Below are 72089 nucleotides of genomic sequence, written 5' to 3'. Positions count from 1 at the left end.
CCAGTGCACCCCCCTGCACCCAGCCCTTTCTGGTGATTTCTTTGGCTTGTATTTGCTTCTTTTTGCTGGGCTTTCTCCACATTCCTCTCAACCTCTCCTGCTCTAACCTTTCACAGAACCATCATTATTACTTTTTTTATTTTCAATTGAATTTCAAAATCAAAGCAAGAGAATGAATGTTTGAAAAGGAGAAAGAGAACGGGGCCACACCCACAGGTGCCAGCCATTGAAGACCAGGTAGACTGGCATCCCCTAACCATAGCATAGCTTCCAGTGCAGCAGGGCCAGGTGGGGGCGGTGGGGAGATGGGTGCCAAAGGTGCCTGGAGTGGGAGTGGGATTAGCAGCCTGGAGCTTGCCTGAGCTCCCAGGCACCTGATGGATGCTGGCAGCTAAAACCTCCACTAAACCCTAGGGCTCCTGGTCACCATTTGCCAGAAACTCTACAAAGTGCTTTAGAAACGCTGTTGTTATCCCATCTCACGTATGAGGACTGAAGGTCAGAGAAGCTACGTAACTTTCCTAAGGTCACATAGCAAGTAAATGGGAAGATGGGGACTTGAACCCAGACCCATCTGACTCCAAATCTACACTTGGCCCACTATAATGGACCAGAAAATGGTCCTTATTTTGTAACAGTTTAATAACCACTCACGCAACACCGCTGCTTAGTTGTATGGACCAATTATTGATTTTCAAATGTTTTTATGGGGGAAAAATAGTTTACTACATACCTGGTACTTTACACATACCTGCTTTGAAATTTTAATAATAATTGGAAAACGAGAGTTGGAAGTTTATTAGGTTCGACTGAAGTAAGTTGTCAAATGGCTGAGAAAGGGCCACCCCTAACAGATGCGCCAAGCATATTATACCGAGAAGTCCCACTTAGGTACACGTTGGCTGGGGAGAGTCCTGGCGTTCATTCCTTCTCCCGCGTAGCCTTATGAGTCTCTTCAGTAAACACACGGTGGCGCTACCTGCACGTGCCTTTACAAGCTGCAAGCCGTCCAAACAAAAGTGGTTAGTTTCTGCCTCTTGGGATTACAGTCAGCTTCTGGCAACATTTCGCATTCATAACTGAACTTTCCACATAAAAGCGATCTCTCTCACTGTTTTGTACACGAAGTGAGGCAGCACTGTCTGAGTACAATAACGTTGGAAAGAGATGAAGCATTGTAAATGTTTAACAACAGATCTCTGTTAAATCCACTCTAACGAACACAACCGTGTTCGTTAAATAAAATAAAATAAAATGAATATTATTTTTAAAGAGAGAGAAAAATACAGATCTTCCTTTGCAAGCTATCTTTGAATAAAAGATAAAACCAACATACTGAATTGGCTTAGTGGAAACCCATCATTTATTTCATTAGACCACTTGCAGATAGCCTAGTGCCAATCTATAAATGTTCTCTCTTGAAAACCACATCCCATAGATATACAGCAATCATTTTCTTTCAAGGAGGATATATTCACACAGTTACACTTTGTACAAATATAAAGTAGGCAAAATTGAAAGAATACAACATAAAACATGACTCATTAATGAAGTTTGTGAATTACTCATTCACAAACTGCATTAATGAATATTTTTAAATAACATGTCTTCCAAATTAAAAATTCCTCAAGAAGTGCACATTTGGAAGCTGCCAGGAATAAAGAGCTCTGGACTGGGTTTATGCTATTCATTCTTTAGGCACTCATTCAACAAGTATGTGTGGAATGGTTTCTCCATGCAGGCACTGTTCTAGGCTCTGGGAGACAGCCCTGAACACAGCAGGGATTCACAGAGCTGACATTGTAGCAGTGGGCATATGGGTGGGGTTGTGGAGTCCAGTAGGAAACTGGCTAAGGAGGTGTAGACACAGTGCTAGAGGGGGTCAACATTCAGGAAAACAAAGCAGGATGTGGGAATGGGAGGGCACCTGTGAGTGTGGGGTGGGTTTTCTCACCAGGTAGGTGACAATGAAATAAAGCTCTGAAGGAGTGGTGGCCTGAGAACTGGGATATCTGGGCAAAGATAGTTGCTGATAAAGAAGGAATAGCAAATTTGTGAGGCAGAGTGTGCGGGTGCCTGGCCCCACATTCCAGGGGAGAGTGGGGAGGCGATGAGGTTGCAGGGGCCGAAGGTGACTTGGCTAGAAAAGCAACACATGACTCCCTTTGTGAAGATTGGATTAAAATTATGCAATGGTTGCATTAAGTCTGAAAATCTTCAGGGACACATTTCTTGCAACTTCCCTCTACTCGTGTAATTAGAAATGAATAAATGTTAATAAGGAAGCTGAAAATGCTCTAATTATTTAGGACATTATATAAAACTTACTGGAACATGAAGTTCTCAAAGTGTACTAGGATTGCAAAAGCAGCCACAGGACCCTTATTTTCCAGATTCCTGTGGAGCTGAGGAGGAGGAATCACAGCCTAATGGCGGGACACATGGCAAAGGAGCATGGAGCTGTGTGCTGGCAGGTGCACAGCAGGGTCATGGCCACTGTTATTCAGTGGGGCCACCAGATCACAGATGAACACTGCAGTCATCTCACATGTGACTGCCCTCCTCCTTCATTTCCTATCCCCCACTGCGTGGAGCTCTTGGGTCACAGTTATGGCTGGAGGAGGCTGTGGATTCAGAAACGCAGTTGTGGATAAGGAAAGGTTTAGCACTGCCCACAAATGAAAAGAGACGTTCCAGATTTAGAGAAAAGGAAAAAAGCAAACAAAACAAAATAAAAACCCGCTTTTCTCCAGCCCCCAACATAATCAGAGATGAAAGAAGACAGTTTTAGCCTGGTAAATAAGAAAATAAACAAGAACTTGAAATGGATAAGTTTTTTCTTTTAAATTTGTTTTTGCAAAGGGTTTTTCTTCCCTGAAAAACAAAATACTAAAATAGCAAGTTGTGTTTTCATTTATAAATCCTTCTCAAGAGGAAATCTAATAATAACAAGGGGTTTCCATTGGATTCCAGCTTATTTCATAATGTAAATATATTTCTATCCTCTGGGGAAAAAAGCTTCTCTGAGCCAGGTATTTCTCGTTTAAATTTGTGATTTTATTCACTTCCATTTTTCCCTCTTCTTTTACCTTGAACAGCCTCTCAAACTGAAGAGGAGTGTTCAGTTCTACAGCTTATTAGATAGGGCCTCTTCATTCAGCGATGCAAAGTTTAGAAAGAATGTGGACGATGACTTACTATGTTTTGTTCTACATCCAATCGGAAGAGCAGCTTGTGGCTCAAAAAGTCTTATCTTAGAAGATCAAGTGTCCACATTTTAAGAGAGCGGGGCTGTATACTAGAAAGAAAAATGGATTAGAGTCAGTCATACTTTCAAACCTCAACAGTATTTCTTATGTTATTTAAAGACGTATATTATCTGGTTTCTTTGAGCTTCAGTTTCTTCTCCTATAAAATAGGAAGAATAATAACGTGGTGGATTAAAAACGGCAGCCAAATCTCTGACCCTCTTCCATTGAGAGGGGGACTCTGTCCCATCCTCTTGAATGCAGGTGGGTTTTGTGACTGCTTTGACCAAAAGAACAAGGATGTGATACTGTGCCAGTCTCAGGGCCCAATCTTCAAGGCACAGGCAGCTCCCACTTCCCATCTCTCAAAACATGAAATAGCTCTTGGAACCCTGAACAGTGCAACTCCCTTGAGGCTGCCATGATGTGAGGAAGCTCAAGCCACCCCGGTAGAGGTCTATGAGCGGAGAAGCAATGGCCAGCTGCCCCACATCTCCCAGCTGCAGCCATTAGAGCCATCCCAGCAGAGCTTCCAACCGTGAAGCTGAGTGGAGCTCCTCTGACTGTGCCCTGTCCAAATTTTCCATCCACATCATCAGGAGATACAATAATACTGTTTTAATCCACTGAGCTTTGAGATGGCTTGTTAGGCAGCAATAGATAAATATACTAAGTGCTTATGTTGTGGAGCTACTGTCAGTTTTACAAATAATACCTCTAAGGCACCTACACAGAATGGACATATAGGGAACAGTCAGTATATAGGAGCCATCATTCACATCGTTGTTCTCATGATCTTCCCACAAGAGCGTTTATTAGAAATGTGATCAGAGAATCCTTTCTGAGCTCACAGAAGGCATTGAAATCCCTCACAGCTGACTTGCGTGGGAGTACACGGGCTTTGGGACGGCAAATCCTTCCTAGCCCAAGCCAGTCAGGTGCAGGAGAGCCACTAAAACCCTGCCAGTGCCGACGCTGCCATTAAACATGTGTCCTCTCAGTAAACGAGACGTGCTGTCCCTGCATTCCAGAAACATTGCAGCTCCACCTTGTTCTTGTATTTTTTCCTCTCCTATAAATCTCCCTGGTTACCTAAACTCAGTAGGCAACTAAGCACAACTGGGTTTACAGAAGGCAAGGTGACCTAAGAGATCTTTGAATGCAGCTGTTGATGTCCAGACTGCACGGAGAGCTCGCCAGCCAGGTTGAGAGTCTCTCAAGCACTTATGGTCCTCCTACCCCCAAGTGACCTTCTCTTTGGGGCACAGGTATTTAGGAGACACTTCTAATGATGACTATAGACATCTCGGGACCATTGAGACACTGGTAATTTTAGGAAATAAAGTACTTTCAATGGAGCGAACTTGAAGAACTCAGAATCCCAAGATTCCTTAACCTCTCCTGCTCAAGTCCACTGCTCCCCATCCTGGCTGCCATCAACACCTTCTCTTGCCTGGCCTGCTGGACAACCTGCTCTTCCTGATTAGTCGTTCTGCCACCAACCTGGCCTCTATTCAATGCATCCTCTCCTCTGCAGCACGGTCTTCTTAGAGCACCAATGTCACAGTGCAGTCACGCACCTCTTTGTTTTAGTCCTTCTTTACTAATGGAAGAAAAATTTACCAACTGGAGAAGCCTAGGTTTCCAACCCCTGTGTGCCACCCCTCACTTCTCTGACTGATGGCTCAGGGGTTAACTCTTTGGGAGGAGTGAGGGACAAAAGCCAGGATGACATGGCCCACAGCTGATGGAAGCAGCCAAGGCCAGCTTGGAAGGGAGGAGAGGACCTTCTGCTTAAGAATTTCTTCTATTTCTCACAGTCAGCCTCTGGATCTAAACTGGGACTCTTAAGATCAGTCCAAGTTACCAGGACCAGGACAAATAACTTGGAATAAGGTGCTTTTTTTCCATCAGTTCTTTCAAACTGTTGGAGTAAAAAAAAAGAGATGTAACTAAAAGCAAAAAGTTACAAAGCAAAACGAGGGAGGGAAGAGACTTCCAGTCAAGACTCACATGTTCCCCAGCCAGGCTGGGACCAGGCACTCAGCTCTTGCTTTAAGCTGATGCTTTAAGCTGTCTCTGTCCCCTAAGGAGAACAGCTTAGGAGCCATCAGAACCTGCTCGAGTTCCATTTAGAAACCAAGTGCCCACTTTCCCACTGTGCCCCATGTTGTTTTCTTGTTACCAGTTTCTCCTGTCTCACTCCTGCAGCTCAGGGTTTCAGCTTCTCCTTTTCATCCTCATCTCCAGCATCCCCACAGGAACCTTCCTGGACAGGTTTCTGTTGCTCATCTGAAGTGCAGGCCCTAGCTTGCTGCTGCCTTCCCTCCAGCCTTGTTGCCTTTGGAAGGGCATTCTCTGCATGGCTTCTTGTTGCCCTGGGTTGGCATTCTGCCACCCATCCCACATCATTCTCAGAATAGAACCACGAGCGAGCTGACAACTTCTATCCAGTGAGTTATGTAAAAGCCACACCAGTAGCCACACAGACACATGGGACCATGTTGAGGATGTAGCATTTGCAGACAATTCCAGGAAGAGTTTCTACCTTAACAATGATTTGCTTTAATTTCCTCTGTTTCGGAGCTTCAGTGCTGATCCTACACTGAAGAGAGAAAGGTCCTCCTCTCATGGTGCAGGCTGAGGACAAAACAGCAATACACCTGAACATGTCTGTCTCCAAGCCATCCCCAAGCTTCTGTTTCAGTCATTCTTTGAGCTGTGGCCTTTACCACTGTAGAAATTGAATTTTATGGTGTTGACCTTTAAATCCAAAATGGAACCTATAATTTAGATAAGCGCTGACTAGCAGATAACTTCCAGTTTAGACTACAGCATATGTCTCTGATATTCAAAACAGGCTTCCAAATCAATGCTCTTACTGAATTATAATTTTCTACGTCTAGTTTATTAAAAGTATGAATTTATGAAAACAGCAGAACTTAGCAACTTTAACCTGTCCTTTATCCATGTTTCAAGACTCTTGGGTTGTATGAGAAGGCATTACCGTGAACGTGCCCCTCCACCCCACACCTTGCACTGGCTTCCCTATCAGGTGGGCCAAGTTCAGCTCCCAGAGACCAGTTTGAGGCCCTAGCCAGCCTAAGTGAGGTTCCAGGAGTTGGTGGGAGGGTCTGTCTGTCTTTCGATTCTCACAGTAGCAAGAGCATGGACTACCTTACTGTTGAGACATTGAATAGGAAACACATAAATCTTCCCACTTGTTGCTGGGACTATCTGTGTGTAATTTTCCCAGAGAGATTCTTTTTTTCTGCATCCCGAGTAAAGAATTCTCTTTCTGATTCTTAGGTAAGCATTAGAGTTTTTTGCACAGAATATCATTCACAATGAACTTTGCTCCTGAAAATAGTTTTATATAGGGAATTAGTGTAACATTTATAGTAGGACAAAAGTCTATATATTTTATATAGAATATTTTTAGGTGATTCACAAGAATTTTTGAAGCTGAAGTTCTGCTCTTTTTACTCCCAGAGCTATGATGAAATCTGTTTACTCTCTGTTCACATTTTGTAATATTCCGAAACTTTGAATTCTGTGTAGAGCAGTTTTTAACCAAGTGAGGCTGTAAGGCTGGTAGGGGACCCAGATGGCACATGCAGTGTTTGCTTGCTCATCAGAACATGTTTTGCCAAAAGTGTTCCATGTGCAAGGCACTGAGATCTGCCAAGGGCACCAGCAGGGACAAGTCGGGAACAGTCCCTTCCCTTGAGGAGCTCACTTTCACAGCAAAAGAGACAGATAGTAAATCACAATTTTAGAAATTACAAATATGGAAAGTGTTGCCAAGGAGACTAAACCTCCCCCCTCCAAGGGGGTGAGGCGTGGGGTGCATTAGGGAGGGCTGGACATGAGCTGCATCCCAACAGCACAGGGAAAGCTGGGGGATAATAGTCTCTCTCTTTCTTTTTCGTTTTCTTTCTTTCTTTCTTTCTTTCTTTCTTTCTTTCTTTCTTTCTTTCTTTCTTTCTTTCTTTTTCTTTCTTTCTTTTCTTCCTTCCTTCCTTCCTTTGTTTCCTTCCTTCCTTTCTCTTTACTTCTTTTCTTTCTTTCTTTCTCTCTCTCTTTCTCTTTCTTTCTTTTTCTTTTCTTTCTTTCTTTCTCTCTTTCTTTCTGTTTCCCCTTCCTTCCTTCCTTCCTTTTTTCCTTCTTTCCTTTCTTTTTCCTTTCTTTTTGTTTGAGACAGAGTTTTGCTCTGTCACCCAGACTGGAGTGCAGTGGCATAATCACAGCTCACTGCAGCCTCTACCTCCTGGGCTCAAGTGATCCTCCCACCTCAGCCTCCTGAGTAGCTAAGACCACAGCAGTGTGCCACCATGCCTGGCTGATTTTTAATTTTTTAGGTAGAGTCAGGGTCTCACTATGTTGTCCAAGCTGGCCTCAAACTCCTGGGCTTAAGCAATCCTCCTGCCTCAGCTTCCCAATGTGCTGGGATTATAAGCGTGAGCCATGGCACATGGCCAGGGATGACAATCTGAGGAAAGACTCATCAGTGGAGAATAAGCTTCCAAGAGCCTGGGACCCAGGTGCCTGAGAGTGCTACTTGCAGTTAAGGTGTGAGGGTGTGGACGCCACTCTAGGAGCAACTAGCACAGCACTTTCTGCAAATGTGGCACTCACTGTAGTATCCATCAACTGAATAAGTGATGCTTCCTTGGCATGTTACAGGGTGCATCCCGAGCCTGAAGACTGGGGGAACAGATTGAAGACTGATGATATGAGATTTGGGAGGAAAGATAAGTTTGACTAAGTCTGGTATTTTTCACATTTGGAGGTTCAAAATGTTAAAAATGAAGATTTGGGGTTGACTCTTGCATTGTGAGCAATTCCAGGGAAGGGTCAAATGCTTCTTAAAATGACAATTATTATAAAAGAAAAGAAAGAAGCAGTGCTCATCTGGCTGTGGCTTGATTGCCTCCAGTAAGGAAATCAGCCACAGCCAGGCTGGCAGGGCGCTGAGGAGCAGTGGAGGACGCTCCTCCCATCCATTCATGGGGCTGCACGTCTCCTTCTGTGGCGAGCAGGCTGTGACCCGGCAAGGAAGAAGCCCCCACGAAGCCCGGATTCTAGTGTGTAGGGCAAAGAAGACCCAGAGGGCATACCCGTCCCACCCACACACACCACACACAGAGAGACACACCACACACACACACACACACACACACACACGGAGTCCCATGGGGACACACACAGAGACACTCATATACTACACAGACACACACATCACACGGGCACACGTATACTCAAATATACATAGAGACACACAGACACTCACACACAAATACAGACACAGATTCTCACACACACATACACACACACCCATCTTAGGAAGAGCAGGGATTTATTTCCCAGAGGAGAAGCTGCCCTGGATTGAGGACTTTAAGAAATCCCTCTGCCAGAGGATAAGAAGAAAGGAACAGGGAGAACTCAGGAGAGAGGGCAGCATCTGTGGGCTCGTATCTGGAAGGCCATCCCTTCCCGGGCAGCAAAACGGGATCCGCAACTGAGGGAAATAGGAATTCTTAGCCTTGTGCTTCCAATGCTGAGATCCTCCGGCCTCCGTGCGAAGCCTTGCCATTGAGGTCTGCCGTCATTGGTCAGGAGTAGACTGGCCGGGCAGGAGGGACCCTGGAAAAAGTAACTCCTCACTCCCAGCCATTGTGTGAGAGCTGTCATGAAGGTGAGAGACACAGCCATGATTAACTTCAGAGGAGAGAGAGACCTATGAGGCTGGGCACAGGGAGACCCCCTAAGGATGAAGATGGTCATGGTCACTCCTCCCCAAACAAAAGTCTATCCAAGAACATCCTTGGATACATTTTGTAAAGCAAGGAGCCTTCCACATGGAGGTTACACAATAAGTGGTATTGCTGTGAAGGAGAGCAATTTAGAGTTTTTTTTTGTTTTTTTTTTTTGAGACGGAGTCTTGCTCTGTCACCCCCCAGGCTGGAGTGCAGTGGCGCGATCTCGGCTCACTGCAAGCTCCGCCTCCCGGGTTCACGCCATTCTCCTGCCTCAGCCTCCCGAGTAGCTGGGACTACAGGCGCCCGCCAACACGCCCGGCTAATTTTTTGTATTTTTAGTAGAGACGGGGTTTCACCGTGTTAGCCACGATGGTCTCGATCTCCTGACCTCGTGATCCGCCCACCTCGGCCTCCCAAAGTGCTGGGATTACAGGCTTGAGCCACCGCGCCCGGCCCTAGAGTTTTAAACTTGGATAGGTTTAACAAAAACCATCACATCAAATATTCAGCAGAACATACTCCACGTGCAGACTGCACTCTCTGGGCATTTATTGACGCCTAATAAGAGCATACCTTAATTACGTGAAAGCTCTGGGAACAGACAGTTAAGCCTCTTTGACAGGAATGAGACCTCGAGTTTATGACTTGCGTAACTAGGAGACTTACTCCATCAATCTGCCTTTCATTAGCACATAATAACATCTCATTTTTATGGAAAGTTCCTTCAGTTAATTTTCTTAATTAGATTTAACTGAAGGATGAAAGTAAAATCTTGCTACACAAAGCCCTGGTAAGGAAGACCACTGTGTTTAATGCAGTAATTCAAACATAAAAGCCACATACATCAAAGGTACACACAAATAAGAGAATTATATTTTCTAAAGATCCTTGGAGCAGTGAAGGCTAATTTCAGATGGACCCAGGGTTGTAAATGTAACCGAAAACGTCCATGCTTGGATGGAATGTGGGGCAGACCTAGGGTATGTAGCATTGGTATCCTTTATCCATATTCTAAAAGATACACCAGCGTCTATATTCTTAACTGGCATGAGTGTACCATGCTGAGCAATAAACAAGTGAATTCCTCTGTGTTTAATAAATTTCCCACAAATGAGAAATCTCTCCCTGCTGTCAGAAACAATTGTGCTTTTTCCTGAGCAATTAACTTGTTCAAGTCATATGAAATTTTAAGCCACATTACCACTTTAGCATCTAGAAAGGCTGACATTAAATATGGCTCACCTACAGCTAGAGTTTAAGATTTGACAGCACATCCTAAGTATTCCAAGGCCACATCTGGATTGTTCTTGTTTTCACAGCCCTACATTCTGGTTGTCCAGATGCACCCAGCTATTTTTATATTTTATTTGGTCTTCTTGAATTGTAGGTATTTCCGTAAGCTGCCTTGAATCATTTTTGGAATAAAGTGGGATATAAATAAGTAAATAAAGAAATGCTGATTGCAAATTAAAGAACTCAAACAATTTAACCATACAATATAAATGAATGCAATAAGATCAAAGCCAAGAATATAAATCAACCATTCAAAAGCACAAACAATAAAGTACTAAGATAATCAAAATATAAGTTGACAGCCCACTTCTCTGCTCTAAATACAACCACTTGCTATCAGACCAAGGTGATGTTCCCCACTTTATCTTTCCCTGAAAAAATGTCCAGCTCTCGAAGCTTCTCGGTCTCTCATGGAAATAAAACTTAGCAGTCCTGGCTTCAACAGCTCTCTCGACATGCACTAATGTCTTGCCATGCAGACTAATCTGGTTCTTCCATTGCAATTAAGTATCTTCTATGAGCTTTGATAAGCACTGAATCTGTCAAAGGTAAAATATTTCAGCAAGTGTCTTCATGCAGTATCTGCTATTTTGTGAATTACATATGATGCACGCCTTAGATGCCAAAGACAGAGGTAAAGTTGACATTGCACTGGGATAGCTTCCAGATAGATGCAACAAGCACATATAAATTATTTATTTCTGAAAAACTTTCAATCTTTGCAGGTTCTTATACTAATGGCTTATTGAATCTTTGCATTTCTACATCATGTAACATAAAAGAGATAACTCTGGCTTCCAAATCTTTGAGAATATCAATTCTAAAATGAATGTAAATCTTATTTTAAAAACTATAATTTATCTATTTCACCAGAATTCGTCCAGGATAGGGGAAGTAGTGGCACTAATATTATTTTCATTGATTCATCTACATTTCTTTTATTCAGCATTTTCATAGAAATGCTAATTTGTCAAACTGGAGCTTGACCAAAGGAGCAAGAATGGAGCAGTGACTTAAAGCAGTGGTGTCCAAGTGGTATCAGGAAAGAAATTACAAGTCTTCCAAAATGGAATGAGAAGCTTTGGAGATCTGAGTAATGTCTCTGGAAGTGTCCAAGCTGACATGGAAAATTCTCTATCAGTTACAGCATTGAGAGGATCACAGCATTGTGTGTGGAGTAGAACTAGATTGTTTCCAAGGTTTCTTTAAGTGTAAAAGTCCTGTTTGTTGCAACATATTTGCTGTCCTTAAATAGTGGATGGGCTTAGCCTCATTGATCAATTTGCTTAGTGGCGGCCATGTAAAAATTAGGGAAAAACTACCAAAATATGTGTTTGAATTTAGAATAATTGACTTAAGTCATACCATCTAGGACTAGCTAACTTGCTATCTATCTTAGTCTGTTCAGTTTTTGCTATACAGCAATACCTGAGACTGGGTAATTTATTAAAAAAAGGTTTATTTGGCTCACCGGTCTGCTGGCTGGAAGATTGGGCATCTGGTGAGGGCCTCAGGCTGCTTCTACTTATGGTGGAATGTGAAGGGGAGCTGTGTAGAGATCATATAGTGAGAAAGGAAGCGAGAGAGAAGGGGGAGGTGCCAGGCTCTTTTTAACAACTAGCTCTCATGGGAACTAATAGAGTGAGGGATCCACTCCCATGGCCCAGACACCTCCTATTAGGCCCCACCTCCAACATTGGGCATCCAGTTTCCACATTAGATTTGGTAACATCCAAGCCATAGCACCTTCACATTCCATTGTGTCTTTGCATGACTCCCAGGAAAAAAGCAGTTAGGTCATGTAATTAGCATGAATAACAATGCTGGGACTTCATAGACCTTACAGGAATAAGTGGAATAACTATTTTTGTACTTGTTTGTTATAAGATGTTGTTATGTGCAGCAAAATTTTACATGAGAGTTGCTTTTACTATACCATAGTGCCTGGTGATAAGGTTGTAGAACTAAAGCTTGTGGGGCAAGGTTGTAAAGTCACAGATCCCCCACATGTGCCAAAATAACCTGGCAATTATAAAGAGCCAAGTTCCCATTCCTGAAAGTTGTTCTGGAGTCATTTTTGAGAGATGGAACACAGTAAAACAGTATTGGTATCCAGCTTTCTGTTTGTAAACAGTATTATTTGAAAGAAACAGATTATAAAATGTGTTAGAAAAGAGAAAGACTTGAGTTTTTAAGACAGCATCAATAAATACAAAGATTTTATTTTGAGGTAATCAAAGATTTTAAAAAATATAGAGTAGGCCATACTTCAATGCCTATTATAAAAACATATTTTAAAATTTTGGTTTTAAGATTTGGCAAGGTCTTGTGCTTTCAGCATATAATAGATTTTGCATCAGAGATATTTTCTGGGATCAGCAAAGTTTGTGTTATTAATACAAAACAGCAATAACAATTCTAGACAAGTTTAGGTTAAAACATTATTATGTGATTGAAAATAGAATAGGGACTGCCGGGCGTGGTGGCTCAAGCCTGTAATCTCAGCACTTTGGGAGGCCGAGGCGGGAGAATCACGAGGTCAGGAGATCGAGACCATCCTGGCTAACACGGTGAAACCCTGTCTCTACTAAAAATACAAAAAATTAGCCGGGCGTGTTGGCGGGCGCCTGTAGTCCCAGCTACTTGGGAGGCTGAGGCAGGAGAATGGCACGAACCCGGGAGGCGCAACTTGCAGTGAGCCGAGATCATGCCACTGCACTCCAGCCTGGGGGACAGAGCGAGACTCCGTCTCAAAAAAAAAAAGAAAAAAAAAAAAAAAGAAAATAGAATAGGGAACTCCAAAACTAACTCCTTTCACTAAAGCAATGATTATGCAAGCAAAAGTTGTTACAATTAGTTTTTTCATATCTCTGGAATTTAATTTAAAAACTTACAACAACAAAGAGAATGATTAAAGAAGGAATTGCTGAAATTTGTGAAGAGATTGTGGTAGCATTTCAACACATCTGTCCATGATACTTTGTTCCAGAGCATGGCAGTAGCCATGAACACAGGGCCTGTGTTCATGGTGCAGCTTGCTGGTGCTAGATAGAGCAGTGTGGGCTTGTTCTTTGAGAACCATGTAGGTGGACACTGATCTGCCTGGTGGCTCCCTGAGGGATTCGTCCATGGGGCTAAACTTTGTTTTGCCCACCATAGAGTTTTCTCAGAGATAAGTGGCTTTCCAGGCAGTGTCTGTCAAATGCATTTAATGGTAAATATAGTAGAAGTAGCCCCTAAAGGGCAGGCAGCAGGCAAGCCAAAAAAATCTGGGAAGGAAGGAGTTGGGGAAAGAGATACACAGGGGAACAAAGGCTTTGAAAAGCTCCCATGCATACCAAGGAAACTAGAAGGTTATACTAATGCCCAGGACCAGAACTATGTTCATGAAAGACCAGAAAGGACCCTAAGGTTTTACCTCTGGCTGCTTCTGTGCTCTGTGCAAGCAGGGAGTGAGGGCTAAGGCAGAGTCGTAAACAGCCTGGCTAAACATGAAATCAATCTGAAAACCCAGGACTATTGTTTTTTTCTTAGTGGGGGGTTGGTGTTTTTTTCCTCTAGGCACTTAGGGAAATCTCTAGCTAACAGCTAAGCTAACAGAACAGATACTTCAGTGACCATGTGCAACAAAGAATGCAGTCTTTACAAAAATAGTTTGGAAGCATGTCACTAAACAAACCACTCCAACCCATAACAGGCAGCAACAATAAACCCTGGGCAAGGGTAAAAATCTGATTTCCAGAATTATCACATAATATTTGATATATAAATATTTGAAGTACCCAATTTGCAACAAAAATTATGAGGCATGCTAAGAAATAAGAAAATAGGGCCCATTCACAAGAAAAAAGGAAATTAATGAAAACTGTCCCCAAGGAAAGCCAGACATCAAACTTGCTAGACCAAGACTTTGAATCAATTGCCTTAAATATGCTCAAAGACATAAAGGAAATGAGGAGAATAATATCCCACCAAATAGAGACTATCAATAAAGAGATAGAAATAAGAAAAGAAACCAAGTAGAATTAGAAATCCTGGAGCTGAAAAATACAGTAAGTAAAATGGAAAATTCACTAGGTCAGTTCAACAGCATATTTGAGATGGCAGAATAAAAAAATCAGTGTTCTTTTTAAAATTTTTTTGTTTTTGTTTTTAAGTAAACATAGAAATTAAGAGAAAAAAATCAGTGTTCTTGAAGATCTTTCCGTTAGAATTATCCAGTCTGAGGAGCAGAAGGAAAAAAGAATGAACAAAAATAAACAGAACCTAAGAGACGTGTGAGACACATACCAACTTACCAATGTATACATAATGAAAGTCCCAGAAGGGCCAGGCATGGTGGCTCATGCCTGTAATCCCAGCACTTTGGGAGGCCAAGGCCGGCAGATCACCTGAGGTCAGGAGTTTGAGACCAGCCTGGCCAACATGGCGAAACCTCGTCTCTACTAAAAATACAAAAATTAGCCAGGCATGGTGTAATCCCAGCTACTCAGGAGGCTGAGGCAGGAGAATCACTTGAACCTGGGAGACAGAGGTTGCAGTGAGCCAAGATCATGCCACTGCAGTCTAGCCTAGGTGACAAGAGCAAAACTCTGTCAAAAAAAAGGAAAAAAAGAAAAAAAGTCCCAGAAGGGGAGAAGAAGTAGGTAAAGTCAGAAAAAATATTTGAAGGGAGAATAATGAAAAGGAGCAGAAAGAATATTTGAACAACGGCCCCAAACTTCCCAAATATAATGAAAGATATGAATCTACATATCCAGAAAACTCAATGAACTCTAAGTAAAAGAAACTCGAAGAGATTCACACTGAGACACTATTACATGTTGAAAGCCAGAAACAAAGAGAAAATCTTGAAAGTAGCAAGATCAAAGTGACTAGTCACAAACAAGGGATCATTAATTAGATTATCAACTTATTCCTCATTAGATACTATGAAGGCCAGAAGGCAGTTGGATGGCATTTTTAAAGTGCCAAAAGAAAAAAAAATTGTCAACCAAAAATTATAAATTGGCAAAACTATCCTTCAAAATGAAGAAGAAATTAAGACATCCCTTGGTAAATAAGGCTAAGAGAGTTCAATACTAGTAGACCCACCTGCCCTACAAGAAGTGCCAACACGAGGCCTTCAGGCTGAAATGAAAGAACACCAGATAGTAACTGTAAGCAACATGAAGAACTAAAGAACACCAGTAAAGTTAACTACCTAGGTAAATATTAAATCCAGTATTATTATTTTTAAAATTTGTAATGCCTCATTTTCCATATATAATTTTAAGAACAAATGCATAAAACAATAATTATAAATCTTTTTGCATAGGCACACAATATATAAAGATGTAATTTGTGACAATAACACCATGAGGGGGCAAATGGAGCAACATAGATTCAGAGGTTTTGCATACTATTGAAGCTAAATTGAATATTAATTCAAACTAGATTGTTACAAATTTAAAATTGTTAATTGTAAACCTCAGGATAACCACTAAGGAAACAAATACAGAAATAATAATACGAAGGAAATCCAAATAGCACACTATAAAAAAATCAATTAAACACAAAAGAAGGCAGTAATAGAAGAATTGAGGATTTTTTTAAAAAGACATATAGAAAACAAATTTTTAAATGGCAAAAGAAATTTCTTTCTTATTAGTAATCACTTTTAAAGTAAATGAATCACACTTTCTAATTAATAGTCCAAAATTCACATAATGGATAAAGAAACATGCTCCAACTGTATGCTATCTACAAGCTACTAACTTTAGATATAAAGACAAAAATAAGTTTAAAGTAAAAGGGTAGAAAAAGATATTCCAAGAAAATACTAACCAAAAGAGAGCTGCAGTGTCTATTCTATTCTAATATAAGATAAAATAGACTTTAAATAAAAGTTGTTACAAGAGACAATGAAGAACATCATATAGTGATAAAACGTCAATCCATAAAGAAGATATTATAATCATAAGCATATAGGCACACAACAGAGCTCCTAAATGTCTGATGCCAACACTGACATAATCGAAGGGAGAAATGGACAGTTCTAGGATAATAGTTGGAGATTTCAATACCCCACTTTCAATAATGGATAGAATAACTGGACAGAAGATCAGTAAAAAGATATGCAACTTCAGCAACACTATAAACCAACTAGACCTAACAGACATATATAGAACTTTCCACCCAACAACAGCAGAATATACACTCTCAAGTACAAATGAAATATTCTTTGAGATAACAATACATTAGGCCACAAACAAATCTCAATAAATTTTAAATGACCTAAATCATACAAAGTACATTCTCTGACTACAATGGAATGAAACTAGAAATCAATAACAAAGGAAAACTGGAAATTTCATATATACGTGGAAATTAAACACAAACTTGAACAATCAAAGAAAGAATTTCAAGAGAAAATAGGAAACTACTTTGAGACAAGTGACAGCAAAAACACAACCTACCAAAACTTACAGAAGGCAGCAAATCGGTGCTAATATAGAAATTTGTAGATGTTAATAGCTACATAAAAAAGAAAGAAAATCTCAAATCAATTACCTGTACACTTTCAGGAACTAGAAAAACAAACTAAATCCAAAGCTATTAGAAGGAAAGAAATAAAATGATAGAATAGGAAGAGTGAATCAACAAAAGCAAAAGTTAGTTCTTTGAAAAGATCAAGAAAATTAACAAATTGAGAAATAAAGAGAGTAGATTCAAATTACTAGCATTAGAATTAAAAATACAACCTTAAAGAAACAAAAAAGATTTTTAGGCAATACTATAAAAAGTGTAGGCCAATGAATTAGATAATCTAGATAAAATGAATTAATTCTAAAAATAATAAACTATGAAATCTGACTCAAGGAGACACAGACAATATCAACAGATCTAAAACAAGTAAAGAAATTGAATCAGTAATAAAAAAACAAGCCAAGAAAATCCCAGTACCAGATGACTTCATTGGTGAATTCTACCAAACATTTGAAAGTTAAAATTAAACTTTCTCAAATTCTTCAAAAGGTAGAAGAGAAGGGAACACTTCTAAATATTTTATGAGTTCTGCATCACCCAAATACGAAAGCCAGATGAACATGTTACAAGAAAAGGAAAGTACATACAAATCCCTTACAAATACAGGTGCAAAAATCCTTAACAAAACTCTATCAAGCTGAATCCAGAAACAAATTAAACAGATTACACATCATGATTAAGTGGGATTTATCCCAAAAATGCAAGGGTAGTTCAACATAACAAAGTCAATCAATATAATACACCACATTAGTTGAAGAAAGGAAAAAGGAAACAACCCATATAGTCATCTCAATTGATGCAGAAAAGGTATCAGACAAAATCCAGTGGTCTTTCATGATTTAAGAAAGAAAGCAGTCAGCAAAACAGGAATACAAGGAAACTTCCTCAAGATGGTGAAGGGCATTCATGAAAAGCCTCACAGCTAACATATTCACCTGAAAAACTGAACGCTTCTTCCCTATTATCAGGAACAATACAGTAATTTCTACTTTGACATATTCAACATTTTACTGAATGTTCTGTTCAGAGCAATTAAGCAAGAAAAGAAATATAACACATCTACATTGTAAAGGAAGAAATCAAACTATCGCTATTCACAGATGACATAATCTTATATATAGACAATACTCAAGACTCCTCATAAAAATTATTAGAGCTCATGAATTCAGCAAATTACAGGATAGAAGACACACAAAAGTCTAGTATATGTCTGTACACTAGCAATGAACAACCTGAAAGGACATTATGAAAACAATTCCATTTACAATAGCATTAAAAAGAATAAACTAGTTTGGAATAAACTTAACCAAGAAGGTGTAAGATTTGTAGACTGAAAACTATAAAATATTGAAAGAAATTAAAGAAGACCTAAATAAATGGAATATAGCCTGCATTTACAAGGTGGAAGACTTAATATTGTTAAGATGACAATACTCCTCAAACTGATCTACAGATTCAATACAATCCCTTCAAAAATCCCAATAGTTTCTTTTTTTGTTGTTGCAGAAAAAGAAAAGCCAATCACGAAGTTCATAAGCAATTGCACGGGACCCCAAATAGCCAAAACAATATTTAAGAACGAAGTTGGAGGACACACATTTCCCAATTTCAAAACTTACTACAAAGCTACAGTAATCAAAACAATGTGCTACTGGCATTAGGATGTACCATAAAGGTGTAGGTTAGATCAGAAACATATGGATCATGGAATGTAATTAAGATTGCAGAAATAAACCCATACATCTATTATCACTTGATTTCAACAAGCATGCTAAGATCATTCAATGGGAAGAGAATAATTTCTTCAATAAACACAGCTGAGGTAACTAGATATCCACATGCAAAAGGATGTTGGACCGTGATCTCACATTGTATACAAAAAATAACTTCAAAGTAACAAAGATCTAAATGTAAAGGCTTAAACTATAACACTTTTAGAAGAAAAGATAGGGGTATGTCTTCATAATCTTGGATTTGGCAGTGGTCTCTTGCCTATAATAACAAAAGTACATGCAACAGAAGAAAAAGAAAAATTTGGCTTCAAAATTAAAAAGTTTTGTGCATTAAAGTGCACAATCAAGAAAGCTGGGCATGATAGCACGTCCCTGTGGTCTCAGCTACTTGGGAGGCTGAGGCGGGAGGCTGAGGTGGGAGGATTACTTGAGCCCAGGAGTCTGAGACCAGCCTGGGCAACACAGTAAGACTCCATATCCACAAAAAATTTTAAAAATTAGCAGAGCTTGGTGGCACATACCTGTAGTCCCAGCTATGAGGAGACTGAGGCAGGAGGATCACTTGAGCCTGGGAGGTGCAGGCTGCAGTGAGCCACGATCACACCACTGCACTCCAGCTTGGGTGATGGAGTGAGACCCCAACTCTTAAAAAAAAGGAAAGGGGAAAAGACAGCTCACAGAATAAGAAAAAATATTTGCACATCATGGATCTGATAAAGATCTAGGATACAAAATATATAGAGAACACTTACAACTCAACAACTAAAAAACAAACAACCCAACTCAAAAATAGGCAAAGAACTTGAATAGATATTTCTCCAGAGAAGATATACAAATTGCTAATAAGCACATAAAATGATGGTCAATATCACTAGTCATTAGGAAAGTGCAAATTAAAGCCACAATGAGATACTACCTCACAACCACTAGGATGGCTATAACAATAAAAAACAAACAAACAAACTGAGACTAACAAATGTTGATAAGGATGCAGGGAAGCCAAAACCCTCATACACTGCTGGTGAGAATGTCAAATGGTAAAGCTGTGGAAAACAGTTTGGTAGTTTCTCAGTTAGTTAAACATGGAACAACCCTATGACCTAGCAACTCCACTCCTAAGTATACATCCTGAAGAACTGAAAACAACGTCAAACAAAAACTGGTATATGAATGTTCATAGCAGCACTGTTTGCAATAGCCAAAAGATGAAAACAACCTAGATGCTCATCAGCTGATGAAGAGCTAAACGAAATGTGGTCATCCATACACTGGAATACTATTCAGCCATAAAAAGGAATAAAAAGTCCTGATACATCTATAACATGGATGAACCTAGAAACATTATGCCAAGTGAAGAAGCCAGAGAGAAAAAGCAACGTAATGTCCGATTCCATTAAAATAAAATATCTGGAATAGGCAAATCATAGAGACAGAAAGCAGATTAGTGGTTGCCCAGGGCTGGAAAGTAGCAATGGGAGTGACTGCTTAAAGGGTACAGCATTCCTTTTGGAGTGATGACAATGTTCTGGAGCTAAATAGTGGCAAAGGTTGCATAAAGTTACAAGTGTACACTGATTGTATCCTTTAATATGGTTAAAATGCTGTATTTTGTATGATTTTAACACAGTAAAAAGTTATTACTCAAATGGTTATTTATAAACATTGTCTTTGTCTACATCAACTATATGTTAAATTTTTCTGAAAGTGATTAACTTTCAGAAAAACAAATAACACATTGCCTTAAATGATTATTATTTCTGTTACCTTATCATCAGTATTCAACTGCAGCCTCTTGGGAGAGGAGTCAGTATGTATTAATCTCCGTAGTTCTCACGGTGCCTCTTTCAATGTCATGTATGTAATAGTTCCTAAAGTAAAATGACTCATGGTGAAGAGGAAGGCGTCAAAACCACAAGATGCGCCATGATAAATCGCATAACATCACCCTCTCAGAACTCCTACTTCTTAGGCATCTACCCTGTACCACGCACACTCACCATTTCTAATCTCTATATCAACTCTGTGAGTAGGTCCACCAGCATGCCACAGGGATAATAGTTAGTCTGATAAGACAAAAGAGTGAGTTGAAGTGAGAATACCATAAACAGTTTCAATATACGTTGAATATTTTATTTTAGTTAAAAACATGTAAACATACATTTATTCATCAATCTTTTCATAACAGACCAGGAACATATCTGGGCCCACAGTTGCACCAACTTCCTGCATACATCTCACTTGTAACGCATGGTCTACAATTTCCAGTTTGAGTTTCTTCAATGAGAAGGGATAACTTAGAGACATATGTGAAATCATTAGAGTTCAGATTCCTTCTATATTTTTACATCCCTCCACCTCAGTCAGTAACTAACAGTAGTCTTATTTATACCTTACTCAACAGCGATATTTTAAGTCACTTTGCATATCGTCTTTCATCACATTCACCTTGGGTTTCACGGAGACAACAACTTTCTTTACAAAATAAATAAATAATTATTTTATTTATTTTTTGTTTTCATCAAAAAATTAACTTTTAAAATTATTGTACAATTATAACAAAAAGAACAGCAAGCATACAGAAGCTTGGGAATTAAAACTTACTATGAAGAGGCACACAACTTAGCTGGTGGCAGTAGAAGTACCTGGGTGTGCTGGAGTCAAGTCCTGCCTCTGCATGTTTCTTTTGCACAGGAATCCCCTAGGGAGCTTAATGAAATGCAGATTCTGGTTCAGCAGGTCTGGAATGAACCTGAATTTGTGCAATTTTAACAAACTCCCAGTTGCTGCAATGCTGCTGGTCCAGGATCTGCAGTGTGGGGAACAAGTCGCTGTATCAGGCTATGCACAGCAGCCAGCATACTTTTCTGCAGCAATGGGAGTGCCATTAACCCAGAAAGTTGGTCAATGCAAGTCCAGCTTCTGTTCTACTGGGTTAAGAATCCCATCATATAAGTGAGGAAGCTAAAAACAGAGAAGCTAAATGACTTACAAAATGGGCAAGTGCACAGTGTACGAGCAGGAATTCAAACATGGGCCTGTTTGGCTCCAAAGCCCATACTCTTTCCACTTCACGTCTAAGAAAGTCAAAAGCAGAGCACTGAAGAGCTCAGGCATCCACAGACGGACCTGGAGGAAGTGGATGGCAACCCTGCCCAACCCACTCAGAGAAAACAGCAAAGGGAGAAAGCAGGCTCCAGGGCAATAGCTTTGACTTGCTGGCCGTCTTTAATCATTATAAGAAAAAGACTTCATATTATCTTCTTCTATTTATGTATTGTCATAAGAACTTTGGGCTTGCAGAATTCGTATTGTTTTTTAATTATTTTTATCACCACCATTTCCTCTAACATCCTGGTGTTTGTCAAGTGATTTGAAACTGAAGTTAACTTATTGGCTCTCTGTTATTTGGGAAAATGATCAGAAACAAAGCCCAAGTGTTAAATTGGGCACAGTACGGTGATATTAGTGCCTCCATCATTCCCTAGGAGAAAGGTTGTTCCAGAAATAGAAAGTATTGCTATTTTTTTAAACTAGGCTGATCATATGAATTCATACTCAGTGCTTTGTTATACTGAAAACTGCACGGGACTTCTTTGGATCTTTGGCTCAATAATCACTTTGATGTTTTATTTATTGATACAAAAAGTACTTTCCTTTCAAGTTTGTTATCTCACATTTCAATGGAATTTTTCAAAGTATTAAGAAACTAGCTCCACAGTACTGTCTATCCAGTTTTAAATTGGCACAAGATTCTAGTGTTACTAGTGCCCCTGGGTGTTTCCTGCCATTTAGTTTCAAGCTAATAAGGAAATGCAGAGGTTGGCTAGAATTTGCTATGAATACTGTAGATAGACATTTGTGCTGGAACACACTCAAAGAAGGTTGAGAGAATGCATTTTATCATACCAGGCACTTTGTTTTTTTGCCCAATGAAATGATTTGTATTTGGAAATCAGAGCTATTTTTTGTCTTTGGCCAAATCTTTCATGAAGTCTGAACTTCTATGTTTATGAAATCCATCTGTGACATCATTGAGTGTTTTTCACAGTGAAAAAGTAATTGTCAAGGAAGACAATATAAAATGTAATATATTTTTGGGAAAAATGTTTATTCCAGTCTCTCACCCATTCTTTCAAATAAAGTTACTTGGGTTTTGTTTGTTTGTTCTGTTGTTGCTATTGAGTGTAAGAATTCTTTATATATCTTATTTACGAATCCCTTATCTGATGAATGGTTTGCAGATATTTTCCCATTCTGTAGGTTGCTTCTTCACTGTGCTCATTGTTCCCTTTACTGTACAGAAGCTTTTTAGTTTGATGTGATCTGACTTGTTTATTTTTGCTTTCGTTGCCTATGCTTTTAGTGTCATGTCCATGAAATCATAGTCAAGACCAGTGTCATGAGGCTTTCACCAATGTTTTCTTCTATGAGTTTTACAGTTTCAGGTTGTATGTTCAAGTCTTTAATTTACATTGAGCTAATTTTTGTATATTGTGTGAGATAAAAGTCCCAATTTAGTTTTTTGTATGTTGATATCCAGTTTTCCCAAAACTATGTATTGGTGAAACTATCTTTTCCCTATGTGTGTTCTTGGTAGCTCTGTAGAAAAGTGGTTGACTATATATATATATATGGTCTATTTCTGGTCTCTCTATTCTGTTCCATTGGTCTGTATGTCTATGTCTTCACGTCAGTACCATAGTGTTTTGATTACTGCAGCTTTGTAATATATTTTGAAATCAGAAAAAAAAAGATGCCTCTAGATTTGTTCTTCTTTTTCAATATATTTTGGCTATTTGAGTTTTTTTCATATAAATTTTAAGTTTGCTTTTTTCTACTTCTGTAAAAACTGTGATTGGGATGTTGATAGGGATTGAATTGAATTTGTAGATCACTTTGGGTAGTATGGACATTGTAACAATATTATGCCTTTCATTCCATGAGTATGTAATGTCTTTCTATTTAGTTGTGTCTTTTTTCCTTCATTAATGTTTTGTAGTTTTCTTTGTATAAGTCTTTCATCCTTAGTTAAGTTTATTCCTAGATTAAAAAGCCAACCTACAGAAGAGGAGAAAACATTTTCAAGCCATATATCTGATATACAGATAAATAAGAAATTCCTAAAACGCAATAGCAAAAAATCCTGATAACCCAATTAAAAAGTGGGTAAAATACTTGAATAAACATTTCTCCAAAGAAGACATGCAAATGGCCAACAGGAATATGAAAAGATTTCAGGGAAATGCAAATCAAAACCACAATGAGATATTACCTCACATCTGCTAAGATGGCCATTATTTTAAAAAAAGATAGCAAGTGCTGGAGAAAATGTGGAGAAATTGGAGCTCCCATGCAAGACTGGAAGAAACGTAAAATGGTGCAGCCACTACAAAAAACAGTATGGAGGTCCCTCAAAAAATTAAAAAGAGAACTATCATATTTTCCAGAAATCCCACTACTGGGTATATATCCAGAAAAACTGAAATCAGATCTTGAAGAGATATTTGCACTCCCCCTTTCATTGCAGTATTCAATATGTAAGATATGGAATCAACGGAATTGTCCATCAGTGGATGAATGGATAAAGAAAATGTGATCTACACACACAACGCAATATTTTTCAGCCCTAAAAAAGTGAAAATCTTGTGTATGTGACAACATGGACGAACCTGGAGGACATTATGTTAGGTGAAATAAGCCAATCACAGAAGTACAAATACTGTGTTTTTCACTTATATGAGGAATCCAAAATAGCCAAACTCATAGAAATAGTGAAATGGTGGCTTCCAGGGGCTGGAGTGGAGGTACTGTTCAAAGGGCATAAAGTTTTGTTATACAAGGTGAGTAGGTTCCAGAGATCTGCTGTACAGCATGGTGCCTATAATTAACAACATTGTCTTGTGCACTTAAAAATCTATTAAAAGGGTAGATCTCATGTGAAGTGTTCTTACTACAATAAAAAAGATGTCTTTTTTAAAAACACACGAAATGTCTTGTCATTGAACTTTTCACATTGAAAATAAGAGTATTGATTAGTTCAAAGTCACAGTGACGCTATACATCATTTTTGGGAAGATAAAAAATGGATACACATAGAAAATAGCTTGGGTAAAAATATGAAATTTGATCTGAATTATCGGATATATAGTCTGCCACTAGAGTAGAGAGTGAAGTTTATATAATGTGGAAAATATTTTTCATCAAACTTGTCCATGTGGAACCTGGGCAGTTCAGCTTGCTGTGCGGCATCACCTCTTCTCTACTGTCCATTCCTCTTGCCCAGTAGCTGACCTGTCTACACGTTAACAGGGTTTGTAAGTGCAGGAGAGGTGACTTGGGGTGGAGACATGCACCAGAAGATTGCATTTGCTGAAGAAGCATTTTACTACTTATGAAATGAAACACATCCTCAGAAAGGCTGGCACGAAATTTGAAGCAGGAAGTTCTCATCTGAAAAAAGTGATTCCAGCTTATATTCACTTGTTCCCTCTAATAAAATCAGATATGCTACAAAGAGAGAAAATCAAACTCAAGAGTCCCTCATCAAAAGGGAAAAATGAAGATTATTTACAAAAGTAGGGACCACAAATTTAGGAAAAATCAACTAAAGCTAGTGCAGTTCTCTAGGGCCAGCAACAGTGGGAACCAATATATCCAAGACCTGAAGGGGCAAAGGAGGAAGTGGCTGCTGGTAACCTAGACAGGGAGGTCTTGTGGAGAGAGCCATGTGATGGGAGTAGGCACCTCTACCCTCTCCTCCTGCCAGGGATCACCCACCTACACCCTGTTAGCTGAATCCAGTTAGAAGGCAGAAGGCAAGGGAGCCCGCTGCTATAGTCAGTGTGGGGAAGAAGGATGGGAGGGGGTGGAGAGGAAAACTGGAGGGACCGTTAGGAAATATCTTCATAACTTACTATGGAGAGCATTACCTGGATTTTCCTCAGAGCCTATTCTGCTGAGCTTGGCCTCCCTTCTTGAGTACTCCATCCTCAAAATGTCGGCAAGCCTGCATATTTGAAGTGACCAGACCATGGCCCAACTCACAGCACTGCCTTGCAGATGGAAGCAAAGGCTGGATGTTTGACGAGTGCAAACACTGGGAGAAGTTACGGAGGGTTTGAGTAAGTGATGACTAGGCAACAGATACTTTATTAACCATTTGCAAACGTGGCTTTACGCAGAAGGTGGGATAGGCCAGGGCCAATATGAGAGTAGTGTGCTAGAACAATTCACTAAAGTATACTGGTGGCCCAGAAGAGTGCAGACATGAAAGGGTACACACTTCTGCCCAGAGGATCCCTCACATAACTGTGTGTCCACAACACACAGTTATGTGAGGAGCTTCATTAAGGACATTAGATATTTCTCCAGCTTGACCAGAGATGTTCAAATATTTGTCACTTGAAATGGAAAATCAAGTGTGTGCGTGTGTGTGCAGGAGCTCACCTTGAAGGCACCTTCCCTCACTGGCCTGGAGACCTTGGGCCAGGAGAGATCTGGAAGGAATTGTTCTTGGACTGGCTCAGGAGCTGAGGGTCACTCAAACCTGAGAATGTTTGAAAGGTGAAATCACCTACCTCCTGTAGGAGGGCACCCATTGTTCTGTCTGGACAGTTTCTGGGAGGAAACAGTTTCCTCTGACTTTCCTCAGCCTGGATCAAGGGACTGAGATTGGTGATTCCCACTCTCATACTGAAAAGCAGAGTCTGAGGCCCCACTGATCTCTACTTTTTCTCTCCCCAAGTCAGGAGCCAGGCCAGAGGCTTTGTAAGCTTTGCTGAGTTCACATGCTCTGGAGGGGTCAGCGGTGGAGGCCTTAAAAATAAAAAGCTGTTGGGGGTTGGGGCGAGAACATGGAAAGTCATAACCAGATTTTTTAGTAAGAATTTAAAACTGTAAAGTATCTTGCTGTAGTAAGTTGTTATGAAAATTAATCAAGTATGCTTGTATGGAACTGAGTACAAGACCTCTATGATTTAGTGTGCATTCAAGAAATGGCTGTTGTTGCCGTTTTTGAGAAAGCCAGGCTAAAATTCTGGGGCAAAAAAAGGAGAAGAGCTAAATCAATGCTCTTTGGCTCCTTAGCCCTTAACCTCAGAAAGCTCCACTTTTATCATCTATAACATGAGATTAATGATACCTTGTCAGTTGGTTGAAGTTTCCAAGGCATTCAAGGCAGTATTTATTACCCTTATTTTAGTAAATATTTTAACAGCTAGCCAGATTTGTTGGGCTATGTAATCCAGTGCATGTAGTGAAGAAGAATTGTTTTGTACATTGGCGAAATACATATGCAACTGCAAGAAGAAAAGATCTTCATGTCGACAATGGATAAATGTTTAAACTGGAGGTAGGATGCTGGCTGCTTCTCTTCCTACATAAATGGCAGAGGATGCTGTGACGAATAGTATTGCTTTTTAATGGGCTCTAGTACTTGCATTGCGGTGCCCTCCATTTGATATTAGGAAGAAAACACCTCCTAAAAGTTGTGCAAAAGCTGCGCAAATGACTGTCAAGACAAACCAGCCCCATGTTTTACCAAGGTGCCTTTCATGTTTGTCGGGCATAGTACAGCAGCAGTGTGGGAAGAGAGCTATCTTTTTACAGTTCTGTTTCTCAGACTGTCTACCCAATCTTACCCTGCCAAACTGCTTACTTCTGATATAACGGAGTATTCCCTCTTCTGCATTAGAACCCATAGGAGACTATAGGCTCTTTTAAGGGACTTTAAAAAATGCTATGAGTTAAGGATACTATGAAGCTAATGAACTATTTTCTTTCATATAGGTAATGCTGGACTCTAGATATAAAATAGCTTCATTTCCTAAATGAGTTGGAGAATAAAACTTCAACACGCAACAGATATCTCAGTTTTTCAATCTAAATAAACTGATCTCAGGGCAGATGTATTACCCTAGTCCTAGCCTGTGAGAACTTGGACTGTTTTATTGAGGAGACAGAAAGATGTTCTGTACGTGAGCTCTCTTAGTAGATAGTGGTCCTCACTAGTTTGCTATCATCTTGATTTTCTGAAGGTCAAAGTCTCTCAATTGTCTTGCATATGTAGCCTCATCAGCTGCAGAAAGAAGACTAGGCCTCAAGTGCCTAAAGCCCTTGGAAAATACAATTTCCAACCTTCTGGAAGTTTCTCCTCTGCCTTTCATTTCACTCAAGAAGAAGCAACTTACTGAGAAAAAGGCTAGAGCAACTCCTTAGAGTGTGACAACAGTGCCAATCCTTCCTCCAGCTCAGAAAAACAAGACTATCAAGACAAGATTTTGTTTCAGAGGCTGAGGCTGCAAAGCATAGCAGTTGGTGCCCACGAACTCTCTTGTGTTTCTGAATTCCAGTGTAACAGCTGCATGAGACTCATTAAATGAAGAGGGGGTAGAAATGCTCATGGAGTGTTTCAGAGGCCATAGGCTGTGGAGGTGGTTGTTCAATAGACATCAGAAACAACGCAACCAAGTTGAACCTGTGGAAATCATGGCCTTATTCTTGGAATGGGAGGCTAGGAGTCAGACACTGCAACCTGCTTTCAAGAGCAACTGTGCACTGGAGTAAACGAGGTGCATGTGCGTCCAGTTTCACAGCTTGGGTGGTGTGCCACTGGGCCTCAGGTTGGTCTCTCTTGACTAGGTATAACTATATAAAGTGCAATGTGTCAATCTGATCACATCTCAGCCAATGGAGAAGTTGGAGGCCATACTTATCTAGCTTTTTTCCAAGACAGTGTTACTTCTGCCTAGTCAAACACCAGGAAAATGGGATTGTGACCAAACAGAAGCCCAATTTTATATTTAGAGATTGTTGACCCAAGCCAGGAACACTCAGGAACAGTCTTACATTTGGGGATTTGAATAATTTAATTCTTTTATTTAGGACATGTGATTCTTTTACTGGTAGGAAAAGAATGCTTGGCATTTTCTCATAAATCTAGAAATTGGTGGAGAACATTGATCCAAACTGCATTTGTTCTTGATGCAGATATTTCCATGAAAGATGTTTGGACTCATCAAAGCTCAGGTGTCTCAAAAAAGCCAGAGAAGGCTGTGTGGGGTAGGGAATGTCTCTGCTTGTGAGTGGACCCACTCTCTCCCTATCCCCAGGCTCTTTGGCATTTTCCTTTGAGGACAGTGTCCTGCAACGCCTAATTAGATTCTGTCTGTTGGCTTTGGTATCCCATCGCTGTGTTCCTAGTTTGTCTTACGAGGATTGGGTGTACCATGTTAAGACAAAACATTGCAATGTTAAAATACAACACTATTGTGAAGATCATCTTTGTTTTCAGAGTGTATTTTAAGAGCTAGTGGAGTAGAAAATGGCTGGTTTGTTATCAGTAAAACTCTTCCTTCACCCAGAAACCACAAGAGCCTGACAGTCAAGTCGTTCCCACAGGTGTATGTGGTCCCTATCAGAGATGTGCTGGGCTGCCAGCCTCCCTGACAGGCCCTTTGTGGTGGCGCTGCTGAGTTACCCTAGCATGCCACCAGGGGATCAGACTACTGCTGCAGACTGTTACGACGACATCACCCAGAGGTGGCAGACCTGAGCATGAAGCGTGATCCTGCTCTCTGACACAGGAACTTGTGTCTGAGCAAATTGACCTTTAGTTCTGCACCAGCTAGAGTCAGGAGGCCAGGAATTTCCTTTTGAGCCCCAGGTCAACTTGGATTGTATGAAGTAGAAGTCTAAGTGACACCCAGATTTTGCTATTGCCCAAAGAACAGCTTTCTGACCTGGCCCTCATCAGCCTGCTCCCCAGGGGAGGAAGCCTGGTCCCAGCAGGTCTTCTTCGCTCTTCACCACCTTCCCTGAATCTGGTATTCCCATGTAGAACGACCTGCTCCTAACTGAGGGGGAGGCTGGCCAGCACGGATTGCATGCTGTGTACTTTAAGCTTGTGATGGAATATTTAAGGGCCAGACATGCCTTCCTCAGATAGAGCGCCGTGGTCTTGAGTTAAAATTTCTGACACTCAAACCTGAATGGCTCTTAGAGATCAATCGCTGTTTCCTGGAGGTGATGGGAAATCCCGTAACGTGGAGATCATCGTGGGACACTGGGGAATTTAGAGTCTTATTTGTGCTAACATGACACAACCAAGATAAGATGGAGTGTATGTGGGTGAGATGGCAACAGGCAGAAAGCTAAGGTGCCAGTGATCTGGGAGTAAATTCTATTGTTTCTTGTTGGTAAGGATTTGTATTGTATCAGAAAGTGGTAAGACCACAGAAATTTCATATCATCCCTAATAAATATATACATATACATACATTGTATACATGTTAATATCTATATATTTGGGTATATGTGTACGTGCATATATGTAGCATATTTTTAAGAGCACAAATAGCTGAGTCTAGGGGAGTGCTTGTGAACTGCATTGTGGTAAATCACTGAGGTATTCTTCAGCAGTGAATACAGTTTTTCACGATTTTATTAAGTCTTTTAAAGATAGTATCAGTTGTATTTCTGAGAGTATTTTGACATCTTTGTTTATTGAACTTGGTAGACATTTAAGTTAGTATTTTCATTTTGAATAAGCCCCCTCAGTCTGCACCACAACTTAAAATATAATCTAAAGCACTTTGGTACTCTATGTGGTCGTTATAACTTAATGCCACACTGAATGCTATGGCATTTCATAAAGTTACTTCTTTTTATTTTTTTGAGATGGAGTCTCACTCTGTCACCCAGGCTGGAGTGCAGTGGCACAATCTCGGCTCACTGCAAGCTCCACCTCTCGGGTTCATGCCATTCTCCTGCCTCAGCCTCCCGAGTAGCTGGGACTATAGGTGCCCACCACCGCGCCTGGCTAATTTTTTGTGTTTTTAGTAGAGACGGGGTTTCACAGTGTTAGCCAGGATGGTCTTGATCTCCTGACCTCGTGATCCACCCGCCTCGGCCTCCCAAAGTGCTGGGATTACAGGCGTGAGCCACCGCGCCCGGCCAAAGTTACTTCTTAAATACAAGCATGGCTCTTTGCCATGATCATGGTTTCCATGTTTGCTTTCGTTCCATCTGGCTTTAGGTTACTCCCGTTTCCCTTTCCCAGTCTCTGTGAGCAGTAACACTTGGTATTGGATAGCATCATCCGAGATACTCCAAAGGAATGGGCAGACATGCACTCCTGTGCCCTTCTAATGTTCCTGGGAAAGGAGCACACTGACCCTGAAACTGCCAGCACAGAGCCACATCAGCAGCAGGAAAGACACTGAGTGAGCCAGTATGTGCAGTGTTAGGATGGCTTTACACAAAGCCCTGGTTGTGCGCCAAGTCAGGGCGTAAGGGAGCAAGCCCCCAGGGCAGACCATGCCCACTGCACTCTCTCTGAGCAGCTGAAGTTCTGTCTCCGCGTGTTCATCTTAGAAGGTGGCATGGATGCCAGAGTGCAGCTTCTTCCGCCTGCCCCTAATAAGACAGTGTGAGTCAGGGCTCAGGTCCCCCAGGAAGAGGAAACTGCAATGAACAGGCACTTTCTCTATCATTTGTGTGGCATGTACCACACTGCAGCCACTCCTGTGTCACTGCTCATGTGTAACAGGACTGATGTTGCTATTTTCCCAATCATCCTGTCTACTGAGAAGGCTAGGAAGCCACATGCCTCCTGCAGCAACCAGAAGCCAACAAGCGAGTCTCCTCTCTTAACAAGGCAAGACAAATGATGTAAAAATAGGTTAAATTACTTCGAAACTTTAATTACAGATACTTTTCCGTGCAACATTTCTGAAATGAAAGCTTTGATTCTCCCCTTTTTTTGCATAAAGGCTGGGAAGGTGGTTTAGCCAGACCGTACATCTTTTTGTATATACATATCTACACCTGTGTCTCTTCTTTATTAATAAAAGGTGTCTTGATCACAGTCCCAAACCAACTCTGCATTGGATTCCAGCATATAAAACTCAGAGAGTAAAACAATTTCAAAGGAAGATGGGCTGCAACCACAGGAAAATGGCAGGAAAAGTTGTAGCTTGATAGTTGTTTCTTCTAAGTTTAACTCAGAAATATAATAATAATTAAGAGAAAAAAATAAGAGGCCCTAGCTTTCATCCCTGCTACCAAACACGCTCGTCCAGAACTCTAGGCTGTCTTAAAGTGCAATTACTGTTGTGAAGTTGCTCAGGCCAGGGATCAGGCTGGACGGAGTTCAAAGCAGAAACTTCAAACACTCCTTGCTGTTCATGACTCAGGGGCTGGGAGGGAGGGAGAGGGGAAAAAGGAGGACAGTTCTCTGGCATTCAAGTGCATCAAAAGAATAAATGTCTTTTCTTTTGGTAAAGAAAATCTGTCAATAGTAGGGAATCCTGGTTTGGAAAAATATAACTTTCTAAAACTTCTATCTGCGGATGTTCCAATGCAGCAGAGTGACAAGGCAGGCAAGTGCAGCCAGCAGCAGGGGCCAGGTGTGCCTCCCAGGGGCCCGGCCATACAGGCTGCTTCCACTGTCTTCTGCGAGGTCCTCTGCCCTCGGCGAAGAGGAGGCACACTGGACCAAGGGCATCTGGTAGGACGTGGCTCTCTTCTCTGGCCTGTCTGGACTGGACCCGTCGCTGGGCCTCTGGCCGTTGAACAGCAGATAGCGCCCCCGGGCATCCTGTTCCATTTTGAAGATCTCGTACTCCGTGTGAGGTAGTTTGATGCCCAGGGCCACGCAGCCATTGGTGTGGGTCACATCCTGCTGGATGCCCACCTGCCAGGAGCCCTCGGCCCCGCACTCATTCCCATTGAAGACGTTGAGCAGTGAGGCTGTGGCCGCATCCATGGGGGTGACCTTCATGTGATTCACTGCAAACGAGAGAAGAGAGTTCCATGACTCCAGAGAGTAGGCGTGGGATCCAGAAACCCACCCAGAAAACACTGGCCACACTCTAACTAGACCAGGCTTTCTTTTCCAAAAACAATCCCACCTACAGACTCATCCATCTGACCACAGTAGTCATCAAAGCACTGTCAGGCGGAGAAGAGTTCAACCTGTTGATCTGGGTGGCAGTCACACCGATATGCTGCAGGTGTGGCCATGCAACACAGACCATCTGGTGTAGAAACACTGAGCCCAGAGTATGGCTGGGAGTGCCTGCAGGCCAGAAATAAAACTACAGCTCGGAATGCTCCTAAGGAGTTTTATTTGGTGATGCTGACTCCTTGGGATTGAAAAAAAATATTCAACAAAGGCTGGAATTTTGCTTTTATCAAAAGGTTTTTGGGTTTCTAAAAGTTTCGGTGTCAAACACCTATTCTAGTTGGCGTTCTCACACATTCCTACGGGCCCATACATCAGGCATCTAAAATAAGTTGGGCTGCAAGCAAGAAAAATGTGAGTGAATAAATTAAATACAAATCCCAGCTTTTGTGGAGAAATGCTTTTGAAGGTCCCTCCAGGGGGCCACTTCCGTGTATCACATGATGAGCTCCGGGGGGGAGTCAAGTAAAGATTGCTTGCTTTCAATTAAGTTTCTCAAAGGGCCTGTATTCCTGGAGCAAACCTTGCTACCCAAAAGGAGGGCTAAAGTCTTCCAGGACTTTCTGGGTTAACAGAAACATTTTATAGTAATGGGACTGAACCCTGGAATGCCATCCTGGAGGAGTCACCTGGGATCGAGGCTATCCCTCTTTATTTGGCATGATAGGGCTGACACCATTTTACAAAGATGCTCAAACTTAAAAAAAAAAAAGCAACCTTTTAAAAACAGCAACCACAAGTCCTGCTTTGTTGCTAGCAGCCTGGTGCAGCTCCTTCCTCCCCTCCTCGTTTAGTGATAAGGACACAGCCTGAACCTTCCCACAGATGCTCCCACCTCCAAGCAGGTGACAACCTCTCAACTACACGACAAGCTTAGGGCTGGAAAGGACAGCTCTGAGCACCCGAGGTGTCACTAACACCTCTTTACTGCTCACTCAAGAAAGCACTGTGGCACGCAAGCAAACGCAGTGTTATTAGAGGGGCAGCATGGAATCCGCCAGAGTTGTGTATGAAGAACACAAAGTGCAGACTTGAGATTTCTTTTTTTGTTTTTTAGAGACAGGGTCTTGCTCTGTTGCCCAGGCTGGAGTACAGTGGCACGATCATATCTCACTGTAGCCTCAACTTCCTGGGCTCAAGCGATCCTCCTAGCTCAGCCTCCAGAACAGCTGGGACTACAGGCACATGCCACCACATCCAGCTAATTTATTTTATTTTTTTATAGAGTTAGGGCCTCACTATGTTGCCCGGGCTGGTTTCAAACTTCTGGCCTCATGAGATCCTCCTGCCTTGGTTTCCCAAAGTGTTGGGATTACAGACATGAGCCTCCGCACCTGGCCAGAGATTTCATTCCCAGTAACATCCTCCCTGGCTGGCAACTTCCCACACACAGTGGTGCGGACTCCTCCCCCGTTCAGGCCTGCAAGCGGAGGCTGTCCACCTGATCCATTTTGAGCAGGGAGAAACTCAGAGGGCGTTGGGAAGGACTGAGGCAGAAATGACTCCCCAATTTCTTTCCTAGGAACTCAGGCAGAAAAGAGGTCCTTTCCCTCAGCTCTGCCTCCACAAAAATGTCACAGGGCTGTTAATCGGCTGTGATACTGGGACTCGAGATGGGAATCCTACCTTTGAACACGAACTCCGTGCCTCCCATGACCCTGGAGGAGAGTATGCCGCGGCTGTAGCGGCCCCGGGCATAGATGGAGAAGGTGGGGTGCTTGCACACCGGGTCTGAGTAGTGGTAGTAGTGGCCCTCCCAGGTGTTGTTGTTGTCATGGAAGATGAAGTGGCGGGTGAGGAAGAGGACTTCGGGGCGCACCTCACAGCGCTGGCTCACCCACTCCCCGTGCAGGCCGATGGTCAGGTCCGCCTTCGGGGGCAGGATGGGAGGGTGGTGCTCATCTGACCGAAAGATGATCCGACAGGCGATGCAGGCATGGTCATGGTTCTGAAGCCAAGAAACAAACACATTCAGAGGCCTCTATCTTCCCAAGGGAGCAGTGCACACGTGCTTCCGGCAAATGGGGTCTCACCAGGTACCAGGTCACCATCACTAACAACCTCGACACCAAGAACCAACTGGAATCATGCTCCGGGCACAGACAGAGGTGACAGTGATGTGTGCCTGTGTACTCACAAGTGCACACGTGTTTGCCTGACAGTACAGACCTACGCAAACATTTCAGATGTGATGTGGACTCTTTAGAATCCTATTAAGTTTTCAGACCACATGCACTGGACACTTGATTTCAAAAAGAAATGATGGCAGCACCTCACACCCATTAGGATGGCTACTATCAAAAAATGCTATCAAAAAATCACAAGCTGACAAGGATGTGAATAAACTGAAACCCTTAAACACAGCTGATGAGAATACAGAATGGTCCAGCCACTATGGAAAACAGTAACGCGGTTCCTCAAAAAGCAAAACAAAAAACAACAAAACACAATTACCATATGACCCAGCAATCTCACTTCTGGGTATGTACCCAAAAGAGTTGAAAGCAGGGACTTGAATAGATATTTGCACACCCATGTTCACATCAGGGTTATTTACAATAACCAAAAGGTAGAAGCAACCCAAGTGTCCATTGACAGATGAACGGATCAACAAAATGCGGTCTATCCATACAATGAAATACGTTTCAGCCTTAGAAAGGCAGGAAGTTCTGACACCCACTACAATAGGGATGAACCTTGGGGACATCGCGGTAAGTGAAATAAGCCAGACACAAAAGGACACCGTATGATGTCACTTATATGAGGTTCCTAGAGTGATCAAATTCATAGAGACAGAAAGTGGAATGGTGGTTGCAGGGGCTGGAAGTCGGGGGACAAGAAGTGGTTTAATGGGACTAGAGGTTCAGTCTGGGAAGATGAAAAAGTGGATGGTGGTGATGGTTGCATAATAACATGAATGCGCTCAGTGCCACAGAACTGCACACTTAAAACTGGTTAAACGATACATTTTGCATTATGCGTATTTTACCACAATTAAAATTTATTGTAATAAAAAAAGTTAGGAGACACACAGGAAAAAAAAAAGGCCAGCGTTCCACTGGCTGTGGAAGAAATGGAGTTGTGTAGGAAAGGCAAGGTCCTTTAGAAGAGGGAGTGGAGGAGGCGGCCTGCAAGAAGGGAGAGCTGGAGGCTGCGGAGCAGCAAGCGCACCTGCACACTGCCCTCTGTCCTGGTCTGCCCGCCTCCAGGGTTAGAAGGTTTCTGCGTTCCTCATCTGCTTCCTGCTTTCTCAGCTTTAAGCAACACAGCCACAGCTCCGACCTTCCAGAAGACCCTCTCTTGCCTAGTCTATTTTATAACACGAACACAGCAGGGAACAAGGGCTGTCTAGGTTTGTGACACAGAAAGGCCTCTCTGGTGAGGGGTGCACACATCAGAGATGCTGGAAGTCAGGGCACAGGGTGCTTGAACACAGTGCCAGTGCCTCGCTGTCTGACCAAGGTCTTCAGACACCTCTGAGCCCGGGCTGCCTCCTCCTGCACCTGGGTCATCCCTCTGCTATTCTCCTCCCACCCAGGGGGTGCAAAGCTGGTAGGCTAGCAGAACGCTGACCACTAGCAGCACGTGCCGATCGGATCAGGCTGTGGTGGGGAGGTAGAAGTTGGTAGCTCAGTGTTCTGGGGACGGCTGGGCCACCCCAGCCCCGCACTCTCATGCCATCAGTTCATGGCCTCACATCTGTCCTGCGGCCAAGGCTGAGGGGCACCCACTGACTGGGCAGGCACACACTTGTTCTCTAGCAGTTGTCTAAAGTTGGAGATCTCAGTCACCAGGGTCTTTGGGTTTACAGCCCTCACTCAACATGTGATTTCGTTGTGGTGGCTGTTTGGTTTCCCAGAGAGGGCAGGAGGAGCTGTGGGCTTCCCAGCTGCTGCTCGCTAACTTGCTCTGCTGCTGTGTGCATTAGATGGGCATAGAGTTGCACTTCATGCGAGAGAATGTTTCCTTTGCTAACATGGTTTGTGGTTTGTAGACAATTGGATCAAATAGCTCCAGCATTGAGATGAAGGCCAAGTCCTGGGCGTCCCCAGGCTCTACATGCATTTTTTGGCCTGCGGTTTCCTACAGAGGGCTTTGGGGCACACAGAGAAATTGCCTGCAACCTGTGCTCAGCAGTGAGCTGCCCTCTGCAAGCTACAGGAGAAATAGAGATGAGCTCCTGCATGAGGCCCATTAGGCCAGTGCTTAATTATGTCACGGAAAGATGTCTCTGGCCAGTTCCTGGGGGCCGAGGCCAGCCCCGGCCGCTTCACAGCTGGTGATTTTGGGCAAGTTATTTATTTCTCTCCATTTCAACTTCCTCATTTATACAATGGTGATCATTATACTTACTTGCATAACTGCTGCAAGAAATGAACAGCAGATTAATGTGGTTCCCACTCAGTGCACCTACTTGGCGTGAACATTAAATAAAGGCCGATCTGCCACCCTATGTGCCACTATCTTTCAAATGCACCTTAAGGTGAAGAAAATATAAACTGAGTTAAAAGAAAGGATTACTGAGTACGGTAGTTTTGCCTTTATGTTTCCTTGGTCAACTACTATGGGGTAAAGGTTCCAGAGTTTCTACCTCAACAAGAGTTCTGATATTCAAAACACAGGGTGGAAAGTTAATATGACATAGTGTGCCCAGCCCAGGGCTCCTGCATAAGTGCTGGAACAGTCACCATTGAAATCAGGCCTGTGGTCCTGGTGTGGGGACCAGTGACACCCCCTCTGACTCTGGCTGGGAACTTGGATTCCAATCACGAAAGCTTCACAGCCAGGAAGGTGGTGTTCTTCTGTGATGCCTGTTATCAGACACAGGCTGTGCCGGGGCAGCTTACCACCACCTACAGGTGAGCCTAGCACATGCTGAAATAAGAGAGGCCACGTGCAGCACTCATACCATCAGGGTAAGAATAAGCGCGGAGTCAGATCTTCCCCAGTCAGCCAGTAGGAGCTGCGCACTCCTACAATTTGCAGCTCATCGCTGGTAGTGGCTACCCCCTCCGCCAAGCAGGTCCTCAAAGCCTAGCTGGCAGCCCCGCTTCCCCAGCCCCAACCTTCACCTCCCCTCTGCGCCATTCCCCACAACTTGGTTTGCTATCTGTAATTTGGGAATTTAAAAACATCAATTGCGACTCCTTCATTTCTGGTCATTCTAAGGAGGTGAGAGTCTCAATTCCTGAAAAGATTTAATTCCTCAAATACCAGGATCAATTCAGGAAGAGCTCAGAGAGCTTCTAAGTTAGGGGTGGGAGAGAGAAAGGAAATAAGGGATGTTAGTTCTTGCAAGAGATGCTTCTGGGACGACGTCGAGGAGCAACTGCTCTTTGGCTCAGACAAGGAAAAGGCTCGGGGGAGGAGATGGGGTACTGCTGTCGCCTGGGCTGTTCCAGAATGGGTGTTTTCAGAGGTGCTTTCCTTTAGGAATAATGAGGCCGGGGTCCTGAGATCCGAGATGAGGACCCAGTGGGACGTGGTCACTTCAGGAGAATGATGGTCCTGGGCTCAAGTGTTGCTGTTCCATAGCAGAGAAGAGCAGGACAGGCATGGTTTTTGTTTATTTGTTTGTTTTGTGGGGGGCACAGGGGCAGGGAGGCTTGTTTTCCATCAGGTGGGCCTGAGAATTTATGGAGGGTGCAGGGAGTGGGAGAAACCTGGCTCTTGGGTATTGGTCTTGCCAAATCCCTAAACTAGATGCTTTTTTAAAATTATTGTGTTAAAAAAATACCTAACATAGAATTTGCCATCTTAGCCATTTTAAAGTATATTCACACTGTTGTGCGGCTACCCCTGGAACCTATTCATCTTCCCCAGCTGAAAATCTGCACCCACTAAACACTAACGCCTCATTCTCTCTCCTGCCCCTGCAAACCTCCATTCTCCTTTCTGTCTCTGTGGATTTGACTATTCTAGGTGCCTCATCTGAGGGAAACTATCACTATTTGTCTTTTTGTATCTGGCCTGTTTCACTTAGTATAAGCTCCTCAAGTTTTATCGATGTTGTAAAATGTGTCAGAATTTCCATCCTTTTAAGGCTGATATTCATTGTATGAATATTCCGCATTTTGTTGATTTATTCATCTGTCGATGGACATTTAGGTTGCTTCCACCTCGCGGCTACTGTGATTGATGCTGCTAGGACCATGTTTGTTCAAGTCCTTGCTTTTAATTATTTTGGGTATGTACCCAGAAGGAGAATAGGTGGATCAATTTGGTAATTCTATGTTTAATTTTGGGGGGGAACCACTGTACCATTTTCTGGAGTGGCTCAATCATTTTACATTTCCATCAGCAATGTATAAAGTTCCAATTTATCCACATCCTTCCCAACACTGGATATTTTCTAGTTTTGATTGTTTTGTATTTTGTAATAGCCACCCTAATTGGTAAGTTGATATCTCATTGTGGTTTTAATTTACATTTTTCTTTCCCAATTTTTTTTACTTTTTATTTTTATTTTTGGTTGTTGACTAGTTACCTTTTTTTTTTTTTTTTTTTTGAGACAGGGTCTCACTCTGTTGGAGGTGGGAAAGAGAAAGTCTGGGGGTTGCCCAGGCTGGAGGGCAGTGATGCGATCTCAGATCACTGCAACCGCCACCTCCCAGGCTCAAGCAATCCTCCCACCTCAGCCTCCCAAGTAGCTGGGACTAGAGGTGTGCACCACCATGACTGGATAATTTTTTTTTTTTTGTATTTTTTGTAGAGACGGGGTTTCACCATGTTGCCCAGGCTGGTCTCAAACTTCTGAGCTCAGGGCAATCTGCCTGCCTCAGCCTCCCCAAGTGCTGGGACAACTCTTTAGCAGTCATGAAGAAACCAAAGTTATTGTAACAAGCAGAGTTGTTTCTGGCCTCTGTGGATACTGTCAATGAGGGGACAATTTTAGCTACCGTTGAATAAGGAGACACCTCTGTATTGTAACAAATTTTAAAAATATCATTTATGCTAATTCTCATAATCTTTGACCTGAATAAAAATTAGAGACCTACGGGCACAACTACAGAGAAGCAGAAATTAAAGCCTGTATATTGTATTGGTTCTAAAGTTTCTCTTTTCTAAGATGTTTTTCAGAAACAGTATTCTTCCAAGATGGATACATGGAAAGAGAATTACATATGCAGTTTTTAAACATGATGAGTGATTGGTACTGTGGAATATCATTTGCTCTGTAAAATTATTCCCTCTTTTTTGGGGATCCATGTTCCAAGACATGACTCTCATTTGAGAAGTGTCCTCTCCCAGGCTCACCAACTTGGCTTCCACGGCATCCCCTTTCCATGAATCCTAGAAAGGGCTATTTAAAGCCAGAGCTTCTGTACCCAGAAGATTTGAAGGTTAAAGCAGAGGAACCAGAAAGTGTTTCCTTGTTGCTATTCTTTACACACACTATCAAAAGCTTTCATCAGAAAGGGGAAGGGAGAAAAAAGATCCTATGCAAATAATCTCTGGAAAAAAAATTAAACTTATTCTAAAAATGAGAAAGAAACTTATACTTTATAAATGAGCAATGTTCTAGGCAAAGAGTGGAGTTCTGCCTACTCTGCTCTCTGATTCCTGCTTAGCTCCGGGTAACAAGTTAAATAACTACAGCATGCGTTCACAGGATATTCTCCGGGTAGCAAGTTAAATAACTACAGCACGCGTTCACAGGATATTCGAGTCTCGGGGGATCAAGTACAGCATCTCCTTAGACTTTACAACCTCCCAGGAGACCATGCATACATTTTACAGATGAGGCAACTAAGGCACCTGGAGAGAAAAAGTCAGATGACTTTACAAACCCAAAGTGGAGCCAGGATGGTAATGTGGTCTTAGGACTTGCTGCGTACTGCCTCCTGGCCAGAGCTGCCTCACAGGCTGCAGAGAACAGATGTTTCCCCAGCAAGGACTCCAGCCCAGGAAAAGGTCTTCTCCAGCTGATGACTGATGGGGATTCTCCAGGCTTTCTCTGTTCCCTGCCAATATTTATTTCTGGAGAGGTGGTTCATCAACAACATTTGCTGACAGTATCCGCTTATTTTCACCATCTTCCCAGAATGGAAGAAATTACTTGATGTGATCTTGTTGTGAACAGATCAACTAAGGAAGCAGGCTGCATGAAACACAAGCCTTCAAAAACAGTGTTCCTTGAGCTAAAAGTTTTGTTCAAGAAGGAGAAAAAATGGGAGCAGATGACGGAAACTTCCTTTCCTAGGGTTTTGTTCCCTAGGATAAAAAACACAAAAATGTTTCTCACAAAGAAATCTGCAGTGGCCAACGGCCCCTGTTGAAAGCTTTCTTTGTAACTGCGATGTGCCGAGTATTTGATTAAATTTCTGCTGTAGATAACCCTGCAGGTACATCCTTCTCGGGTCTTCTGTATTATGAGTCCTTTGAGGCCAAGACCAAGTGTTCTCTCTTTGTCATATTTCCCATGACATCCAGGAGAGAGTTGCACAGGGTTCTCGGCTAACAGGCAAATGGAGAGAAAGCTGGCATTGGACATGTAAAGAGTTAAATGGAGTAGCTAGCATTCATCACAAATGATGGGCACCCACCTGCCTTGTGGGAGGGAACTCAGGGTGCTTTTCATATCTGGGATTCTAGGAGCTTGTGAATTCGGGCTCATTTTGATCACCTAAAGGGAGCATGATGATGCCACTTTCAGAAGGAAGTGGGTGAAGGGCTGTGGCTTTAGGTACAGACTGCCCGGGCAGGCTTGCTGTCTATCCAACGCACTGAACGTTTGTGTCCCCTCGAAATCCATGTTAAAATCTTTACCATCAATGTGAGGAAATTAGGAGGTGGGTCCTGTGGGGGGTGACTAGGTCATGAGGGTGCAGCCCTTAAGAAGGGGATTAGTGCCCTTATAAAAGAGGCCTGAGAGTTCTCCAGCTGTCTTGCTGCCACATGAGGATACAGAGGGAGGTCAGCAGTCTGCAAACTGGGAGAGAGCCCTGACCAGGATTCCAGCCTCCCACCATGCTGGTGCCTTGATCTTGGCCCTCCAACATCCAGAACTGTGAGAAGTGAGTGGCTGTCCCCAGTCCATGCTGCTTTGCTATGGCAGCCTGGATGGACGGAGGCACCTGCTGCCCAGCACCCACTCTCCGCAGGTGAGGGGAGCCCCTCAGTGTACAGACCCCGTGCAGCTGCGTCATCCCTGCCAGGATGCAGGCACCTCTGTGGTGCCAGGGAGACTCAGAGAGCCTCAGGGAGGCTGCACAGCCACCCCGGGCCTGTTACCACTGTCCAGGAAGGGGCCTGGGCCAGGAGGACAAGGGAGAAAAGGAGAAACCAGGCTGCTAATTCCTGAGTCTGTAGTTGGCTATGAAGCAGAGGGGAGCAAAACTCAACCAAACACTTCTGCGCCCTGGAGTTCAGCAGGGGCAGCTGATAGGTCCTTAAGAGCAACATTAGCCTTCTGGAAATGGGCTTCCAAGGCAGCTTAGAATCTGAGAAGTGAGCTCACAAAGGCCTTTTCTGTTTTAGTTAACATTAGAATAATAAAAAAGACCATTTTGCCTCTACCTTTCCTATGCATTCACATGACCACTGACCCAGCAGCTGGAGACCAAGGACCCTAAGAAGATGGTTCTTTAAGAGAAAAGACTTTAAGAATGGTTTCCAAAAAGAATTTTTATTTATTTTTACTTGTTTCTTTCTTCCACTCCTATGCATTCTGATTCATTTAAATAATTAAAGTAGACTTATTAAATCTGCTGTAAATCCACTGGGCACTCCTCGCTGGCCCATCCTCTTCCTTTCTCCCCTCGGGGCTCAGCGAACACTCCCTGGAGTAGGGACCTCATGCGTACTTTTTAAATGGCCAATTTCCTGCTTTTGCAGGCTTTCCTCATGTCCTCTGAGCTTTCTTGCCTTTTAAGGGATAAAATGTTTACCACTTGCATTGTCCCTGACAAGAAATATTTCCTGATCCCCTAACTCCTTAAATAAAGCAACCTTGCATGCCTGTTTATCTGCTGAAATACTCTGGAGTCAAGAAATATAATGAGCTGTTTCTGCAATAAAAGTGTATATCAGCAGCCTTGTAGCCCAGCAATTGTGACACTGCACACCTCGGCCCAGATAAAACGTCCACAAAAGCAACCCCTTCAGGGTCAAGACCCCCTCAACCTATCCCAATTGCCAGCTCTGTTTTTTCATAGAATTGTGCAACATTTGCTGCCTTATAGGAAACACCTGGCTCCAGGGAGCAGTCACAGTTTTCTTCTAGGGTTCTCCTTCCCATAAGACTAGTTCTTGAAACCGTCTTAGGTCATAACATCTTGAACTTCTGGTCGTCCACCACCTCCTCCATCTCCCATCACCTCTGCAAATCCACACTAGCAGAAAGAAAAGTGGCATGGAATTCTTCCACAAGCACCTGGCTCCTTCTATACCCCAGAGACGCGGTCGCCCACCCACCCAGGAGCCACACCAAGCACATGCTCAGGAGACGTCCCTCCATGCTGGCTCCTGCAGCTGGGCTGAAAAGTCCAGGCCCCAAGGCCACCTGACTCAACATCCCCATGGTGTCACTGATATCAGGAAGCCGCACAGGTCACACATCCTCTAAAAAGCCTCTGAGAGGCAAGCTACCCCCAAAACATATGCTGGCTCACAGCCTAGCGGCTCCTAAAGAATTTGAGAGAGAAAGCGCAGCATGCTCTTTTCCTGCAGCGCTCGGGTACTCCCAAAGCCCGGTGCTTTTCTTCCTCCCGTGAGTAGCTCCCCTGCTGTACGTGTGCTGGGATGGAGTATTTCAGATGTACGGCCTGGGGAAGGCTGTCTGGTTTTCAGACAGCCCCTTTGATTTACGATCCTGTGGTTAAATCAGTGCAGGATTTTGGAGAAAGACCAATTCCATTTGCTTACGAGTCCGATCCTGAGGCTCTGGCATCTCTAATGACCTTGGCAATCGTTTGCTTTTAATTACCATTTGATTCCATCCCTGAAAGAATGAGCCTGCCTTCTACCCCTCCAACTGCATAGTTCTGAAGAATCTCGGCAGAGGATTATGGCTGCTCTGATGCTAAACTTGATTCAGGCAAAGCGTCTTCTTTCAGGGTTACTTTAGGCTGTCTTGACTTTTTTTATAATGAAGAGTAGCCAGTTCCATCCTGAAGGAACCCTCCCAGCACACCTGAATCTCTTCAGACATCACTTATTTGCCAAAGGACTCTGGACCTCACAGCAAAGCTGTACAAAGCTTAGAAAAACAAGTTGACTTAAAGTTTCTATTTTTACACGGTGTCCTGTTTCTAGAGGGGCTGAGGCTCGTGGTTTGAAACTCAATTTAGCATTTAAACTAATTTTCAGCTTGGTCTCTATGGACTAGCAATTAGGGAAGGAGAAGAGTTCAAAGGAGGAGGTTCCAGCCTCTCCTGGGCAGGCATGTGCGGTCTTTGAAGACTTCTCCCAGCCTTTCTTCCTGTCTCCGCTGGCGGCCACAAACAGCTCGGACAACCTGCTGTGGCTGGGCCCGCATGGGCACAGAGTGCCCAGTCTTTCTGGTGCCCGGGTCTGGAAAGACACCAATGGCTGAGTCCATTTCGTTCCTTCTCAGAGCTGTCCTGGGGAAGGATCTGAAAACTTCCTGAAGACTCCGCTGCACACTGCAGGCCAAGAGGTACAAGGCGAGAGACAAGAGAAGAATGGACCCTTTCAGCTCCCAGAGCCACTCGGCCTTCCACTGACCCCCCCCAGCCATCTTGCGAGGCAGCCTGGCTGGCTCAGGAAGCCTGGGTCCTCCTCCCAGCTGGGCTGCCACCTGTATCTGTGGCCACAGCATTCCTCTGGGTCTGGGAGTGTTTGCTGGCTTTTTGTTTTTTTTTTTTAATCTAAATTTTCCGTGATGACTGTGCTTAGGTAATAGAAGATCACAGCACAAAATGCAACAGGTACCAAAAGTGACGTCTCTGTCCGACCATCCCAGATAGACAGCTCTGTCACTTCCTCTGAGGCAGTCATTAATTTCCTCCATAAATATCTGATTCCTTTGCAAGGAGTCCCTCTTCTCCTTTCATTATTAGTTTTATGCACATGGTATCATATTATTCATGCTATTTTGTAACTTCCTTTTTTCCTACTTAACAATGTGTCTCGTGTAGTATCTAAGGTCCTAAAGCTCTTTCCACCTTAATTTTCTGTCATCAAGGAATCAGGCCTGGGATTTAAAGAGTCTACTTCCTAAGAATCTGGGTAAGTGTTCCCACAACTGCCTTAGCAGAGCAGGGAGGAGAAAATGGGAGGAAGTGTTTTATGGCTAGGCATCATGAAACACTTTGATGTTCCCTGGTCGGTCGACATTGTCATTTTCATTCCTCTCTGAGCCATTGGCCCAGAAGGGCGGCTTACTCTAGGTTAAGAGAGATGGAGCTTTGCATTCAGGCCCTATCCTGATGCCCACAGGATTCTGCACATTAACCCTATTGATTCTTATATTTTTGCCATTTTACAGAAAAGGAAAACGAAGCCTCCAGTAGGTCAGATGCCACACGGCTGATGACAGCAGAACTGGCTGCCAGGATTGGCTACCTTTTCTGAAGTCCACATACTTGCCAATTTGTCCAAAAGGTGTTAAATTCTAAAAAGGTGAGCTTTACAATTGCTGTCTTTAATTGCCATGCCAATATTTAATAATTTTCACTTGCGGGGCATTTTCCCTCCAGGAGCCACAGACAGGTCTGCTGAGGGACACTGACGGGAATGAAGTGTCCCCTCCTGGAGTACCACTGGGCGCCAGTCTTAACAATGCTGACTGGGCTTTCAGACTCCATCTGCGGAGCCACACCCAGGAGTGCAACGGCGTAGAGAGGCAGGTAAGAAAATAAACGTGGTGATGGTTAATTTTTCCCCCAGTACTAAAAAGAGCAAAAGAGATCAGAGCCCATGCAGGTGCATGAAGGTGAGGAAAAGGAATCATAACCTGAGTGGGTGCAAAGGACTAGTCCAAGGTCAGGTTCGGAGCCCACAGCCCGGCCCACGCCGGCCCAGCAAGTTCCCTGGCCGCACCTGCCTCCTCACTCACACCTCGCACTCAAGATTCCCCATGCTTTTTGGTGTTTTGCGGCTTCTTGGTGTCTTCTGCTAGAAGGTGGGCAGGCTCTTCCTATTCAGCAGACCTTCACAAAGGCCCCGAGGGAATGGCGGGTTGCGGGGATGCTCCTGGCTAACCCCAGGTTTCTGGATTATCTGTAGGCCATTTTTATTCATGACATTCACACCTTCCTCCCGTTACCTGAGGTCATTTGAAAGATGGCGGCCGGGCGGACGGTGGCTCATGCCTGTAATCCCGGCACTTTGGGAGGCCGAGGCGGGCGGATCACTTGAGGTCGGGAGTCGGAGACCATCCTGGCCAACATGGTGAAACCCCGTCTCTACTAAATATACAAAAATTAGCCGGGCGTGGTGGTGGGCGCCTGTAGTTCCAGCTACTTGGGAGGCTGAGGCAGGAGAATCGCTTGAACCCGGGAGGCGGGGCTTGCAGTGAGCCGAGATGGTGCCACTGCACTCTAGCCTGGGCGACAAGAGCAAAACTCCGTCAAAAAAAAAAGAAAAAATCCCAGCAAGGTGGCTAGACTATACTCAGAGAGAGCCAAAGGTAGGTATGAAGCCCCTTCTCCTGCTACTATCTCAAACCAAGTGGACCTGGCCAGTATAACACAAGAGAAATGCTATGCGGCGACGATGTCCAGTGCTGCCTTTGGGCAGTGCTGCCAACCAGAAAGGTCCCAAAGTATAATTCGAAGCCCGTTATTCCCACCCATTTTCCCAAGACACCCACTCAAGCCTGACCCAGAAAGCACACCCCAGTCCAGGTATCACCCTATGAGCCGATTCTCCTTCTGATACCTGCCCTGGGGAATCAACATGTTGAAGGGCAGAGTTTTGGTCTCGTTTCCCTGTGTCCCATTCTAGGAAAACCTCTGGGGCCCCCTGACAGCGGCAGCAATGGAGCGGGCATCAGAGGCTGCCCTCCCTCTCTGCCCTAACTCACGTTGGCTTCTTCAGTGCATTTGAAACTTACAAGGCAGAATGAAATGAGCCTGGCTCCTGATCTGTGTTGGAACAAACCCCCAAGGGCATCCTGAGCTGGCGGGAATGCTGGGCCTGGGCACATGGGCTGAGCACAGGGCTTCATCTCACACGCGGGGACACAGCCATGAAAAGATTCATCCAGAGGAAGCAGCCTCCACCAAGTGGGCTTTCTCAGCAGCTATTTCATAATTATAATAAGAGCCACTTGCATTGCATAAACTCACAATAACATAGATTTAAAAAAGATAACACAGGGCAGTCTTTGGCAGAGGAAGTGCCCTGTGATACCTCTATTGCTTATGAGTGGTCTTGGAGGACTAAGAAGAAAAAAGATTTTTAAAAAATGAAGAAACCACCAAACAAAAGTTAAGCAGGGCTCCACAGTTACAGAGCTACTGTGCTAGAGAGTGTTCCACGAAGTCAATGGGGATGGCCCGGGGAGATAATCCACAGAGACCTGCCCACCGCCCACCCGCAGCAGGCCCGGGTCTGAACGTTCACACTGCGCACTGGGCAGAAGCCCACTCCCCTCCTGCCTGGGACTTCACAGGCTCTGTGGGGAGATGGTGGAGGCGATCAAGTTACACATGGACATGTACTCTAATCTTGCGGGAAGGAAATGCCTTGTGAATTCCAAATATAATTACTAGAATATCATTCAAGGTAAAGACATTATAAGGTTTAATTGTTTCCTGCCCTCCTTAGTCCCCTCTTCTGATTATGGTGACTTTACATTTTCCTTAGTGAAATGAAAAGAACGTGGGGTATGGAGGAAGGACCTTTGGACTCATGGTCCAGCAGGAAAACTCAGTAGCCGCATGGCCTGGGCAGGACCCATAACCCCTGGGACCTCAGCAGGCTATTCTGCCTAAGTGTCGGGACTCACCAGGGTGACTCTGGTGGACAGTCTCCGTGGAGTCTAACACCTCACAGAAATCCCACTGTCACCTCCCCTTTCTGTCCCTCCCCGCCTCCTCCAGGGCCCGGGTAGCTGCTATTGTTTAGTATCTTTTCCAGGTGTGGATATGACATTGCCTTCACACTGTCCTCTTGGAATCACTGAAGAGATTCCTGGGATGGGAGAGCTGAAAGGAGCCTTAGGAATTTTCTAGAACCATCATCCCATGCCACCAGCCACTTCAGTAGGATAACCGAGCTTCCAAGTCACAGAGCAAGTTGGTGGCAGACCCAGGTCTCCTGACTGGCTACAGCCCCCCAGGCCCAGCCTTCCCCATCTCCTCCCACCTCGCAGCAGCCCCACCTTGGCCTGCCCTGCCATGATGCTGAATTCCCGCTTTCAAGGGTGCCCTAGGGCCCCCATGGCAAGCCTTTAAGAAGGATCACCCACTTTACTCAATAAAGAGGAGAACACAGAGCTCTGAGGTACCTTGGCATTCTGCAGAGGGGGCTGGTAACTGGATGGCCGGTAGAACATCCTCTGGGTGGCATCAGTGTGAATGTCACCAAGGAAGAGCTCCTCGACCAGGTGGTCGAGGTTGTGGTGAAGGTACTGCTTCTCCACCCGGATGAGCTGAAGCTCATGCATGGCAAAGTTCACGGCCTTGGTGCACTCACAGCCATTCTCCTCTCGCCAGAGGTCATAGGCCACGTCCCGCACCCAGGGACCCCCGTCTGCGAGGAACCCCGGGCACGTGAGGTTCACCTGCTGGCCGAGCTTCTCGGCCACCGCCTCTGTGTGGCAGATCACCTGGACGTTGTGCAGCTGGTAGTCGGCTTCTGTGCCCCCTCGGATGATCCAGGAAGCCTGGCGGAGGCGGATCTTGCCCCGGATGATGAGAGTATAAGTGGGATTTGTGCACCGGTTACTGCCATAATAAAACTGGTAGGCCTTGAAGGTGTTATTGTGGTAGAATCTGTAGGACCTGGTGATGAACTCTGGGCCTGACCTTACTTCACAGCTGGGAAAGAAAAGGGGAAGAAAAGACCTTTGTAAGCCTGAAGGTATGGGAAAGAGATTCATTATAGTATCAAGAAATTACAGAAATAACAATAAAATGCTGACGATGGGCCAGACACTGTTGTCAGCCCTTTACAGATACCAACTCATTGACTCCTCACAACAACCTAGGAGTTAGGTATTATCATCACCCATGTTTTACATTTGGGGAAACTGAGGTTAGGGAACATGCCCAAGAGCACATGACCGGCAAGTATCAGAGCCAGTCCATGAATCCAGGCAGCCTGGCTGTGATGCTGTGCTCCTAAATCACTCTGCCTCAGCCAGCCTTCCACTCGCTTCACGAGCAGGCCAGGAGGGCAAACACCTGCTGCCCTATGCAGGCATTTCTTTCTGGATAAGGAGGATGAGTGCTGTGCTGGCCTATAAAAGAAGTTCCCTTACGCTAGTTCAAAAACGGCCGACTTCCTGAACAATTTTATTTTATGGACCTTGTCTACAGTAGGCAGGTGCAAAATGTCTGTCATCCTGAGACAGAATCTAGTCACCTAGCATCTTCTTGTCCATTCAAAATTAATTTTCTCTCTAGTAGAAAAGTAAAGGGGCGATTAACTAAAAGCAAAACTGGCACAACAGAAATAAGGGTTCCTTTTGTTTATGATGGTTGCCAGTGTGGCCTTAGATGAATGTTAGGTTCCTGAGCCAGAAGCACTAAGACAGAATCTACAGAGCATAACAGCAGTGGGATGGAATTGAGGGATTTCACAAACGGCTCTGTCAGCCATTCATATATACTAGCTGAGGCTGCAACGGGGGTATGGGCAGGTACTTAAAGCCCTGGCCAAATAACCTGGCCTTAACCTTTTGTTAGCTCCTAGTCTCAGTTACGCCGTGACTTTCAGCTCATCAGTTCTAGCCTTCCCACTCTGCTCTCATCTATGATGCTAACACAGATTCTGTTTGAACTGACGAAGCACTGCTAAATCAAGCAATCTGGCTAAAATGCCAAACACAAGTGGTTTTCAAAATTGCTAACATTTTAATTTGTTCATTGATGGATTGGTGAAAGATAAGCATTATTTAGACAGGGGTACCATTGCTATGTAAAGTTTGACAACTGATGTCGAGTAACATCCTATGGACATAAAGCACTCAACAGCCCAGATACCTGGGCTATCTGTAATCTTAGAAAAAGGAGAGAGCAAACACCCCAGATTTCTCCCACAAGGAAAGAGAAGTTTAGTGTAAGCAGTGATTCATGTTAGATGAGGTTTCGAAAAGAAGATCCCTTATGTTTAATTTCTAAATCTAAGCATCAACAGTCTGTTGATTCTGCCTGCCACATACAGTGGATCTCAGGCCCACTCACCTCTCAATTGCTCCTGCAGCTCCTCTTACCTAAGCCTCTGTCCTCTCTAACCAGAACGGCTGCAAAGGTCTTTTAACTGGTCACCCCCAAATCATTTTTTCTCCCATCCATTTGCCAAACAGTAGCCAGAATGCTCTTTCAAAAGGCTGAATCATGTTTTAAGCATGGCCCCTGCTGAAAGCTCTTCAGTGACTTTTCAGTTCTCTTAGGTTACAAAATCTGGCCTGCAAGATGCCTTAGAGCTGGCCTACCCTCCCCAGCAGCCTCATCTGAGGCTGTCTGCCCTGGTTTACTGCATTCCAGCCACAGGGCTCTCAGCCAGCCGAACCTCCAATCTAGCCAGCCTCTTGCTCACTCTGCATCTAGCCTGGCCTCTAGTTCTTTAAATACAAAGCTCTTCCCACAGTCTTTGCACAGCCAACAATGTCTCAGCTCAAGGGTCCCCTTCCTTGGTAGGCTTTCTGAACTCCACCCTGATTTTAAAATGGGGCCCCCTGGTATTCTCTTTTAGCACCTGTTGCAGCCCCCACCCCTCCACTTTCATAGTACTTCTTGTGTATTTACTTATAAAACCCTTGAAGATAGGGACCAGGTCTGTTTTGTTCACTGCTATATAAACAAAACTTAAAATAGTGTTTGGCATATGGTAGGCACTCGATAAATATTTGTTGAATAAAATGATAAATATTTTAAAAGTATGTAACATGAAGGTTGTTTATGCAAATTGCTTATCGTGGTTATTTTGAGAGACCTCATTTTTATGAAATAAAATTCTGGGTCTTCATCATCTTATACAATTTCTTTTTTTCTCTTCTCCATATTCATCTGATCCCTCCCCAAGGAACTTGGAGGCTGCTATCCATATCCCAGGAACAGCGCACAGGGAGAAGTGATCAGATCCCAGAGTTAGTCTTGTTAATTCTCACCAATTTAATGGGTAGAAAAAAAAATCGCAGATCTGCCTCTAGGCTATTTTTAAAAGCTCTAATGGAAGATAAGCCAGAGCTCAAACTGGGATAAATCTCAGCTTCATAGCATGGAAAAGAATCCAAGAACTGCACCCTGGCTAGTAGAGGTAGCTTTTAACTTACTCTTAGAACCCTGAAGCCATATATTAAATTACCAGAATATGGCTAGAATATTTAGACCATCCGGAGCTTGCAAGTCATGTTTCAGGGCTGGTGAAACACAGACTCTTAATTTCACTTGCTAATGGTTTCTTTTTATACACAAGTGGTCCCATAGAGTTCAGTAAACAAGGATCTATTCACTCACACTGTGTGGTTAACAGGAGTACAATATAATCTCTGCTTTAGCATAAGATTTCTACAGTACTTAGCTCTTTTTCTTAACCAACCATAATTTCAAAGAGTGGTTTGGTTCTTCATTAGAACTTAGACAACACCTAAATCATTGTAAATGATATAAAGTCTCTATGCATCTGAGAACCCATAAGAAGGGTCTTCCATAGTGGTGTGCTCTCTGGCCTCTCCCAGACCCCACCTGTCCTCTTACCCTGTGGAGACCCAGTGGCCCTCGATTGTAGGTGGCATCTGCACTGTGATCCTTGCACCATTGTGGAGATGTCTGAGCATGTGATGGCACTGTGACTCCTTAAAAGCCCTCCAGGCACTTTTCTCTAAGGACCTAGGATGAGACCTGCTGTCTGGATGAAGGAGGGCAGAACCCTCTCCCAGCCCTGAAAAATAAAAGTGGAAAGTTAGCCAAAAGAAGAAGTAGCAGCAGACATGGATCAGGCCAACCAACCACCTCTGCAGCAGACAGTGGCTGAAGGTGGGAAATGATTGTTTATTCTACAAGGTGTCATCACAGTGCACGCTCTCATATAGGATGCACATTCCAAAGTGGCAAGTGTCATTGTAGATCAATTCCCTGGTGAGAAAACTGAGGTCCTTGGAGATCACCAACATAACTTGCTTGAGGTCACTTAGCTAGTTCCTGGCAAAGCCAGAGATCAAATCCATGCATCTATGAAGCAACAGTGAAGGTTGTGCATCTAAGGAGTGTGTGCAGGGTGGCCAAGGGAATGTGACTGGCACTGTAGGAGAGAGATATGAACATGTTCTGGAGTCACCAAAGTGGAGGAGGTGGGGAGAGGTGAAAGAGGTGTCATCAATAAGGGTGAATTTACACAATGACAGATTTAGGTGAGGAAAGGAAAGAGCAAGGAGACCAGCCTCAATGAAACTGCAGCCTGGGCATTGATGGAAGGAGAAGGCCCAGGGGACTAGGAAGATTCCCAGCTGGGATCTGCTTGCTGGCTTGGCTCCATCTGCTTACACCAAGCCATGCATCTTCTGGTTCTCTGTCTTCAAGTGGACGCCCTCTACAGGGCTGCTCACCACAGGGTGTGAGCCTTGCACCCTCCTACAATAGGGACGTGGTGTGACATTTCCCCCCAATTATCTTCCAAGTCCATCCCCTCACCCTTACAAGGCCAGAAACAAGCTAAACATACAATACAGGGCTTTAAATTAAGAATAATGGCAAGAAGATTACATATGTTTATTTCCCAGGGGTAAAGACATACTAGCAGTAAGCTTATCTTCAGAACGAGTCATGCAGGTTGGCCACAATCTACCCATGCAAAACTACCACCAGCCTAATTTTCAGAATAAAGCAATTAAAACTGGTGGAATTACTCTCTGAAAGCCACGGTCTTCTCTGATATTCACTCCTGAAGTGATTAACAAATCAACAGGCATTTATGGCGGACCTACTACGTATTTAGCCCTGTGTTAGCAGAAAAGACACTAGTTAGACAACTGTACAAACTTTTTAAAAATATACAAAATAAATAAAATGTACCTGTTAGAATGCTACTGGTGAGGAAGCAATTATATTTTTTAATCAACACATAAATAGCTTCATAGAGAAGGCACGGTTTCTGAGAGATGATTTGAAAATGAGAAGTTAGATTCAGAATATAGTCACTTACAGCAACATGATGAAAACCTACCTGGATAAACTGAGACCTGCAGGATGATAACTTCAGATATCTGTTAAACATTCAGATATTTACCATGATGTGGACAAAACATTCAAAAGACTGAACTAGTTTTTGATGGAAAGTCTTGGTGTTGAGAAGACAGAATTTTCCGTATCTGAACTCCCAGATTTTCCCTCTAAAGTAGAATTCTGGCTTTGAGATGGAAAGACAGCTTCTGATCGTTCTTACAGATTTTACATGCAATGAATGTCAGTGAGACAAATACACCTCAGGGTATTACTCAAGTAAATGAAAATTGCGAAAAGAGATTCTAGACAAAAGAGGACAGTGCCATGTTCAAGTTAAAGGCAACCTCACTCAGCCCTGTTTAGCCAAGTCCCCTGATTCTGGCCTGAGCTAGAATGGGGCAAACTCTAAACATGAGAACTCTGCCTAGTGTTGTTGTTATTCATGGTCATGGTTATTAAGCCAGGGCTTCCTTTCCTGAGTCCTCGAGTTCCATTGAGGGAAGTGGTCTCCACTAGAGTGGTACTCCTGGGCATTCCCTCCCCATCCCTCATTCTGCCCTCCCCTGGTGAAGCCACGAGTTATGGAAGTGGAAGCAAGCGTGCTTGATTCAGTCATTTTTCTCTTTTCAAAACCAGCCTATTTACAAAGCACATGCATTTTGATCAGTTCCATCAGGGGTGAGGACCATGCCCCTTTAGTTGTTCAGCTGTGGCACTGGGCCAGATGGGAAGTCTGAAACATTTGGGGGGAACTATGAGCACTCCTATCATGAGCACCCATCTACACTGTGTCTTTTGATTAAGTATTTATCACTATGCTAACATTTTAATCCCCAAGTGCCTCACCCTCGTGTTGAAAGCTCCCTTAGTTCTGAACCAGAGTAGGGGAGAGGGGACTACTTACTTGACCTCTGCCAGCCTCAACAGTTGTAGTTATCTTGATAACTGTCAACATTTCCTCAGTGTCCCTGCTAGGCAGTCAAGGAATGAAACCGAGTATAACCTGCTGTCTGGTGGGTCAACAGTATGATCGATTTTGATGTGGCTAACTGAAAATAGATTTTAGCTAAAGTTACAAGGTATTGGGAGTTGGGGAAGATTCTGCTTTAAATATGCTACCAAGCATTCAGTAAAGAAGCCATCATCTCACTATCAACCAAGCTGTCTTCTAAAACTTGATTTGTAAACTCTACACCCTGCAAGTGTTTTCCCATGAAGATAATAAAAGCCAGGAGTGTAGTGGATGTGTATTAAAATCTCTATAGCTCAGCTGCTTGAGTCTGAAACTAGATCTGCCACTTGAAGGATTGCATTGAATTCAAGACATCAAGGAGTGTTAAGATGTATCATTATTTTATTATCAGTGACAAAACATGCACATTTAAACAATGACATGATGCCTTAACAACAGTCATAGATACCCTTAACAACAGAGATACCCGTGAATCATTTGCAGCAGGCTCTGATGGCACTGACATTTCTGTATCTAGTCAAAGACATTTGGCAATTTCTCTTGCATTTGGTGGCACTGCTGCATGTGTGACAGGTAATCTGTTTGCTCTGCACGTATCTCAGTAACAAAACAAGAACAATGCCTCATACTTTTTGGGCATTCTCCTTCCCAAGTAGTTGACTGATGCTGTGTGAGAAAATATGGAGTTGCAGTTATTCTTCCAGCAATAAATATTTGCTTCACTAATGTCAAATTAACACTCTACTGCTCTATTAAAAGATCTGTCTGATTTTCACTGTGATTTTTCTTTTCAGTGCTGAGAGTGTAATTTATGAGTGAGAGAGGAAAAAAACCAAGCTTGCTGACTCAGATGTGTAGTCTCTTGATGTTCAAAACCAGTCTATTTGCAATGAATCTCCAGATGAGTCCCAAGGATGGACATAAAGGAGGTGATGTGGGGACAGTATGAGCATCTGTGTTCTGGTTCACACAGGCAAAAGGAATGTCACCCCTCATGGCTACTGCCTGGAGTCCAACGGAGACTGGGGCCCCCACTGACTATGAGATGCACACCGCCTGCAGAGATCTTAAAGTACGAAAAAGGTGGGTATCTTGCAGTCAATAAAACACGGTATTAGCGCAGTGACCTTAAACAAATCACTTAACTCTCCAAGCCTCTGTCTACTCATCAGTGATGAAGGGATAAAAACATCACCCACTTCTTAAGGTTGGTTTCAGTTTAGCACCCTGCCTTTCATTCCATGTTGGTTGGTATTATTTCAAATAATGATAAGGCTCTTAGACCACCCTCAAAAAGTCCCCTCTAACTAACAGAACAGTTAAAATCATGGTAAAGTCACATGGAGGAGCCAGGCTCACTCTGAGCTCTGAGGAGGACAAAGTATAAGGACATAGGGCCTCTAGGCAAAGTTAAATGATGACCCTCAATGTAGAAGAGAGTGAGGCCCAAAGTGCCGAGCTCTGCAGTTGCTGCTAAGTTCTACCCAGTTTAACAAATACCTATCAAGGAGGCTGGGCACAGTGGCTCATGCCTGTAATCCCAACACTCTGGGAGCCTGAGGTGGAAGGATGGCTTGATGCTAGGAGTTTGAGACCAGCATGGGCAACATAACAAGACCCCATCTCTACAGGAAAATAAAAATAGCCAGGCATAGTGGCACATGCTTGTTGTCCTAACTACTCAGGAGGCTGAGGCGGGAGGATCACATGAGCCCAGAAGTTCAAGGCTGCAGTGAGCTATGATCGCGCCACTGCACTCCAGCCTGGGTGACACAGTGAGACCCTGTCTCTAAAATAAACAAATAAAACATACCTATTAACTTTTATTTGCTATACTTTAGGAACCAGAAGCATAAAGACTAACAAAGATGTTTTGTATGTGTGGTTTTTTTTTTTTTTACTTTGAAGATTTAAGGTCTCACTGGCCTGGATGTCAAAGAACAAGGGTCAAAATGATGAAGGAGGTTCTGGGAAGGAAGTTAGGGAGTTCAAAGAGAGAGAGGGAGTGGTGGTTAGCATTTGTATGGGTCATTCATAAGACTAGAGTCACACGGGAAAGGAGGCCTACAGTTACATTTTTAACCAGTGATGGAAGAAATAAAATCTGAGAACCTCCAATACGCAAATCACTGGAAAGCGGGAAAAAAAAGATATTAAATAGCCCAGGGTTTCTAAAGATCAATATCCATTTTGCTATTGCTCACATTTGACAATGAGCACAGCTCAGGAACCCGGAGAGGCTGGCAGTGCAGCCAGGGCACCCATGTGAGCGGCCAGATGGAGAACCCCAAGGTTGGCACAGCTCCCCAAGGACACAGTGATTTCAGGCTCACACTCTAGGGTGATATTCTATTTCTAAGATGGAAAAATGGGGTTGGTATTTATTCCATTTTTATCTTTTCCCTTCAAAGTACCCAACATCTTCATTACTCTTAAGGAGCAAAATTAAATGGGTCAAGTGAAAGAAGTTGCAGTAAGGCAGAAGAAACTGACTCTTAGGGCTTCAGTTCACCACTGCAAGTGGTATCCAGTATTTACTTGGCTCATCTGATGTGGCAAATGTGGATGACTTTCCTGTGAGTACTACTTCTGTTAAATGGCTGGGAATTAAAAAGTCATTTGAAGCACCAATTTCAGCTGCAGCAGAGGCCATGCATAAAAGTTAGACCGGTAAACCCCAAAGCTTCCTTCTCAAGAATCAGTCACGGTGTGCCCTCCAAGGTCACTCGTCTTAGATTTCTGGTCAGCTAAGGAGCTCCTTTGTTTGTTGCATCACCTGAAGTAAGTCAATTCCAAATTTGGGACTAGAACTAGCGAATCATTCATTCATCCAATCAGTAAGGCTCTGAAGGGCCAGGAACTGTTCTGGACATAGCACCTACAAACATTTCGCCCCAGGGAGTCTCAGTTGGGCAAGAAACTGTAGAGTTAGTTGTAGAGGACTCTACACAGAGGGGGCAGGGTCTGAATTCTTCCTTGAGGGTTCATGGAGAGGCATCTCTGTCTTGAATATGGAACAGAAGTGGTCTAGGTGGAGTGTGCTTGAGCACACTGAAGCATAGGGGGGGCAGGAATGAGAGATTCGCATAGAAGGCTCTAAGAGAAGGGGGCACGGGGTGACCTAGGACAAGGGGCAGAGGGAGGCAGGGCCACAATTGAGAGCACCACACATCTGTTACGCAGAGTGGGGACTTCACTGGAAAGGTGAAGGGGGGGCCACCAAAAGATTTTCTGCAATGTTGTGGTGCGGTAAGAATTTTATTTTGGAAAAATCACTTTTCTGGTTTTTTGGAGGGACATGGGGGACAGATTGGAAGCAGGAAGATCAATGATAAGGCTACTGCAATGGTTCAGTCTTGTATGATTTATTGACTGGATAAATGAGAAAGATAAAAGAAGGGAACAGCTCCCAACAAACTACAGTAAATCTTTTTTGTAGTGTTGGAGAGGCACTGACCGTCTTTTGCATCTTGTGGGGGAAAGAATTACCAAAAAGTTATATTAAAAAAGGAAGGAAGGAGGGAGGGAGGGAGGGAAGGAGGGAGGGAGCAAGAGCGAAAGGAAGGAAGGAGGGAAGGAAGACAGGAAGGAAGCAAGTAATTTAGCAGTACATCTGCATCTGAAAAGGAACTTTTGTAAAATATATATACAGCCTCCTTTAATACATTTTAAATTGCATAAATCAATCATCCCAGTGTTTAGCAATGCAAAGTTCAAGGACTGCACTAATAATGACCGTTCCTGTGTGAGTACACCTATTATTTATAATAATAAATGTGCTTCTTGCATATAATGCTAAGTTTTTAAGCCCCTCCACTTAATTGGATTTCTTGTGTAATTGGAAGTGTTGGTTAATCACAATATTCGGTTGTTGAAACTTCTGCCATTGTATGTCAAATGCAGTTTGACCTTACGATCTTTCTTTGATTCAAGTTCTTGAAAGTGCCTTAAGGCACTAGCATGCCTGTAGAATGGGGCTGTGGATAGAAAGGTATTGGAATGAACACGTAACGACGCTGTGTAAACTATGGAGTTTTTTCCTCTTATTTTACAGATAAAACAAGAGTTAGAAACCAGATACTCTATGTGAGAGTACACACACAAATAATGTCAACATTTTGATTAGTTGAAGATTCTAGATGTTAATTAAGGGGACTAGGGAATGGAGTTTCCATTCACTACGATTTTGTTGTGAGTGAATCTGCAAAAAAGAGTTATCTGAAAGGATTAAACAAATATTAAGAAAATGGCTGTGAGTTTTTGGTCTTCAAAGTGGTTTTGGGTAAGTCATCTAATATATGCCTTTCTTTTTCCTCCATAAACATAATGATCATGATGATAATGACTAATGTTTGCATTACACTTGACGATTCACTTTATGCATATATCACCTCATTTGATCAAATGCTAGCTACTATACAGGTACAGAGACACTCTTGATTGAGAATGTATAAAGTCAGTCCATGGTACTGTCTAAACTTGAAGCTCTCCAGGGACTGTTCCCAGTCCAGAGGAATTCTGAATAAGGTTATCCAAATGATTCCACCATAAAATGGTCTCAAACATTGGGGGTCCTGATAAAATTATTATGGCAAAGGGAGTAGTTTCTTCCAAATGAATGTCAGAGAATAAAGTAGATTCTGGAAGGAATGGTTCATCTGTTAGAAACAAATTAAGCCCTGTGTGCTTTAGGACATAATTTTATAGACAACCATGTCCAGAGCACTAAATGAGATCCTGGAGCTCTGGAGGGCTCGGTGGTATGTAAGTGTGTGCACCTGCGTGTGTGCACTAGTGATTTACTCCCAAGGAATACATTACCCCATGATAGCAATCCTAAATGACTGCACAATGATTGTAACAACAATCATAATCACAATAGTCTACCAGAGAGTGAAAGTTCCCAAAGATATCACATTTTAAAAACAGAGTTACCTAAATGAAACGAAGCACAGGGTTGACCATTTACATGGAGGTTTATGCCCTAAATAAAAGGCCTGTGTGTCAGGTTAACTGTTCACATCCCCTGAATTCACGAGATCTTGCACATAGAAAGCAGTCCTTGGCATAGTTTCCAAAGGGAACACACACAGTACTTCTGCTAGAGCCATCCGCAGCAGATCTCATTCCTAAACCCATGGTGCGCTAAGGAAGCACGCCAGTGTACCCGGAAACCAAACAGAGCCTTTGTAGACAGTGAGAGAAGAAAAAGGGTGGGGTGCCTGCTGGACTTTCGCAAGTCAACATTCATTCATTCAACAAATGGTTGAGTGCCTACTATGTGCTCAGGTATCTCTTACGCTTGAATCATTGCTACATATACAGGAAAAAGTGAAATAGGACAGTATACTCCATGTACAAGTCCCTGATTTTTCAATAAAGTTTTTTTTGCTTGTTTGTTTTTTGTTTTTTTTTGAGACAGAGTCTTGCTCTGTCACCTAGGCTAGAGTGCAGTGGCGTGATCTCTGCTCACTGCAACCTCCGCCTCCTGGGTTCAAGCGATTTTCCTGCCTCACCCTCCCAAGAAGCTGGGATTACAGGCATGCGCCACCACACCCAGCTAATTTTTTTGCCTTTTTTTTTTTTTTTTTTTAGTAGAGGCAGGGTTTTGCCATGCTGGCCAGGCTGGTCTCCAACTCCTGACCTCAGGTGATCTGCCCGCCTTGGCCTCCCAAAGGAGGCCCTTGGCCTGGGATTACAGGTGTGAGCCACCATGCCCGTCCTCAATAAAGTTTTAACAATCTGAATTATCTAGATGAATATATTCCATGGTTTTTCACCTGCCTATCTATGTTGACTGAGAAATCAAAAGTTCCGATCTATTTTACACATAATAAAATGTAAAATTATTTGGGAAGGAAACAATTTTCAAGCACACTTGGGGCTAAACTAATCTTTGATCAGGTTAATCTCTATACATGTACTCTAAGGCTTAAGGGAAAAAACATGAACTTGAAAAAGACTAAGTATAATGTCAAAATATCAACCATGACGGAGAGCTTAAAATGATTCTTTTCTGTTCATTTTGCAAGTTTCTGTACTTTATATAATGTGCCCTGTATACTTTAATAATCACACTGAGAAAAGTGTTCTCAAGTTAGAATTGTTGTGATACATAAAATGTGACTGATTAGATTAAATGCAGGTAATTACTTAGCCATGAAATTGCCTGCCCAATTAAATAAGCAGTCATTACTGCAAATGTATGCTTTGAAGTGGGTGCTGGTAGATAAACTCCAGCACAGGTTTCCATTTTTTGAAATAAAAGCATGTATGTATTGCAGACTGTACTGAATTTTACCACCATTGTGGTACTTCTGCTTATCAAGTTCTTGTTTTTATTTCCATTTTTTTTGCAGTAAGCTTGCTGCTTTTGCCCATCTTGAAATCTTCATATCTAAAAGTCGTCTCTCTTTATGAGAAATATAGTAAGGTCAAGTTTTCAAATTCCTGGCTCCATTTGACTTTAGTTGAAAACGAGTTACTTTTCTGTGCCACTTTATAGTGCCATAGTCCTCAGGGTGGACACTGGGGCTGAACCAGATGTTGCAAAGTTTGCATGTTGGATCTGCAGCTGACTAGCCACATCCACCCTCTTCAGCACAGTTGTGGTCTGTGTGTGTGTGTGTGTGTGTGTGGGTGTGTGCAGGCTTGTGGGATTCCCAGCAGGGAAAATAGTGCAATCAACTGCAGTGTGCCATCCACTCAGCTCTGGGGCTCTACAATCAGTATTTCTTCCCTTTCCTCACCTAGATATTCTTCAAGAATCCTCAAGGAAGGGGGAATGCTCCCTTTCGGCCAGTGGACCTGGCAAGTGGCGGCACTTGGCACATAGTAGGCCCTCATAGATGAACTTACTGAATAAATGGTTAGCTGAATCAATGAAACTGGAAAACCCTTGCAGAACAGAATATCCTTAATAATTTTAGGGTGATACCATATCCTTTCTCCAACCTTCAGATGTACATACCTATCACATGACTTTCCAGAATAATTTTATTCCCAAATTGGAGAGGACTAAGCAATGGCCTGTGTACACAAAACCAACCCATGAAGAACTCATACGTGGAGGATGGTAGTGGATTTTTTCCTGGTTTTCCCTGCGATCACTTCAACTCCAGGGGAAGAGTCTACTGAAGACATGCCCTGCTGTGTATCTTTCAACTGATGTAGACAATCACTAACACATCATCTTCTGTTTCTGGTCTGAAATGTTTTATGCCTCCCTTTGATTGATTATATTGTCATGAAGTCTGTCCCTAAATAGTAGTATGTAATTACACAGACATATCACCCACCTGTATTTAGTTCTTTTCTCATTTAAGGGGAAAAAGAACGAACTTAGCTAGTATAAAATAATGAAATTGGCTTGTCAATCTATTTAACAAGAGGATATTTAACATCTGTCTAAGACCCTTGCCCCTGTTGGGTACAGATGAGTCATGCTTCTTTTCAAGATTTCATTTTCTTTTTATGACTAAGAGAGGGGGAAAAAAGTGCAGGAAAGAATGTTTTCTTGGTCACAAAAACTGTCCTTAGTAAAATAGTTTTTCAAAGATTTCTATTTTACCCTGTATAAACGTTTCCTCACATTATGTCGGTTAAACTCTCATTTGGTAATCTGCAAAGTTTTTAAAAGTCTTGACAAAATAAGCTTTAATGAAAGGAGAGAGCTGAAAGAGCCTTCACCTCTCAGAAAAGTCAACGAATTCTACAAAAGTAAACAGGGTGTGGGAATAGAACATCTTTCCCAACGTCAGCTGCAAAACTCAAAATCAAATGTTTCCATTAGCAAAGAGAATCAGGCACTCCACTGCGGCATTACAGCCACACTTATTCTGGATACCTCATGCTAATCTGTGTTTTGGAGCTGAATGATTTCTAGAATTTGACATCTGAAACTTTTGTGGCTTTTATCTAAGCAAAGAAAACAGTGATAATGGACATCTTCCAGCTGCATACCTTCATGACATTAAATAGGCTTTATTTGGATTAAGTACTGCAATTGTTTTCAGAATTTGAAGAGGAGGAAAGTAAAACTGACATGTATACTTTTATGCCATCAAATTTTGAACTTGGGTCTCGCACCACATTTGCAGTCTTAAATAAACAACAGGCTCAAGTCTTGCCAGAGCCTCATTCACTCACTGATAGGATTTAGGGGTGATTTATAAGTTGCAATGAATTGAAATAGAAGTAGCCACAAAACTGAACAAAGACTGGATGCCAAACATAATGGTTATCTCCTGCATCCTCACACAGGATGCACTTCTTGCACTTCTTAACCTGACTTGGTGGTGTAACAAATAATCTCTAAATGATGTGTGAAACTAAATTTATTAAAGTTTGTCACAGGAACATTCAACACCATAGAACGAATGCTTTTATCTACTAAGCTGACCTATAAATAGACAAATGGTATCCTATGGTTAGCAATATAAAACGCCTATTTATCAGGAAAAAAATCACTAATTCATTAGAAGATTTCAAGAATTGCCTTCAGATTTATAACTTCTATTTAAATATATGATCACACTCCATCTGTTACTACAGAATTCTTAAATGCCTGCAAAGTGCCTATCAGTTGAGTAGGACATATTCAGCAAACCATTCCCTTGGTTAGGTTGAGTAATACCCATTTGCTGTTAAAACTACTTCAATCAAGTAGATGTCATGGGGGAAAGGGGAAAGGAAGAATATCCCATTCTTTTCTGGTGCTTTCCATTATCCTTGCTAATTATGGCAAACCTTTCTTAAATCCTGAGGATTTATAACTTGAACAATGATTTCCTCTGTTTATTTTCTGCACTAGAGTCTGATACTCTCTGCTGGATCTAAGCAGATCTTTGAGCAACATTAGTTTTAATAATTGTGCCATTGCAGATTCATTCTGAAATTGGATAACTTTTTATAGGTTTATCCATGTCATCCAACTCAACTTTGCAAACCTCCCTTTTTATCTTATCTTCATATACACATATGCATATATGTGTACACACACATGCACACACACATACCAGCACGCACACGGTCTGGCTCCACTGTGCTCCCATTTATAGCTCAGACTGCCCTTCCCAGTTATTTCCTTGCTCCCCAATCCCCCTCCCAACACCATTGGGTCTGGGGAGCCCTCCTCCCCCAGATCCCCGGAGTTATGGAAGATTCCAGACTCAAATTCTCAAACTCAGGAGATTTGGGGCTCCTGTCCTCATTGAGGATATGCTTGGGCTCTTGTTACCTGTCAGCCATTACTACCCCAGCTTGGACTGCTAAATAGAAGTACAATTACAACCCCTACCTCTCAAAAGAGGGAGAACATGTTCAGAGTTACACTAGGTTGCATCTCTGAGGATCACTTTTGTAGTTTAAAAGGCAATGATTTTACCCCCAAAAATGCTGTTCATGCCAAGCTTTTAAGTAATTTTTTAAATTTTAAAATCATTTGACCATACTATCTTTTTTTTTTCACAGATATTACAACAATTTTTTTAAGAGGGACAATTTTTCCTGTTTCATCTCTCTCTTTTTTCTTGTGTGTGTGGCAGCTGCTGTTTGATCTGTTCATTGGCTCTGATTTGTTTCATGTTTCAGCCAAAGATTAAAACTGCTCTGTAATTCTAAGCAGATGGGCCTAGGATTCCAACCCTATAATTATACCTTCTCTCTTTTTGCCCTCGAACAGCAAGCCTTCCATCCCGACTGTTAAAATTATGGGATCACTGGGGCTCTGAGTACACCTTGGCAACTGGACAGGTCTGGCCCAGCCAGACAAGTTCACAAAGCCCGTGGAGCTATGCGAGCCATCCACCTGGGGCAGGACTACAAAGAAAACAGCATCCCGGTGGCTTGTGCGTGAACAGTTCTTCCCTTTCCTTGCTCCTCCGGAGGGAAGGTCCTCAGCCTGACTTTCAGTCCTGGCTACCATGCATTCTGAAGCCGGAAACCGCTAGAGGTTTGGGGTGGCTGTGGTGGGTGTTGAGGAAGGAGAGTCATGAAGTCATGCTGTTGAAACGTCAGGTGTCTGACCATTAGGGACAGTTTGCTCAGGACATCCACATCAACAGGACGTGATCTGCCACGGCCTGTCAGGATTATGAACCCGACGCGCCATAAAACCTGCCTTGTCCACCCCGAAGAAATTCTGTCTTGGTGTTTTCAGTGCAATTTCTGGAACCCGTTGAAAGGGCTGATGTTCTCTAGCTAAAGGTTTACTAGAATCCCTGGGGAAAAGTGGCACAGGTAGCCCAGGAAATGGGACGTCAAGTTGGGGTGCACCTTAGGAGACTGGTTATAATGATTAAATCTTGACTAATAGGAGTCCCCTGTTTCTTAAAATTACACCCAGAGAACGCAACAGTCCACTTAGGAGAAAACCCCACAACCCCGCCTCAATCGCGAGGCAAAGTGCAGGCAGACAACAAACACTAGTTTTCAGAAGGCAGACAGATGTGTCTTTCCCAAATGATCAGTTTCTGTTTCCACTCTCCTAAAAGCTTGGAACACATCAAGAGCCTGCTGCATTCTGGCATTTTGGAAAAAGGCTCGCAGAGCCGGCGATTTCATGGCAGTGTACAGTTGGAAAATCCAGCAGAGTGGACGAAAGTTTCCCTCGGACTGGATGCAACGGATTCTGGACATAAAAGGTGTCTGCGTGGGAGAGCTTTCACCCTTCCAAAAAGAACAGTCACGCAGCAAAGAGCTCCGGGCGCCCTGGGGGAGAGGGGTCCCGAGCCTAGGAAAGTGGGCAGAGTCCCCTCTCCCAGGGCTGAGACGGCAGACGCGGGGCTCCCCTCGGACCCGCCCCGCCAAGGGGACAGTGTAGACCGTGCCGCGATCCAGACCCGATGCCTCCGCGGGCTCCGCGGCGCCCGGGCTGCCCCCTCCGGCTGGGAGCGCTCGAGTGGCCGTCGGGAACTCACCGTGAAGCAGGAGGGCCGGGAACAGGTATCTGAGCAGGAGGCGGCGCGGCCAGGACATTTCCAGTCCTGCTCTGGGCCCTCCCGCACGCCGAGCTCCGATTTGGTGCTGGGGCAACTGGGCGCGCGCTCTGCCCTCCGCCTGCGGCCGGGACAGGCCGGGGCTTCAGGCGGCTGCGGCGCGCCCCATGCCCGGCGGGCGAGGCGCGGGGCTGAGGGGCGCGCGCTCCCTGGGCGCCGTCGGGCGGCTGTGGGCGCCCCGGCCCGGTCCGCGTCCCGGCCTCTCTGCCGCCCTCCCCGAGTTCTCCGCGCCCGGCCCCGCGTCCCGCCCCGGCCGCCGCGTGCGCCGCTCCGAGCTGCAGTGGCCGCCACCGCCACCGCAGCTGCAGCGTCTCTTCATATTTCCAGCGCGCCGCCGGCGGGGCAGCCTGGCCGCGGCACGGAGGAGGGGCCCGGGAGGGGGCGGTTGGGGGAGGCGACGCCGAGCCACCGCCCCCGGGCAGCCGCCGCCGGGGGGAGCGCGGAGACTTGAAAGGGCGCGTCGGGCAACGCCTCCCCGCCTCCTACTCCGGTCGCCCCTCCTCCCCCCGCTCTCCTCCCGCTTCCCTCCTTCCCCTCTCTCGCCTACCCCTCCTCTTCTAGCTTCCTACCCCTTCCATCCTCCCCTCCTCCTCTCCTCTCTCCAGGCCCCTCTGCCTCCCTCTGGCTCTGCGCACCCCTTTCTCTACTCCCCGCCCCCCATTCCGGGCGCGCTTCCTCCTTGGAGGGGATGGGAGCCTTTGGCCCCGCACCCCGCCCGCAAGGAAAGAGAATGCGCGGGTCACCCTCCGGCCTCCGCCCACGCCACTGGGGAAAGGTGTTCAAAGGGGGTGCGGGCAGCGAGGCTGGAGGCCTCGCGTGGGATCCAAGCAAAGCGGCCTGCTGAGCCGGGGTGTGTGCCAGCGCGCAGCCATGGGAGAGAGGGGAGACCAAAGAGAGAATCCTGGAGGGTTGCTGGGGGTGAGGATGCCTCAGTGCTGGGCCCCCTCGTGGGTGCCGTGCAGGTCTTCACTACAAATCGCCTACCCCGGCCCAGTGCCTGGCTCCTCTCGGGAACACACAGAACCTTGTCACAGGCCCCAACCTGCGAAGGGCACGGTGTAGGAGGCAGGAGCCCGTTCACTTTTTCCTCCCCTTTCCACGAGGCAAATGACTTGTTGAAACAGGGGAGAAATCTCCGGGAAACGCTCCCTGTCACTCTAAGAACGTGCACTTAGCCCCCTTCGCCGAGTCCTCTTCTCTCCCAGAGCAAATTGAATCACTACAATCAACGCTGATTTTATTTGTGTTCGCGGTCTTGTGGGGGAGGGGGGACTACATGAGTGTTTAAGACCCAAAGGCAGGAAGAGTTTCCCTTGGGGTCCTTCGTTCTCCAATGCGGGTACAAGGCAGTGGCCATCTGATTTACCTGGAAGGTCCCTCCTCTGCCAAGGGCCTGCTTGAGACCTACCCCTCTCCCAGCATTTTTCCCTCTCCTAAGGTAAATGTCACCTCTTCTCCATACTAGGATAAAGAGCAGACAGGAGACCCAGTGGAGTCTGGAGAACATTTCTTGACACAACTCTGTTAGTGTTTTTCATTTAAAAAAAAAAAAATTAAAATAAATGCCTGATTTCCCAAGAGAATTCTCTGCCCCTTTGAACAATGCAATAATTCAACTCCTTATGTGTTAGACTTTCAAAACTAGTTGGATCTTAGCAACGGTATAATAGTAAAATAGATGAGAATACATTTGACAGTTTCCACTTTTTTTTTTTTTAACCTGAGAAATCCATGGGTGTTTTGATGTGATAGTGCTGACGCTGTCTGATGTGCCTTAATTTTTATCACCATCATTATCATCTTTCCATCATTAATATAGAGGATCATAAAAATGTACCAGCTGCTCAGCTCACAAGGATGTTGTGAAGATTAATGTGCTACTGTTTGCAAATCTTGAGGATGAAAGAATACCTGTGTGGGCAAAAAGAAGATCATGAAAACGATGCCTATGAGCGCAGGCATTATTTTGCGTTAGACTTGCTCTGCCACATCTTTCTGAGCCTGACTTTGTACCTGATCATTCTCTCATCCCGGTTGCTAGGCTTGGGTAGCAGACTATGATTTGTAAGATTTGAATGTTTGCCAAGGGCCAATCACATTTTCATTTTAAACCAAGAACTTGACTTCTTCACGAATATTGGGCAGTTGGAAACGATGTAAACAGCATACTTGGTTGGTTATGCAGGACAAAAGCCTTGTCACCAAGAACACATATGAAGCGGTGTTTAGTTTTTCAATGTCTTTTAGTCATTTGATGCCTTTTAGTCCATCAAAGAATATTTGAAACAAACAAATGGCTAAGAGAGTGTTAGGGATGGTGCATTTTTGTATAAGCAAATTGGTTGACAGTAATGGAAAAATGTTTAGGTTATTCATCACATATTAGAAGAACAGTTAGGTCATGTATGTGCTTAATTTTTTTATTTTGTTATAAAAAAAGATAAAACCAACAGGTCAGCTGTAATGTGATGTCATTTTGACAGTCAAGTTCCTTCAATTTTTGTTTTTCCAACTGGTTTTACTGGTGTGGTATAAACGTAGCCAGAATGAAGTCAGCAGTTTGAAATTTGTTTTGCCAGTTTATTTTCCCCATATAGTGTCACAGATTTAAATACTCGACCCTCAACATAACATCCTGCCAGAGTTACTACTCCCTGAAAATGTCCCCACAACGTCCAACAGTCGAGAAGATCTAGATTTGTCCGAGGAAGGGGTTCATTTTCTGCATTACTTTTTACTTTTGCTGTTAATGTACCTCCTTGAAGACATGTAAATTTGTTTTACGTTATTTGTGGATATATGTTTAGAGTAATAGAACTGGAAGAAGGCATTGCTAGGGAGGTAATGAAGTGGCTGTTAAATCCGGCACAGAATCGGGACCCCTGAAATAAGCACAGGGAATTTCCCAAACCACTTATGAGAACCCAAGCCTCAAGCAGGAGCATGTGGAGCCCAGGTCCTGGTGATAATGGGAGCGTCTTTGGCAGGGACAGCTGGACAGGATCCCCTTAAGAGCATCAACAAGTGTGTTAGAATATCCAGAGCTGTTCATAAATAACCTTGGCCATGCTGATGGAGAAGAGGAAACTCAAAGGAGCTAAGTTCCCAGCCACACAACGCATCACCAGTGCTCTTGGAACGCCTGTGATTTGTTCAGTCACCAACTCACGAGGCCTGTCACATGTCTACCACGCAGTCTTTTTCCACAAACGCAGTTGCCCTATGAGCCTCTATAATCGCCTGTCTTTGAGTCAGAACCAGTCCTTTGCTTTTCCCTAGGAACGCTCAATCATGAGTAAATTTCCTGGGATGTAGAGCTTGGGTGATCGCCTTGGCTTGATTTTCTTAGGAGGGTGCCTTGATTTTTAGTGAGTACAGAGTAGTAGAACGCTCTATTTCATTGTTGTCTTGGGAGGCACAAGGACCAATGCCCCTTAAAACCTGGGCCACAGTTTGGTTTCCTAATGGAGTCACTGTGAAAATTGGTATAAAGTTGGGCCATCGTGCAAGTCATTTAGTCATCTGGAATTTCTGAGATTCTAGGCCTTTTTGTTCTAAGAAGGGCCAGGGTATTTAAAACATGGATTCTAGAACACAGTCAACTATGAGTATGGTCGAAAGCATTTGACTACCCTCTGAGTCCTCAGAGCCTGCAAAATGTCACCTGGAATAGACTTTTCTTGAAACTTGTCAGATATCAGTTCCAAGCTTGTGAGGTTCCATTAAATTCCCACAGACTGGAAGCATCCAAAAGCCAGGAGTGGTTGAGTCATCACCATTCCCCTTTTAGCACCTAAGCCAGTATTTCCAGTCTTTTGCCCACAGCACGACTTTGAGAAATGGTAGATATAAAATTTCAAAAATCCTACACGGCTCCCTCAGAGGCAAAGACAATGAAATTATCCTGAGGGGCCCTTAGAAGGGGGCATATTTTGGAGTTACATTTTTTAAACACACTGACTAGAACAAGCTCTATTTTGAAAACAAAATGCAGTTTAGATATATCCCTGAGCAACACAACCTCTGAGGTTAAGAAATTAAATGTTACATTCCATTTTATACTCCTGGCGTTTATCAGAGAAAACAAATAAAATGTTTGTGAGCTTAGCAAACATTCATTCATGTTTTGACCAACTGCTGAGTATCAGATACATACGTACAACCACCTGAAATTAGGAACAGATATGTATGAAGGGGATTCGGCTTAACTGTTCATTTACCTTCTGTCACGAGTCTGTTTGGGGGACTGATGAGAAGACTAGGGACCCTTCCCTTTGGAAGAAAATATGAGACCTCCTCAGGGACAGGAGACACTCAAGGACCTCAACAGCATTTTTGTCTGTACCTTCATGTGACTTAGAGACGACTCTTCCTTTTAGTGCTGATTGCCTTCTATGTCCAACTGCTTTATCTGCACAACTAAATTATCTGGCCCTTTGAAGGCAGGAAGAAAATCGGGTATTATGTGTGTGTCTCCTCCCCCAGCCCCTTCACAAGTCCTTCCATAATGGGCATTTGTTGGACTCGTAAATGAGGCAGGATAAGATCAGACCATCAAAAAAGAGTCTTTATGAGCCAACACCACCCTAAGCCACTTTGGCACCCAACTACAGAAACAGGAAGATACAAAAACTCTGGTATTCACTCCGAGCACACCCGAGGTTGTTATGGCACACATAGCAACACTCAAACAAATGCAACAAATAAGAGGCAGCCTGGCACAATTGCTAAGGAGCCAGATTCCCTGGGCACAATCTCTCAGCTCTATGACCCTGGGCAAGTTACTTAATCTGGCTGTGCCCCAGTTTCCCCATCTATAACATGGGGATAATAGCAGCATATACCTGCACATAGTTAAGCATTACATAAGTGTACCCTAAATAATAATTCACTGACAATAATGAGTTTAGACTAGACCATACATTCTCACCAATAGCAAAATTGCCCCCAAGGGAGCAAAAATTGGTTCTTAGAGGGGGAGGTGAAAAAATTTAGATATTACAATGATTTATAGCCCTCCAAAAAGACAGTACTTAAACAGATGTAAAGTGTATCCATGGTACTTACAATCTAATGGGATGAGTAGAAAAAAAAGTTTAAAAATCTTCCTTCAGGGGCAATAATAAAAAGGAAGTTTGAGAAACATTGTACAAGATGAAAAATTATAAGATTAGTCGTTTTACAATTAATCGTGTATCAAACATTTTAATAACTTTGTTCCTTTAATTCACTATGTTTTGATTATTTGAAACCAAATATGTTTTACTTCAACTGACCATCTGGAGTGGCAATCTACCATCTGATTACATCATTGTAACATTACATTCGGTGTTGTTTGTCTTTCACTGAGATAATTCAGCTATTACTAGTCTCTCTTTGCAGATAGGAAAACTGAGGCCAAAGAGTGGTTTGCCTAAAAGTCACAACTTTAAAGGAGTAGAGTCACTGAGTTTTCTGGCTCTCAATGAGGCGCTATTGGCAGCTCTAAGGCTAGACCAAAAAAAAAAGTAGAAAGTAGAAAAATTGATTTAGATGTGTTTTGAGACATTCAAGCTAAAGGGGAAAGGTAGGAATGTTACATGGGCTATTTGGACATTTATTGCAGTTGGTATCTGGTAGTATAGTTCATTATTTCATGCATAAAATATTCAAACGTTTTAGTGTTTAAAACAGATTATTGCACTCTATAAGATAGGCAAGTGGACCAGCTAACTACTAAAATGCTGCCCACTGCCATGAATCTCTGAAATTTTCAGTATTAGGACTTGACTAGTCCTTTTAGAATGTACACGTTTGTGTGTGTATGTTTTGGATTGTGCATATTCAGGGAGAGGAGCCATATGAAATCACATTTCATCTAGCTGAAGCTTAGGTCTCTAAAGCAGAGCTAAGAGAAAACAGAACAGTCCTCTGGGCCACCAAATTCAACATCACAAAGTTCACATGATGCCTAATCTCCATAGTTGTGTAACACTTTGAAGTGCTCAGAAGATTTTTCAAATACATGGTCTCTTTTGATCACCATGCCATTTTTTTTGAGGGTCAGAGGACAGCCAAGGCTGTTTAATGTGGAGATGCAAACTTGAAGTTCAGAGAGTTTGGAGATGCCTCTACAGGCGCTGAGAATATGTACCTTCTGTTCTGCGAGAGCATACCAGGCGCTAACTTAGAATGTGTTCTATTTTCACATACAGAACTTGGTGACTTTGATGCTTCTGTCCTTACAAAAAGAGAAAACTTCTATAAACAGACACAAACCCAAGGCTGGAGGATTGCTTGAGATCAGGAGTTTGAGACCGTCATGGGAAACACTGCAAGACCCTGTTTCTACGATTTTTTTTAATCAGCCAGGCTTGGTGGCACATGCCTCTAGTCCCAGCAACTTGAGAGGCTGAGGTGGGAGGATCACTTGAGCCCAGGAGGTCAAGGCTGCAGTGAGCTACGATTGCACCACTGCACTCCAGCCTGGGCGACAGACAGAGATCTTGTCTCTAAAAAAAAAAAAATGCCCCAGAGTCAAAAATAAATTAACCCTATAAACCTAAGGAAACCTTACATGCTTGTATAGTTTATTGTCTTACAATGTGTCTCTAAATTTTTCATAGGCTTTAGCCCAGTGCCTAAATTAGTAACTCTTCATAGACTCTTGATTGATTAGATGAAACCAAATGTTTTACTCCAGCAGACCCATTTGAGTTAAATGAGCAGCAGCAAATATGGTGGCAAATCATACTGAAGAAGAGACTAGCATCATAATGTGCACCATGTTAAGTTCAGCTTGGTCTGGGAATGGCTTAGCCTTACTTGTGTAAAGCATGAACTATCTGCTGCTTCTTCTCCCAATCCCTGTATTCTTGGAGAGCCTCTAAGTCTGCATACTCAGCACACGTTGTTCTGCAGTGGCAAGGAAGGAAAATTTCTTGAAGCAGGGTCAAGGACACCAACCAAACTCTGGAGAATTTATAGAACAAAAGATCAACATGGCTATGAGCTCATCCAGAATGAGCTACAGGACAGCAGGTTTAGGCAGGAGTCTCTGGGCATAAGAGGTCAATCAGTTGGCTGATCTTATGTTAGTGGGGATGGCCATACAGCGGTGGGCACAAAACATCTCCCCCAGTGAGACAGCTGGATGAGCACAGTCTCCATCAGATGTGGTGTCCACAGGGTGCCCCAGAGATGCAGCAGGTGGTAAACTGTAAAGCTGGACTACTGGCATTTAGACCAGACCTTTGTGCTTTTCTCTTGGAACTCAAGAAGGGTTGAGCAACTCCAAAATCATCAGTAGAAGTAGA

The 72089-nt window shown here is 43.4% G+C and overlaps 1 protein-coding gene across 1 annotated transcript; it reads right to left on the bottom strand.

Moving 5' to 3' along the window:
- Positions 1–31244: 31244 nt before the first annotated feature.
- Positions 31245–65091, bottom strand: APCDD1 (APC down-regulated 1). The gene is made up of 5 exons (XM_032152821.2): positions 64717–65091; positions 51361–51544; positions 47946–48477; positions 34154–34475; positions 31245–32352 (listed from the first exon to the last, which is right to left on the bottom strand). Exons 1-5 carry the CDS (start codon positions 64772–64774, stop codon positions 31904–31906), a joined length of 1545 nt encoding a protein of 514 aa, XP_032008712.1. The 5' UTR covers positions 64775–65091; the 3' UTR covers positions 31245–31903.
- Between the last annotated feature and the right edge of the window lie 6998 nt (positions 65092–72089).

This window comes from Hylobates moloch, unplaced genomic scaffold, assembly GCF_009828535.3.
Source record: "Hylobates moloch isolate HMO894 unplaced genomic scaffold, HMol_V3 SCAFFOLD_5, whole genome shotgun sequence".
In the NCBI taxonomy this organism is placed as follows: domain Eukaryota; kingdom Metazoa; phylum Chordata; class Mammalia; order Primates; family Hylobatidae; genus Hylobates; species Hylobates moloch.
Note: the sequence above shows the minus strand (reverse complement) of the source record. Positions and strands in the feature narration are given on the sequence as shown.

Excerpts from the sequence above, each read along its gene's own strand:
- APCDD1 (XM_032152821.2), bottom strand. The coding sequence starts at position 64,774 with ATGTCCTGGCCGCGCCGCCTCCTGCTCAGATACCTGTTCCCGGCCCTC. Across the intron at positions 48,478-51,360 it reads GGCCACTGGGTCTCCACAGG|CTGTGAAGTAAGGTCAGGCC; the intron begins GTAAGAGGACAG and ends TTTCTTTCCCAG. Across the intron at positions 32,353-34,153 it reads CACGGAGTTCGTGTTCAAAG|TGAATCACATGAAGGTCACC; the intron begins GTAGGATTCCCA and ends TCTCGTTTGCAG.